We start from the raw sequence: 72,089 nt of genomic DNA on the forward strand, positions 1-72,089 counted from the left end.
ATGGATTTTGTTGTTGTTGTTGAAACCTGGTTTTTGCATTTGGGTGCACCATTTTATATTGCTTTAAAAACACGATTCAGATCTCTAGTGTTAATGACAGTGCATTATGGGCACTGCCATTAATCAAGGTTAGATAAGGTCTTCCTTTGAAGGAGTGTATATGTGCGGAGGGAGGAATGTTGGCAATAGCACCATGGCTTTCCAGACAGAAAGCAGCACATCCCAGAGAAAGGTCCAAAACAAGGGATTGCATAGGCCTGAACTGGATGGGGGAGCGAGGAAAAGTTTCAAGGCAGCTACATCCTAGAATCTCCCAGGTATATCTATTAGGTTAGAAGGTTCTAGTTTTAGTCTGGCAAGAATCTGTCTATTAGGTGTAAGCAAATAAAGAACAGAACTCGATTAGATCTCACCTTGTCCCCTATCTTTGAGCTTAGGCCTGACATGACTCTTGCCAAAGCTAGGGAGTCAGAAATGGCAATTATGTGACTGTGCCTAGGTAACAACTGGGACTGCCAAAACTGTCATCACAAGTTGGCATGGTCACGTGACATTGCACTTTATGACCGCATTGCTTAGCGATGGAGTCGCTGATCCCAATTACTATCAATAACTGAGAACTACCTATAATTCCATTCAGGTTTATGGGAAGTTAGCCCTGACTAACTTAAATCCTGCTAATAACAATGCTGATTCTCCAGTGTTTGGCAAACATGCTTGGATGAGGGACAAATTGCATAATAGAAATGCAATTTCAAGGATCAGGTAGGCAAAATGTAACACCATAAAACCGTTCATTAGTATCCACAAGAATATAAATGCACTGATGTCACACTCCTGCTCAGACAATTCTTTATGCCACTGCTTTAGCTTTAATTTACTCTAAGAACAGAACAAAAATACACTCCAACAAATAAAATAATTTAGTTAGAATTTTCACTCATGTTACGCGGGTTATAATTAAAGCAATGTCCATATGACAGTAAATTACATCTCACAACAAACAGTAAAATTAAAATCCTGTATGAATTAGTGCCTGGATGGCCTGTACCACTGTATCAGTAGGAACACATACAAATGCAGAGATTGCTTCTAATGATGAAACTAAGCTTTTGTTATTCTAAAATAGAATTTTATCATTTTAAGTTGTTAGTTTCACTTCCATTAAGATCCAAACGCAGAGTGTGGCTTATGATGAACTACTGCTGGTGACATGATACCACTCAGGCTGGCTTTCTGTTCGGTTCATGTTAAGCCTCCCTATGTTATCCTTGTACAAAAAGGAGGTGGCATTTCTACATTTATGACCTTTGGCAAATGAACAAAAAGCTTAGTCATCCAAGCCGTAGCCTCAATCTCAGATCCCAGAAGAACTTTCACAAGTGATCTCAAGAGTACCTTCAAGAGCAATTACAAGGGACGCATTCAATTGTGCAGTGAGATTTTCAAAGGATATATCTAAGAACACAGGGTGCTGAAAATGCTATTTTTAATGTTTTTTTAAAAAAAGAAATCCACAAATTCATAGGACCATATGTGCAGTACCAGGTATCCTATAGATAAACCGCAAGTGACTTTTCAGCACTTTTAGATTTGTTAGTATGCACTTTCTTTCTCAGCAAGAATGCCACTCTTTCTGTCTAAGCTGGTACACTACACCCTAGGCATTCATTATAAAATTCAAGTGAGGATGCAACTAGAAAGTGAGTTTTATATTAACATCTGGTACCTAATTTGCTCCATATGATAAACCATTTTAAACTCTTATACCCTTCCTGAAAGTAAAAAATCTATTTAAGCAAACATCTTTGGATGTGCGGGTCTATACTGTTCTTTTTGCAATCATTTTTCAGGAAAAGGAAATTTACTTCATGGGAAGTAAATATGAAAAAACATGTTCAAATATTTTGATCCAGAAAACACAACTCTTGGGCTTGGTTTGCCTTTGTTCATAGAGTCCAGTGACCCTCTTTGAAATGACTACTAAGGTCATACTTAGTTTTCTAAGCAGGACCAAGAACCATTACATCATTGATCGTGTATGATTACAACCTTTCAGATTAGAGGCATCCACTTCCAAAGGAAGGGAAAAGACAAAAACAAAAACAAAAACAACAACCTGGAGCCACCCAAATGTCTGCCAAATGTTATCTATGATAGATTTCCCATATGGATTTTGGGAGTCCACGGGAAAACAATTCATGTACAGTAATGCCATCATCATGCACATTTAATGTTCTCTGTGTCACTTGTGAAATTGCCCTGGATGTGTCTCTCCACTTGTTGATCCATCTGCTACTTGTCCATCAATAACTTAATAGTGCCAAGTACAGTTTCTATAAAGAGGATTAAATGGTTTCCCCAGCCTGAATAAATGATTATATCCTTCCTTTGTGTCTTCATACTGCACTTTTTTAAAAGGCCATCATTTTACATTTGCAAACACCAAGATCAAGGGACACTTTGAAGCTTCAGCACCAGAAGAACAACAAGAAAAGTTCAAAGTTTGGCTTCATTTGGAAGCACAAAGCAATATTAAGCAATGGTTATTCTCTTGGTTTAGGAAGTTGCCCAAGTCTTTTCTTCAAGAAGTCTCACTATGGTCTAATTAAAGTAATTGTTTGCACAGGAACAACAACACTTGCATTGTATGTGAAAAGAAACATGTCAGAAGTATATGCCCCCCACCCTCACCAATAGCAGGAGATTTCCACTCAAGAACTACCATTAATCTGAGATGCTTTTTTCCTTAATCAAGGGCTGGTATGTTCAAATGCACTGTCATTTAGAGGATAGCACTGCCTTCTTTGCAGCATATGAATTCCAGATCAGAATTATGAAAGAACACTCCTAGTCAAAGTACAATTATAATGCCAAAATGCTTAAAAGTAGAAAGTTTAAAAGATGGTTGTCTGTTAAACGTTTGCTGAGTCGTCCCAATTTTATCATTCACAGAAATCTGTCTTGCGCTGCTGCTGCTGCAGCTGCTTGCAGGAGAGTTCTTTTCTCTTGCTTCATAAATCCCTGGTATTGTACATGTTTACTCCTCTGACAGAAGAACAGCAGGCTCTGGCTGATTTTCCTGCAAGTTGAGCTTCCACAGGAAGCAGATAATTGGCCAATTTGCAAGGACAGAACAAATCAGCTGTGGAAGTTCTGTACAAGGGTCTGTTTCTGAGAGAGCCGGAGAAGCTCCTCTCGGATTGCTTTGATGAGGGAGGCAGACGAATGTCCTGTTTGGAGGTCCTCAGTGGAGCTGGTGTTGTAGCAAAGCCCTGGACCCTGCTGGTTGCTGGCTGGCAGATGAACAGGTGGAGCTGAAGGCTGTCGAGCCGAATTCCGTGGCATCTGGAATACCAGTGAGGAGCAATATTCGTGATGTCCAGGAGTATGTGTCTAGAGAAAGGCACAGAACATTATTCCAGGTTCAGCTTAAAGACTAAAAGGTATAGAAGGAGAAAAACAACAAAAAGATGCAGGGACAGAGAAAGCAGAAAGTCCCCCTTTGATTTGAAATACAAAACTGGAAGAGTGAACTGTTTTTAGAGGAATATTTGGTCTTGCTGGCCTCCATCTAGAATTCCTCAAATTTTAGAAGATGATTGCTAGAAGGATAGCTCTATTGCCACAAAAACAGTGTCATGTGGCATACATTTTTATGGGTTAGAATAAACTTCATGAAAAGAATAAAAGGTTACAGGTAATCCTCATTTAGTGATTGCCTCATTCAGTGACCATTTGCAGTTATGCCAGTGATGAAGTAGTAACTTTTTGACCAATCCTTGTATTTACGACCTATCAAGGTCTGTAAAGCAAAGGGAAACTGAAGTAAGATCATAAACACAATTATGATTTAATTTAATATCTACTTCAGCTTACCAACAGAGTTGCTGGTCCCAACTAAATGAAAACTACCTGTACTCTGAACTGACAGTTAGATACACTTATTTTACAAACATGTAAAGCTCAGCTGGAAATGTCACAGATTGTATTTTTTTTTTTAAAAAAAAAGAAAAGTCTAATTTTCTGATTTCATTGCTTTATGTTTTGTCCATTTATACTCATGTACGTGTATACCGTACTCATCAGCTTAAGAAAAGGATTCATGAATGTGCTGAAATGGATTTTAGGCTACAAAATCTTATGCCACAATAGCTTAAAGACTTTTAAGTGTCATAGTGCACAGTGCCTTCAAAGGTTAATAGCAGTGATGAAACAAGCACCGCTTACTTTTATTAGCTATCAAACACATATCTTGTATTCGTGCAGTTATGACTAAAAGAAAATCATCAAGATCAAATCCACACTAATTCAAACTAAAGATATTTTATAACCTTGTGGACTATAACAATTTGTTCAACCTGATGCCTTTTAGATGTGTTTGGCTTTAAGCCCCATAATCCTCAGCTCATGGAAGTTGATTTAATATATCAGGAGGACAATTGATTAAGAAGCCTCTTCTTCAGGCATATTACAGTTTTCAGAATCAGTATCAACAAAACAATGCTGCATGTGAAGTCTTTAGATCCATTAAAATGGTGAAACTTGAGCTGAATAAGTAAAGAGGAAGGAAGGAAGGAAGGAAGGAAGGAAGGAAGGAAGGAAGGAAGGAAGGAAGGGCTTGCAAAGCAACACTGAGGCCACAATATTAACAATGGCAATGGCATGCAGAAGAGACAGACTTGGCTAAGTGCTGTGGGAGAGGAAAACAAGCACCCAAGAATTTACTCCAGTGGGAATCTGCAGGTGAGAGGGAGGAATTCATTGCTATCTTTCAGAGCACTGTATCAAGGCTAGGCAGAAGCAGTGGCTGAAGCCAGGCAATTCTTGGTGCTTTAGTCATCTACTATATTGAAGGATAGAGCTACAGGGGCTGTGTTAATTTCCTAATTTGCTTGGCCTCCCTTAGGTGAAACTGGAGAATGAAACCCTTATCAACAATGCTGTAATAAAATTGAATAAACAGTTAGGTCAGCTTCTGTGCATAGAAAGGGGAAAATAAGTTTATCTTGTTCTTTGACTTAGGTTGCCAAGTATTTTGGCCCTGATTCAGATCTAGTAGTAGGGATAAAACTGAAAACATTACCTTACATTACTGAAATAAAGAAGCTGCTGAGATAACCACAGAAGAAAACATAACTTGCCAGGTTTAGAAAGGAAAGTAACAAGAGAAGGCCAAATGGATTTTACTGATTAATCCAAATATTCTGCACCAGCTAATTTCTTTCATTCTACACAAACTGACAGAAGACCTTGGACTCTGCTACTACGTTGTCAATGAACCAAGTTTTGGTCTGTCTACTACCTAAGATCTCTTATTTCCTCACTGTTTGTCAAGGCACATGCCTCACCAGCCTGGGCACCCTTATTTGCCCATTAATTTGGAAGATTTTTATTTTAAAGTTATTATGGCATAGTAGCCTAGAGCATGAATTAAGGTGATGGGTCCAGAAAATTCAGTCTTTATTGTAGTTAGTTTTCTGCCCACACAAACTATGTTAAACAAGGGTGTATATTTTTGTATATAGTAGGCCTTGCAAATCCCCTTCTTACCCCTTCTTTGCATGACAGTATCATACAAGGTCGCACTGGATCAGTTAAATTCATATTTCTTCAGTGGTATATAGTACAAAATTGGCTAGAAGCTTACTTCAAAGCAGCAAAACTGGGAGCAACTGATCTTCCTCAATTATATCTGATTGATTGTCAGCAATACTGAGAATTTAAACTCTTCTATTTTTATTTGAGTCTTGCTGTTTCTTATTTCTTTAGTAAATCAAAAGTAAATTTTGACTCAGAGACTGAACGGAAGGAACAAAAATACCACTATTGCTGACAATAACATATTTCTGAATTACCTTCCTTTAATCAGGGAAGAATAAATTATAATATGTATAAAATGACTAGCTTACTATGGCAAACTCTGAAAAGACTTTATGGGAGAGAGAATCAATAGTTCTGCCTTTTATAAAGGACGGTGGTGTGACCGAAATTTCACTGCTCACAGAGTGTTTAATCCTAATATTATCTCTGGATCAAGTAACTTTTGACAGTGCTTCAAAAATATACAAAACCTATTTGATCAGAGAAGACAACAGCTAAACAGAAAGGAGTACAAACACTACAGCAACCATGCCTCCATCGTAACCCCTGTAATGTGTTTGGAAACTATTGTCCTGGCTGGAGGTGAGGAACAGTCTTTGACGCAGGAGAGAGCAAGCATGTAAGGAACATGAATGAGAGATACCCCTACCATATAGGGAGGGATAAAGAAGAACTCATGATAATTCAAACATGCATGTCAATGAGAAAGCCATGCTCTAAAAACAGGATTTTGCACCAATGGAATTAGCTTGCAAAAATAAAACATCATAGAAGAACACAACCAGACATGGCTTTTATTTTCTAATACTAAAAACCTCTTCAATCTCATCTGAAGTCTTTCCAATGACAGCAATTCACTGTACTCTATCATACCAACCAGGTGATTTGGCCCTTTTTTCAGGTGAGTGGGAGGTCTGACAGAGCCAGTGGTTTCAGAAAGACAAGTTCAGAGAAGCCATCCTCACTGAGAGCATAAGGGGAAGTGGAGAGCCTCAGCTCCCCTAGAAGCTGCAGGGCTGGCTGGTGCCAATCAGAACAAATAACCTGGCATAAAGGATGAGAGCTAAGATGGAGTAAGAGAAGGACACAAAAAAAAAAGCAGAGATTTAAGGGCTGAAATATGAAAAAGACAAAAGCAGCAGCTAAAAAAAAAAAATTAGAGAAGCAACTAAAAAAATCGAATTAAGGAAACACAAGACTGCTTCAGAAACTATTCAAACATGAAGCACAGTACTCACTGCTTCTCTCCTAGCAAATTCATCCTCTCCACGGTATGGGGGCCACCCTTGTTCCCCTGGCTGGCCAAGCCCTGCTCTGCCTGAGGGGATCTCCATTGGTTGACCTCCGATCCTGCTAGCAATTCCCACCTGAGTGAGGTGCTGTATCTGAGAACCTTAAAAGCAAATATTGTTTTGTTTTCATCTTACCATGCCACATCAGAAGAGTGAGGGGCAAACAATCTGAGAAACAGGGATTGGGGAGATAAGACATAACCAAAGAAATGGGGCCCAGGGGAAAAAAAAAAGACTTTGTTCAATTAACTTTTTGGAAAGACTGACAAAATTAGGATAAATTAAAAAAAAAATCTGCTTGCATGCAAATTTTTCAGTGTGTTCTTTTCCAAGTGGAGGGTATTTTCTGTGTGTGTGGTTTTTTTTTTTTTAAAAAAAGGATCATGCTGAAGGCAAACGTGGTAGAGCAGAGAAGAGGGGAAGAGAAAGGGTCAGAAAGACAACACTTCTGACCTATCAAATATTTAGTCATCATTAATGTGCAGTTTAAGAGAACGTACTTCATGCTAGTAATTTGCCTTCAATACAAGAAAATATTTGCTTAGTTTAGGATACTCAGCTGCACAGTCAAAGCAGAATCCACCTTTTGGAGAATAGCTTTCATATCTGTGGTCCATATGTGAATGGAAGATGGGGCTGAGACTAAAGCAGCCTTTATCCTTTAAACCCCACACAAATGAGGAAATAATGCCACTTAATATTTTGAGCAGTGCTATTACAGCTTTAAATCTCTGCAAGGTCTCACTTTTTAAAAACCACCCCAAAAGCAACCAAAAAATCCCCCAAACTAAAATGTTTGGCTTTGCTTATTTGAAGGAGCTCTGAAGGATGAAAATGAGCTGTCTGTGCGTGGCCAACTCTGTTAGAAAAGATTATTGCAACTCCCTTCGGTGCTTTTAGCGACTCTCTCCTGGAATAAGGAATACTGACTTGAACGAGCCTGAAGTCCTGAGTTCCTTCTAGTGCTAATTTTATACAAACGATATCCAGTGATATTAGTTAGATAATGCACAGACATTTTGCTCTGTTTACTTTTGAAAACATACTCAGATCATAACCTGGAAAGTTTTTGTATGTTCTTTTGTATATTCTAAAGCAGTGTTTCTCAATCTTAGTAGCTTTAAGATGTATGGACTCAGATTCCAGGAATTCCCCAGCCCAACATGCTAGGATTGAGAAATGCTACAGGTAGTCCTCAACTTACGACCACAATTGAGTCCAAACTTTATGTTGCTAAGTTGTTAAGTGAGTTTTGCCCCATTTTACGACCTTTCTTGCCACAGTTGTTAAATGAATCATTGCAGTTGTTTAGTAACACGGTTATTAAATGAATCTGGATTCCCCATTGACTTTGCTTGTCAGAAAGTCGCAAAAGGTGATCACATGACCCCGGGACACTGAAACCGTCGTAAATATGAACCAGTTGCCGAGCATCTGAATTTTGATCACTTGACCATGGGGATGCTGCAATGGTCAAAAGTGTGAAAAACCATCATGAATCATTTTTTTCAGTGATGTTACTTTGAACAGTCACTAAATAAACGGTTGTAAGTCGAGGACTACCTGTTTTTTGAAAGGGAAAAAAAACCAAATGAACAAGGGCTTATAGCCATGCATGCTGCTTTTCATAGATATGATGCCATATCATCATTTTTATATGTATGTATAAAATATGCCCTCATCTGGAAAGCAAATCTAACATTTTTCACTTGGTCTGGTTTCTGATAGATAAGAGAGAAGTCACCACTCTTTATCTGTCAGAAATGGCAGTTGAAGTACTTAGTTGAAGTACTTAGTTCCTGAGGCAACCTTTTCATCTCCTCAGGTAATAAATCAAAACACACTCTGGAAGGGTGCACAAGCTAACTCTATCTCTAAGTGCATTATTGTCATATTTCCTGGTGTTTCTGAAAAAAGGAAATGTCACAATTCTTACCATGGAAGAGCGAAATTGTATCGTACCCTTGGCCCCCAGCTAATGGTTAAAGCCTTTTGTACCTTTTACAGTTGTCTTCATACTAAGAAGCCTCTTGGAGGAATATGGATGAAGCATAATCTCTAACATTTGGAATTATAAATGTTCTTGAATCTTTTATTGCTTTCTCTTCAACATCTTTATTATATGCAAACCGTAGATTTATGCATACAGTACATTGGAAATGCGCTATTGAGTTGGATTAAAAAAAAGTAGATCCATCCCCCAAATATGGGTGGTTTTCAAACAGAGGCTTAGTGGAGTTGTTTTGCTGGGTGTGCAACATTTGTGTATTTGACCATCCAGATCCTCCCCAGGTTCAAGCACACACAATTTACTGAGCTAAGGTGAGTGGGGGACAAATTGTGTCTCTTCTTGATATTCTACGTTTAGGGTCTTACTTAGCCATCAGAATTGTGGCTGATTTTGAGATCAGGCTCTTTTTAATGCTGATTTCTTAGCAATCATTACCTGCAGTGCTTCCAACTGGCCGTGGCCGTGCCACTGATGGCAATTCCTCTGGATAGATGCCTCGAGTGGAATATTGGACATCTGATGGCTGCGAGTCTGGATGCATTAATTCAACAGGTGGAAGAAACCCTGATCCAAGGTTTTGCCTGCTAGTAGAAAAACAATGAAACACATTCCTTCATCCATCCATCCATTCATAAATAAGACTTTTGTACTGCTTCAGTCTTACTGACTCTAAGTAGTTGCCTATCCATGCATTTACAAGACACATTTCTGTACATATGTCTCAGTTCACTGACTGTTATCATTGGAAAGATAAAAGAAATACATCAAAGCACATGCTAAGTAGACATTAGCAGAATGAGAAAGGACCATATTATGTCAGTGGAGGCCTCTGTTTTATATCATCTACCCAGCTTGCAATTTGGTTCAAAATAAGGAAGAGGTATTTACCGTTCTTAGAAAAAGAAATAATTCTTCTGCAAATACACAGATCAAATAACTAGCAAAATACCTCTGCAACAGGCCTGGAGCTGAGGGAGGAGTCATCCCAAAATCCATGTATCTCTGAAAAAAGACAATATGTCAGGAAAAAAAGAGCCATGACTATATCTTCTAAAATAATCAGGGCATAGTAAAATAGAACTCAAAAGGAAAAATTAAGAGAGTAAAATATTTCCATTGAATACTTTTAAGTTAAGAAAACTTTTACCAAATCAAAAAATTGGTCAGCATGTTGTAGGAGCAAATTAAAAGACCTATTACAGCAGAGATGGGGAACTATGCCCCCCTTTATAACTTGTGGACTTCAACTCCCAGAATTCCTGAGTGAGCATGGCTGGCTCAGGAACTCTGGGAGTTGAAGTCCACAAGTCATAAGAGGGCCATAGTTCCCCATCCTGTATTACAGAAAAGTTAGTCATATTCAGAAAATGGCAGTCTTAGCCAAAGAAAAGACAACAGTATTATATAAATAAAATACAAGAAAACAATAATGGGTTAAAAAAGAAAAGGTTTTTGATAAGTATATTTTCAAAAATTTAAATACTAACAATTAAAGCATGAATGCAGATGCCCTTGAATTCAATTTCTGATGTCCATGAGGACATCATTCAGTTTTCTCCTAATAGTAAATAAGTAATGTTGCTTTTTTTTAACTTACAGCCTGGCAATTTCCTGGATGTCTTCCATCCAGTTACTAATGAGACCCAACTTTATTTAACTTCCAAGCTCTGACACAATTGGACAGATGCTGAGAAGCAGAAAATGTAGGATACCTTTAAGAAGAAGAAGGAAAAAAAAATTCTTGAGGACAGAAGGAACTATTCTTTCTCACAAGGGAGCTCTTGAGATGAGCATCAATGAGACTACTAACTGTGTGAGCCTGGCTGTAGGGTGACCCCCATTGACTGCTGGGGGTATCTCTTGGAGCCCGAACAGGAGTGCTTGTTGACTGTCCTCCTGACCCTCCAGGATGGGTGATGGCAGCAGAACTGGATGCTTGAGTACTAGGAGCCACCAGGGCAAAGGCATCATCCAGCAGAGAATGCATTGTTTGCCGGGCCTCTTCAATAGATGGCTGAGGAGGGACATATTGGATAGCATGAGAAGGTAGGCCTGAATATTTTCCCAGTTCAGTTGAAGAAGGTGTCTGGGGATCTGCAGGAAGGTCAGGATCAGACTGAAAAAAAAGATGGGGGAATAAGAAAAAACACATTAAATATTATTTGGGTGCGAGAGTATTTGTCATAACTACATCTATGTGTCACATTGTGCAAACTTTATTGTGCGTATTCTGAGTATCATTAGCAGTATCTCCTTCTTCAGCGATGAGAGCTGATGACATGTCACATATTCTAAGAAACAGAATACCTAAGATATCAATGTAAGAGTGTATGTTAGCCATAACCTCTATCTCAACTACTCGGAAATAACATTTTTAGATTTTGCACATTACACAAAACATTATTAATAAGATCTGCAGATAACTGAAATGCATGAATACCACATAGTATGAAAATCAAAGTAAGAATACTTCTAGTACAAACAGGTTGAAGCTTTCTTCGCTGCGCAATGAGCCATCCATTTCTCCTAATCTTCCCATGCAGTTTATGGGGAAGTAATGGTGATATAGAAGTCCTGGGCTGAAAATATATATGGCCAGAACTGTTTTGGGATTGTGAACTATTTAAATAGGGGAGGAAGGTGAAGGAAGACTACAGCAAAGCATTTTAAAAAGTTCCCTGGGACATTCTGATTAGCAAGCTTGCTGCATATGGGCTGAATAACATGAGAAGAAGATAAATACAAGGTCTGAAAATTTTATTCGAAGAACACTCAGCTGTGGTTCTTTAACAAGCTGAAGGGAAGTACCCAATGAGGTGGTACAGTGGTACAGTCATTTTTAGTAATAGTTTGACTAAACAAGGAAGAAGGAATAGTTATTAAATTTGCAGATCATTCAAAAATACCCTAATACCCCAAAGTACCAAAATAAATTTCAAAGCAATCTTGATAAATTGGAGAAATTAGACGAATAATGGAACAAATACAAAGTTATATATTAAGGAATCAGAATAAAAAATAAATTCTGAGTGCATCTTATGTGTAAGTATATTTACTCATTTAGTATGGCTCTATTACTTTTATACTCCTCATCTGTTCCATTATCTTCTCTTATTGGTACCAATAATATGATTATTACTACTTTGATATTATGATTATTATTACTAGCTTATGTACCAGAGACAAATTCCTTTGTTTATCACACTAGACAATAAACTATTCTATTCTATTCTATTCTATTCTATTCTATTCTATTCTGTTCTATTCTATTCTATTCTTTCTTATTCTATTCACTATAGAATTTTAAAAAGTCAGTTGTAAACATAGTATATATCACAGAGTAGCAAATGACTTTTCCTTAGGCTGAATCAATCAAGGTAGAATTGTAAATTTTAAGCGATATATTTGTTCACTTCATTCTGCAATGATTACATCCCACTGTAGGAGGAGAGCCATAATGGTCAGTGGTAGCTAAAACTGGGAAGGATTCAGAAAAAATGGACTAGTTAAGAGACGGGCAATGAGTACGATTAGGGACTGGGAAGTTCTATTAAGAGAGATTAATGGCACTGGGAACTCTTAGCCTTGTGAAAAGATGAATGGGGAAGATATGATGGCACTCTTCAAATAGTTTGTCACCCAGAAAGCAGCCCAGACTTTATCACATGAGAAATGGGACAGGTCAGGAATAACTGATTTAAGCTACAGATTCCAAAACAAAGAATTGAAAGCGGTTACCCAGGACTTCCCCTTCACTGGAAATGGCAGCTAGGCAGATGTTGTAATTAGAATTCTTGCACTGATCAAAGGGTTGGACATTGTGACTTAGGCTTCCAAGTCTAAGATTCTAAGTAGCCCCCCCCCCAGTGCACGAAACTCCTTTTCTTGAGTCCCTAGTTATGCCTTCTCTTCTAAGACAGAAAATAGATTTGAGAAATATCTATAAATTGGGGGTCTTCAAATAACTGCGAAAAAACCTAGTTTACATTAACAATCTTCACCATACAGTCATGCAACATTTACATGCAAGTTGGCTATTACAATATATTATCATATATAGCCTTCTTAAAGATCTAAACGTACAATGTAAGCTGAGTTGTTGACACCCGGAGGCCTTTTATACGTCCCATCACTGTCCGTTGTGATCAGCCTGTCCTTGTCTGCATCCATTGGGCTTCCATTCATCTGATGTCTCCGACGCTGCTTCGGGGATCGTTTTGCCCGTGAACTAAAGAACAAATAGCTTCTTTAAATGCCTTAAGACTTGCTAGCATTGTCTAAATTGTGTTTTTAATACCCTAAAACATTACCTCAAAGAGTTTGTAGCATGTGAAACATCTTTCATCTAAGCCTCTTCCAATTTTAAGGCAATCTATCTAAAGATGGTTTGTGCTGGAATTTTCATTCCTACCACTGCTTCCTGTTTTATAGGCTATATTTTATTGCTTTTGTTTTTGCAACTGCAGCAAAAGCTTTGGCAGATGGGTGGACATGAATTATATAATAGAATAAACATAAAATAAATAGCTAGTTTAATTGTGAAATGCTCTCACTTATCCAAATTCTCAAGGGAATCATCATCATCATCTGAAATCTGAATAAATAAACCAGAACACTCATTTAGTTTTCCATTTGATGGGCCTAGTTTAGATATTATTGTAAAATGAACCAAGTTTCTAAATACAGGCAAGAATGCAAAACTGTTGGTGGTATCTTGGCAGGTGCTTACATTTTATTTACTTATTTTATATGGGCCGTTGATTTGAGAAAACATTAATGTATTATTCATTTTAATCAGTTTATCCTGCCTGCTCTCCAAAAGAGATCCCAAAGTAAGTATAGAATAAGAATAAACAAAGAGCAAGCGTATTTAAGATACGATGTATATTTTCAAAACTAACTTATTAAAATACACAGAAAACAAGGCCAGGGAAACAAATTACAATAGACCGCCCTATCAAACAGAATAGCATTGATCTGTTTCCAAAAAACAAGAAGGTTCAGTAATCAATGTTACACTTTTAAAAGGACCTTGTTGGCAGTAAATGCCAGCTTTTATTCACCAGAAAGAAAGGCACCTGAAACAGATCTCCCATTTGTACACCCCAGGGTACTATGGGAGAAGCCATGCTCAAGAAAACTGAAGACCCTGGTAGATCTGGGAGGCATATTTCAAGAAAAAGAACACACAGCTGCCCTTTATTGTCCAGTATATTCTACTGCCTTAATTTCTTTTCTCTTGTGCCTCCCCAAGTGAGAAATTTATAGATGAAACATGACCCAAAATGTTTTAACATTCTTAATATTTTCTTAATACTTTAGGAATCTGACATAACCTATTTTAACATATTTTCTTAATATTTTCAGGAATATAAACGTTTTCTATTTTCTAAATTAATGGGAACAAATTCCACTCTCTCCATCTTACCTCTTCCTGGGTTCTATGAAAACAGTTGGCATGTTGCCACTCGGGTCCAAGATTTTATCTATCTGCATCTGTGCCTTGCGGTACATCTGCTGCTGTTCTTTGGTATCGATGATAACCACGTCATCCACAATTGGGAATTCATAATGTCCTTTGCGCTTGGCACGTAGCCGGATCTTGTTACGGTGATGCTCAATCTCAGATTTATGCCTCAGAGCTGTCTGTATCTTTCAAGAAAATAAAATAGTGAGATGCATTAAACCTCTTTTGGAACATGATGCTTTTCCTCTGACATGATCAAAATGGATCAGACCGAAGAAGGAAAATATGAGAAGAAAATATTGAATGCTTGCCAGAATATAACTTCAGGTAGGGAAAAAAATCATGCCCTGTGTGATTCATATAGCAAGGACAATCAGAAGAAGAGAGAGCCTAGCATATTAATAAAAGAGCATGACAAACAGCATGCAAATTGCATCTCCTGAAACCTGTCATAAAGGCACAGCAACAAAGAAATCAGAGAGAATCTGGGCTATGGTAAAAGCTTAGGTAGCAAAGACTGTGCTTGTGTAAAGCTAAGAATTATCAGTCTGATAAGAATTGTGCTTGGGTTTATGTGGGAGAGTCTCTGTTTTGGACATCTCTGCTGATTACAGGTAATTCTCCTGCATTGCTGTCCGAGGAGTGACTACAGCAGAACCTCACTGGGAGAAGAGAAAAGCGAAGTAGTTAACTGTATAGAGAAACAACATTTATTTCTGTTGTTTCTTACTTTCATCTGCATTATTAAAATATTGATCTTGCTTCACAGAATCTGCTATTACAGGAATTGAAATCCACTTTCTCTCTCTCATTTAAGAATTTTTTAATGCATTTGAATTAGGGGGCCATTTGAGACATAATGGATATTGTCAAATATTTCAATATAATTATCTCACTCAGTGAGAGGATGAGTATGTGAATATGTATTTGTGGACTTGTAGATTTAACAGATAAGCGTGAGTATATGATTTTTTTCCCATACAGAACTTGTAAAAGATCCCCAGAGCACAATATCCTAGAAAAATGTAGGCAGTCTATATACAAGAAACTAAAGCAACAACCTTTCTGCACATGGGAAATCTAAAATGAATATATATGTATATATATTTCAGCTTCAGCCACAAGGCTAGGATTCATGCCTGGCTATTCTTTCAAAGAAGCTACTGATGCTGAAAACAGGAGATATGCGGTGCCCTGCATTGCCAAGTTATTTTTACATGTCTATGGAGATTCTCAGTCATCCAGGTTATGGTTGTCCCAAAGGTGCTTTTTCAAGAGGCAACTGGACTTTGTCTGTTTTTCTTTGAGGACATTTCACTTCTCATCCATGAAGCTTCTTCAATTCTGACTGAATGGTGGAGAATTGCAAGGAATATAAATCCTTCCGTTCTCTACCATTCAGTCAGAACTGAACAAGCTTCTTGGATGAGAAGCAAAACGTTTTCAAGAAAAATCAGAGGCAGTCTAGTTGTATCTTGAAAAAGCACCTTAGGGACAAGTTATTGTTACCTTTCCAGTTAACATTTTGGGCTCCTCCCCATTTCTTGAAGGAGCCACAATCATACATGACATAGTGCAGGGGTAGGCAACCTTGGCTCTTTTATGACTTGTGGACTTCAATACCCAGAATTCCTGAACCAGCCTTGCTGACTCAGGAATTCTGAGAGTTGAAGTCCACAAGTCATAAAAGAGCCAAGGTTGCCTACCCCTGACATAGTACATCAAATGAGGTTAATGAGGTTAACTTTACTTTATAGAGCAAAATTAAGAAAAGCCACAGGAGATACCTGAATAGCTAGGCTTGACACAGAGTTGCCTAGGAGCACAGTCCTAAATATATACCATGACCTTCCCACAAAGAATCCTGAGATTTATGGTTTGGTAAAAGTGGCAGAGGACTCACTGAAGGTCACTCTCCTCCTGTCGAGGGATGCAAGACAGAATAGATACAAGAAGGGAGCCCTCTCAGTTGGGGCCTCATTTATGAAATGTGTTCTCCAGAGAGCAGACCTGATGCCCACTTAATTTTTTTTTTTTTAGTTCTAAACAAAATATCTCCCTTCTTCCAGGTATTTCTATAATTTTAACTTTGCTTCATTTTAAACAGACTCTTGTGAGATGTTTGCTATGAAAGGGGAGGCTATGAAAGACGAGAGTACCTCCTTATTAATTTTGTTGGTTTCTGCAACTCGGTCAGAAAGTGGTTGGTTTTGTGCTGCAGGCACTGTGATAGGCTGCATAGCAATCAGTTGGATCTTGCTAGGGACTCTTCTACTGATTTCAGAGGATCGTGTCATTCGGTCTACATGCTCAAAGATAGAAGCTGAAGATTGCTGCTCTGTTCCATTAGTGATCTGTGGAGGGCCTGGGTTATAAATACAAATATAAAAAGGGAAAATATATTAGTTTAATAATCATAGTCAAATCCCAAGGCACGTGACATTTACAAAACACTCTGGGCCCAAAAACAAGTAATTATTTGAATAATGTAATACTAGACAAACCATGCCCTGTTAGGTCATTGTTTCATAGATATTTCCTTTCCTAAACAGAAAAACAGAATGATCACATTTGGCAAAAAAGCAGCAGGAGCAGTGACTTCTAATCTCCTGCCAGCTTTCCCATTGAGTTTTCTTGGTAGTGAGCATCAGAAATCTTCCTTCCTTCCTTCCTTCCTTCCTTCCTTCCTTCCTTCCTTCCTTCCTTCCTTCCTTCCTTCCTTCCTTCCTTCCTTCCTTCCTTCCTTCCTTCCTTCCTTCTGGCTTCCCCATTTACTTTGCTTGTGGGAAGTTTGCAGGAAGAAAGTCAATGGGCAAGCCAGCAGGAAGTTTTAAGTCTAAGACCAACAAGCAGGTAAGTGTCTGCCGCTGGGTAAGGGAGGGTGTCAGGGGCTATGTGAGGGCGTGGGTCATGAACAGTATGTGAGGGAACATGAGAGAGTGTTGGAGGCTGCACAAGTAGGCAGTGAGGATAGGAAGGGTTCCCAGAGATGCATGATAGACGCTGTGCCCACTAGGGTGCTGGACTTCAGAACTCTGAGGACTGGTTTAACCACTGCTTGTTAAGCACTGCTGTAACTTGAAATGGTCACTGACTGAATGGCTGTAAGTCAAGGACTATCCGTATATCCCAGCCTACATGTTAGGATAAAAGTGATGGGATTCGTAACCCATTGCAATGCAAACTGATACTGTGGGATGTTCTTTCAATAATCTCTTTGGCCGATTTGTCATTTTATGAACTGAGCTGAGCTGAGCTTAGCTGGAGACTTAGAAGGACCCCGATTCCTTTGGGGTAGAGGGGACTGAAAGGAAAGAGCCCATTATCTCTATTACCTACAACAAAAGAAACCATTCACAAATATATGTCAATTTGCTGAGATTAGTGGCAAATATAATTACTTCTACTCTAATAACCACGGTACTATTTATTTTTTTATCCATATCAGGGTAACAAGAATTAAAATTGTAGTCAAGCATATGGGGAATCTATAGGAACCATGGTAAAACTAGTGGTTTGAATTTTCATTTAAGGGCTGATGTCAGCCTTCAAAAACAGACCAGATTAGGAAATGAAAGCCATGTAAGTCAGTATCCCTTTCATTATAAAGATATAAGAACAGAATCTTGCAAGTCTGATTGCACCCCCTTCCCCCCATCTTCCTGAAAACTTGGGACAGTCTTGTCTGAGAAGTTTACTCAGGATACAGTTCTGCCCCTTTGATCTGACCATTGTACTGGTAACAGATCTTCCTACTGTCCCGCAAGAACATCCCCTTGGCCCCAAAATTAAAAAAATCCATTTTGTAGTTCATGTAAGCTTTTATCTAAAATATTCCTAATTTAGACAGTGAACTATAAGGCAGGGTTTGGGGACTTATACATGATCATAAAGCCCCCCCCCTCTCTCTCTCCCTCCCTCCCTCTCTCTCTCTCCAGTTTGATTAACTGTATTCAAAATGCCTCCCCAAGCCAAAATTAGTTTTTTTATTGCTTTCCTAGAATTATAAGATTTCCCTAGTAAAAGCCACATGATTTTTTTAGTAATACTTGGCAATGCTCAGAAGATGTCAAAAGAAGATTAAAAAAGTATGAGATAGCAAGCCGACTATCTCAGCAAAATACGAGACCATGGCTTTACTATGGAAAGGAACATTCTATACATAGCCTCTTAACTTTTACTTTTAGAAATGGTCACAAAGCCAGAAACTTAACTTTCGCTTTTAACAAACCACAGATGCATGATGTCTTATGTTACATTTGATTAAAACAAACCTACTTTTTATTACACTTTATGAAGCTGAATTATTTAAAAACAACAGAATTTAAACTAGTCAGAGTTTAGGGTTCAACTGAATATGGAACCAAATGTTTCCAATTTTCACTTTGCAGTTATATCAAGGAGGAGGAGAAAAAGGACCCTTTTAAGTTACGGTTTCACTTTATATCCGAAAGAAGGTTTTATGTACAACCCTTCAATGGCTGGCTGAAGGGAAGCAATAAAGATTATTGTCAAAAGATGAATACAATTTTAACAGTAATAAGAGCATCTGGTAATGTACAGAAACTCAGGATTAAGGTTTTGTCTTCCATGATAATGGAAAGCTAGATCCTGATAGAAACTTCTGTTTTACAAATAAAAGCTTCTATTCAGGCAACTATTATCCATAAATCTGTAGCCTCACAGAAGTCACCCGAAGCAATTCTAAGAATCTTTTTCAATCCACCGCACATAAAATGCAGAGGGAGAAAGCTTATGCACAGCCACCTGTTTGAGATCAAACCACATGTGTGCACAAATAAAACCACAGCAAATACTTTTCCTTAGGAATATACGTTGAAAATGTCCAGGACAAGGATGGGCATTTTTTTTAATTTTTGGAAGGAGTTTAAGCAAACAACGGATAGATCAAAGCCTAAAATGGATGGGGCCATCTGTTTCCTCTTTCTGACATTCCCCTTTTCTTCTTTCAGACATGATTTCTTGATAGTCTCCTCTTTTTCTCTCTTTCCCTCTTATTTATTTATTTATTTATTTATTGAATTTATATACCGCCCTATCTCTCTTACGGGACTCAGGGCGGTGAACAGGCGATAATAAAAACCACGATAAATATACACAAATTTTCTGTTCTAAAATCAAATTAAATAACAGGCCTGCTCTAAAAATACCCCATACAAAACCCCCACTAAAACATAATCAAACTACATAATCTTGGGCCTACAGATAGCTTAATCCTGCTAAATTGTGCAAGGGTGGCAATCTGGAAGGTGGAGAAGCAGCACACAGAAAAAGAATTTACAGAAATGACCTCTCTAACTACCTTGCATTTTTAAATTCCTCCATTAGCAAAGCATCATGCAATAATATGCTGATGAGCCAACAGACTTATTCATTCAGTGTAACGTTTTTTCATGTCAATATACACAGTAAAGACACCTAAATGAAATCTATTACATTTACTTCTATAAAGACCCTCTCATTCTATGTTTGAATTTGCTAGGTCCAGCTTCATATTCTTTTTGAAACTTACCCACTCTGTTTAGTCCTGATAGCATCCAGAGAAAATAAAACAAAGGGAATAATTATAATTCACCAAATCATGATAGGAAATTCATATCTTACTGAGAAGGTTTCTAAGTCAGCAGTTAATACAAGGAAATTATTTCTACAGTTTGACCAAGGACATACCATAACCATTCTGAGATAATTTGGATGTACAGGTAGTCTTCAACTTACAACCATAATTGGGATCAGAATTTCCACTATTAAGTAAGGCAGTTGTTAAGTGAGTTATGCCTGATTTTATGACCTTTTTGTTAATTGAATCACTGTAGTTGTTAGCTTAATCATGCAATCATCAAGCAAATTTGGTTTCCTGCATCACCTTGCTTGTTGAAAGCCAGCTGGGAAGGTTGCAAATGGTGATCACATGACCTCATGACACTGCAGTCATCGTAAGTACATACGGATTGTCAAGGGTTCAACTTTTGATCACGCAACCATAGGGATGCTGCGAATGTTGTAACTGCAAATACCAATTGTAAGTCATTTTTTCAGTGTTGTTGTAACTTTGAATGGTTGTTAAATGAATGGTTGTAACTTAATGACTACCTGAATGTCTTATGTTCTAAGGGCAAGTACCACATGTGGTCTTGAAGGTCTACTGTATAAAGTTTTGGACAGAAATTTATACGCTTGTATAATCACCATTATAATATTCCCATTTATTTGCATAAATAAATACAGGACTTCTTAATAGTCAACAAAATTAGCCAAGGAATAAAAAGGATTCAAATTTACCAGAAAACTAGTATCTTTGGTCTATTTGGTTCAGGTGGAACCATGGCTAAAATTAACTTGTATAGCATAGCCAGAACAGAAAAAAAATTGGACAAAGTCAAATACATAAGCATCTGTAGAACACTTTTGAGTGTTTACAATCAATGCAAAAACAACAAAAACAAAAACAGGTGCCTATCAATGTATTTTGCAAATGATGGTTAGGAGAAATATCAATCTGTTTTCAATATTTGTAGCACATTTTTATGATTTATGAATAGGTATTTATGTAAATTATTTCAATGTTACATAAAAGTATAACAACATGTAACTTACCAGATTTGCTAACTCTATGAGATTTTACGTCATTGGCAGCTGTTTGAGGTCTTGCAGTCTCATCTCCTGTTTCTCGGCCACTCGAGTGCTCACTCACTGTGGAATCAGCATCAGAAGGGGAAACTCTGTATATACCAAAACAATATTATCATTAAATGGTATTTTTCATGTTTATACTATATAATAAACAAAAAGAGTAGGTTATATAAGGTTGCTAAAGACTGTAGATTTTAATTAATGCTTCATTTCATCCACAGTAATGCATTATTATATGCTTTCAAATAAAGTCCAAGAAAGAGAAGGAGAGAGAGAGAGAGATTTGTGCCTTTGAATCACTCGTGTAGATTTTCTGGACAAGTCTCTGCAGTATTCTTGGAAGATTTTGGGAATGGTTTGCTACTGGCCCAAGGTTACCCTTTTGACATCATGCCTAAAACAGGGCTAGAATCCTAGGACTTCCAGTTTCTAGCTTGATGTCTTAACCACTACACCAAACTAGATCTCTCTGACTTAAGTAAAGAGACGTGTAAAACTAACACATTTCTTTCTCCTTTAAATAAATCTCTTTTCCTTTACCTTCCACTGCATCCATTAACATGCCTGATTCACTATATGGGTGGCAGTAGATTCCAGACAAACCAAATGCTGCACACATCATTGAAAGGGAGATTCTGCAGAGCACAATGGTATGAATGAAGCAATCCTCTTTAAAGTATTAAAGTACCTGTGTCCTTTAGAAGTCTTGACACAGCTGCTTTAGAAGCTTCCTTGGCCATGTGCACACATGCATGGACAATACTTTTCTGGGCCTCCCAAAGAACAAGGTTTAATGCTTTTTACAAAACCATTAAGGGCTTTCTCTGTGTCAATACACTTTCAAATGCCCCTTTCAAATGCTTTGAATGGCTTTGCAAAAAATACTGTTCCATGTAGGAGGATGAGATAGATTCATGGCATAAATAACTAATTGTCATTTTAATGTATGTTGTAGTTTAATATTACTTTCGCTGTTTGTATATTTTTGTTCTTACCCTTTTAAAATTGATGTAATATTTGTTCTACTCTTTGTTTTTTAATCCATACGAATAACTGCATTTGGGGGTAATGATTACTTTCAAGGTTCTTATTTTCATTTTTTAAGTTTCCATTTGGGGATATGTGCTAAAAAATAATTTACATAATAGAGCCTCCATTTTCAGTGAAGGTCAAACCCCAAATGCAGGGTAGTGTGCTTTCAAGCCCAAAAAACCACATGCTAAAAGGATCTCCATATACAATACAGAAAAGTCAGCAAGATTAGTCATTAAGCAGTGGAATGAAGAAGTGTGTACACTTCTCTTTAATTACATAAGAAGGTCTGTAGCAACCATGGCTATTTTGGATAATTATGGAATCGTTCTACACATTAGGAGGTAATCACATTGGAGAAGGCTGTTGAACCAGCTGGAAACTTCAGAAAGTTTAGGTACATGATGACATCAGATGAGAATCTAATGCCACAAAGCCATGTCCTCTGTGTAGCCTGAAAAAAATCCACAAAATTTGGAACCAGCAGGCGAGCCTAGGAAGCAAATCTTTGTGGGCTTATATATATAAAAAAAAGTTTCTGAGGAAAAACTATTCAAACTGAGAAAGAAACTTCAAAGAATAAAATAAATCCCCCACTTTAAAATGTGCTGAGCAATTTCTCATCCTCTGAACTGACCTCCCTCTATGCCGGACATTCTTGGAAGGCTTTGAAGATAACTTGGTCTTGGGGCTTGGCAGGCCGCCATTTTCAGAAGGTGTGGTATCTTTAATTGGTCCTGGCAGAGGAGTTGGTTCATGTATGATCAGGATGTCATCTTTGTTATGCTGGCCTAAATGCTGCTTTGCAAAATCAAAGCCTTTTACACTAGGAGCTTGTAGCTAAAGTGCAAAAAAAGGAAGAAAAAATGAATATTATTAAGACAAAAAAATTAGCACTCCCAAAGTTACACTGTAAGTATGCAAGCTAAAATTTGGTCAATGAATCGAAAGGTCTGCAGAGCAATAGAATAATAAGTAAAATGAACAGAAATGTGTGCATTCCTTGGAAAGTAAAATAATGATCCTGCTAAGGAGACTCTGAAGCAGCTCAATGATATGCTCAGTTTGAATTTAGGTCACAGAAAATTAAAAATTCATTATGACTGCTTCTCAACCAACAGCTTTTGGAGGATATTTAATTGTCTAGAAATATCCCTGGAAGCAAAGTCATAATAAAATGACATAAACTAGAGCTATGATCAAAGCTTTCCCAGCTTGATGCTTCCAGAGTTATGGTACTTTTCCTGGGAACTGTAGTCTAGAATTTCTGTAGAGCATCAATTTTAGGAAAGACATCTCATGGGGGGAAAAAGACTGAAATGGATGATCTTTAAAGGTCACATTGTAGTGAAAGATGAAGCAGATTCAGTTTCAGTGAAATTCCCGCTAAATGTGAATATTGTGTTCCTGAATGTAGTCCCTCTTGTAGGAAATGACAGGCTGAGCCCAAGGAAGGGGTCCAGCTCATCATCAGTCTTGAGTCCCTTTGCACCAAGAGATCTAAGTCCAGCCCTCCTTGAATTCCACTGATTCTCATCTACCGCCAATTTGCTTTGACTGTTAGTAGTTCAGATTCTTGTAGAGAACACTAGCATGCAATATACCTGCAATCATTTGAACCTCCTTGCTTCCTGATCTATTGTGCCTAACACTTCTTTTTTAGTTACCTCTTGCTTTTGTAGCCCTCCATTCACTCATATCATTTTTCCTATACTAACAAAATTCACTTTTGTTCTAAGAGGAGTTAAGGTTCCCAAAAACATAGCAATGTAAATAAACACCTAGAAGGCTCAGTTTAAAAGTTCTATTTGTTTTTTAAAAAACACACAATATTTGTTTCTCAGCTAAGCAAAACTATAATCGAATGGCTGTGTTATTGAGTAAATTATACTACCATCATCATGTTGTCACACAACTTCTCCCAACCTGACACTGGGACTGAAGTTTCCAGAATGGTTTTTGTGCATACAGAATAACAGAGTTGGAAGGGACCTTGGAGGTCTTGTAGTCCAGCCCCCTGCTCAGGCAGGAATCCCTATACCATTTCAGACCAATGGTTGTCCAATCTCTTCTTAAAAACTTCCAGTGTTGGAGCATTCACAACTTCTAGAGGCAAGTTGTTCTACTGATTAATTATTCTGTCAGGAAATTTCTCCTTAGTTCTAGGTTGCTTTTCTCCTGGATTAATTTCTATCCATTACTTCTTGTCCTGCCTTCCCATTCTCTGGAGAATAGCTTGACTCCCTCTTCTTTGTGGCAACCCCTGAAATATTGGAACACTGCTATCATGTCACCCTTAGTCCTTCTTTTCATTAAACTAGACATACACAATTCCAACAATCGTTCTTTATATGTTTTAGTCTTCAGTCCCCTAATAATCTTTGTTGTCCTTCTCTGCACTCTTTCTAGGGTCTCAACATATTTTTTACATCGTGGTAACAAAAACTGGATGCAGTATTCCAAATATGGTATTAACAAGGCATTATAAAGAGGTATTCACATTTCAGGTGATCTTGATTCTATCCCTCTGTTAATGCAGCCTAGAACTGTGTTGGCTTTTTTGGCAGCTGCAGCACAGATTTAAGTGATTGTCCACTATAACTCCAAGATGCCTCCCATCATTACTACTATTGAGCCAGGTACTATTGAGTCAGGTACCACCTATACTGTACCTGTGCATGTACTGTTTTCACCATTAAATTTCATTTTGTTAGATAGTGCCCAATGTTCAAGTCTGTCAAGATCCTTCTGTATCTTAAGCCTATCTTCTGGAGTGTTGGGTATTGCTGCCAACTTCATGTTGTCTGCAAATTTGATGAGTTCCCCATCTATCCCCTCATCCAAATCATTGATGAAGACGTTGAAGAGTATTGGGTCTAAAACAGAGCCTTGGGGTACCCCACTGCATACTTCCCTCCATGTAGATGCAGTTCCATTGAGGACTACATGTTGAGTGTGATTGGTCAGCCAGCTACAAATCCATCTGGTGGTGATGCTGTCTAACCCACATTTTTCTATCATCAAATAGTAGGTTGTGGTCTACTTTATCAAATGCCTTACTGAAATCTAAGTATACTAAGTCCAAGTAAATTATATCCACAGCATTTCTCTGGTTCACTTGTTTTGTCACTTTGTCAAAGAATGTAATAAGAGTTGTCTGGCATAATCTATTTTTGGCAAACCCAGGTTGGCTTTTGCTTATGACTTTATTTGCCTCTAGGTGTTCACTGATTCGTTGCTTGATTATCTTTTCCAGAATCTTCCCAAATATTGAGGTCAGGCTAATAGGTCTGTAGTTTCCTGGATCTATTTTTTATCTTTTTTTTTAAGGATAAACTGCATCAGCTCTTTTCCAGTCTTCTGGTAGTTCCCCAGTGCTCCAGGATCTTTGAAAGCTATGGTGCAATAGTTCTGAGATCACATCTGTCAATTCCTTCAGAAACTTGGAGTGTAATCCATCTGGTCCTGGTGATTTGAACTCTCTAGGGTGGACAGGTGCTCACTTACCATTTTCTTGCCTATCTTAACTTGAATTCCTAATCTGTTTTTTATGGTACTGTTTTTGATAGGTTGGAGTGTTTTGTCCTTTTGTATAAAGACGGATGCAAAAAAATGAGTTAAGCAGTTCTGCTTTCTCCCTGTTGCTTGTCACCTTCTTGCCACTTTCTCCCATTAATGGAGCAATCGTTTCCTTGACTTTTTCCTTGTTTTTTACATGTTGAAGGAAGCTTTTTTGTTATTTTTTACTTTTGTCACAAGCCTTAATTTATTTTGATGCAAAAAAATGAGTTAAGCAGTTCTGCTTTCTCCCTGTTGCTTGTCACCTTCTTGCCACTTTCTCCCATTAATGGAGCAATCGTTTCCTTGACTTTTTCCTTGTTTTTTACATGTTGAAGGAAGATTTTTTTGTTATTTTTTACTTTTGTCACAAGCCTTAATTTATTTTGAGCTTCACTTTCCTCATGTCATCTTTGCAGGCTCAGGCTACTTGCTGATATTCTGCCTTAGTTATGTGCCCCTCTTTCCACTTTTTATACTTGTCCTTTTTGTCTATCAATTTATCAGAGAGTTCTTTATGCAGCCATGCTGGTTTCTTTTGAGAACTGTTATTTTTCTTCTTCATTGGTATTGTTTTAGACTGGGCTTTTATAATCTCACTTTTCAAAGTTTCCCAAACTTCCTGGGTTGTTTTCCCCTTGAGGATTCTCATTCATGGAATCCTTCCCAAGGTCTCTCTAAGTTGATTGAAATTAGCTCTCTTAAAGTCCAAGACTCTAGTTTGGCTTTGTTCTATTGCTTGTGCTTGCATAATGTTGAATTCCAATATTGCATGATCATTACCCCCCCCCCCCCAAGATTCCTATAGGTTCAACACCGTCTATCATTTCATTTCTGTTAGTGAGAATTAAGTCCAGTATGACTGATCCCCTAGTTCCTTTCTCTACTTTTTGGGAGACAAAGTTGTCTGCTAGGTTTGTCAGGAACCTGTTTGATCTTGATGCAGAGTTTATCTCCCAGTTGATGTCAAGGTAATTAAAGTCCCCCATTACTATTGTGATGTGCTTCCTACATACCTTAGTTAACTGACTAGCAAAAAGTTCATCTATTTCCTCTGTTTGGTTGAGTGGCCTATAGTTTATACCTATGACAATGTCATTTCCCCCCCCTTTTATATTGACCCAAATGCATTCAAGACAGTTTTCATCATTTGCTGTGCTCTATTTTGGTAGAGATGTAGTTATTTCTTATATATAGTGCAGCTTCACCTCCTCTTTTATTTGGTCATACTAGTAGTTCCAACGTATCTGGAAGGTGCCACCTTGAAGAAGGTTATTAAAACTGGTCAAGTTTCAGAGAATTCTACTGACAAGTTTAAACCAGCAGATGGAGATAAAAAGCTTTGCAGGGAAGGTATTTTCTACTTGCTGGTATATTACAAAACATTATGATTTTAGGACAATAGCATAGACAATAATACAATCCTATGAAATATATATATATCTGTTGACAGTAGTGGTTTCTGGGTTTCCAGTTAGTCAGCCTACTATATTTGAAAATCTATAAAAATAGCCAGTGTGCTGTAGTTAAAACACTGAACTTGAACCAGGGAGTCCCAGTTAAGCAATCCCTTTACCACAAGGCAGAGAATTGACAGGATGTAAATGCAATACTAGATAATACATGCATGTACTATTATTACTATTAATAATAAACAATGAGAACACAATATGTTAAACTCTCCCACCAAAATGGACTTCAGAACCTGCCATGAGTGACCAAAATGTTTGAGACTGATGAGAGCTGTAGTCCAAAATATCTACAGGGCAGTAAGTCAGGGAAGGCCAGTAAAGCAAAACAATTCACTTATCTCCCTTGTTTCCATTTTGCCTTTTTGATTCATATTGAGCATGTTATTGGCTAGAATGAAGGGATATCTCCCCATGCTTATTTTTACTGGCTGCATTCAAAGGAAGATAGACAGTTGACTCCTCAAATTGTAACAAACTGTGGCCCTTCAAGCTTTGCCAAAATCAGTCATCTCAATCCATAAACACTTTGATCTTACTATGTATAATAAAGAATCCTTTTGCATACAGTCAATTGACTCCAGAGCAGCTGTTCATGGATATAGTTCTAAAGCAATAGGATATGATCCCCTAAACAGCATTACTAAAGTCTACAGGTAAACTTAGACATACGACAGATANAATATACTTTCAGGTATTCGTGATTTCACAATTTTTACTATATAATTTCTCTTTACGAGTGACCTTAAATGATTCTTTCTTAAATCTTTGCACAATCTTGCTCAGGCTGACAACCATAATTGAATCCGGAGCAACCAAAAAGGGCAGAGTCACAACCAAAATTGTATTGAAGCAACGTTTAATGAAATAGCAGTATTACGATTAAAGGTAAAGGTTTCCCCTGTCCAGTCGTGTCCGACTCTAAGGGGCAGTGCTCATCTCCATTTCTTAGCTGAGGGAGCCAGTGTTGTCCAAAGACACTTCTATGATCTCCCCTCCTTCCGCCGCGCCCTCAAGACATGGTTATTTCAGCTGGCAGGACTGGCCTAAGGGGTATTTTAAATTTGGTTTTTAAATAATTTTAAAAAAGAAAGGCCTATATTAATATTTTATTTTAACCACATTTTAAATTTGTATATTGTATTGTTATTCCGTTTTAAACTGGCTGTAAGCCGCCCTGAGTCCACTAGGAGAAGGGCAGGATATAAATGTGATTAATAAATAAATAATAAATAAATAAATGGTCATGTGGCCAGCATGGCTATAAACCAAAGGTGCACGGAATGCTGTTACCTTCCCACTGAAGTGATACCTATTTATGTACAATACTCGCCTTTGCATGCTTTCGAACTGCTAGATTTGCAGGAGCTGGGGCAAGTAATGGGAGCTCATATGTTGTGTGGCACTCAGGCCTCAAACCTGGGCTGTCAGCTTTCCAGCTGACAACTCAGCATCTTTAACTGCTGAGCCATCACACCCCTTCTACTATTATGATTATTTTCCACTTATTTACTAGTATTACTCTTCTCTCACATTAGGAAGTGTAATTCACAGGCAACATTTGGAAGGGGGTCTCAAGGTGGCGATGAGGATGCTTTTCTACTTTCCATTGACTAACCCGGCCTCCACTTAGTTTTCAGAAATTTGTTTATCCCCAAAGGAAATTAGAATAACAATTCAGATGGTTATCAAAAGCCTTCAAACCCATTTGACCGCCTCCATTTAAAATATAATACAGTAGCTGGTCTAGGATGCAATTTTGCTTTTAGATAATCCTTGCCACACATGATCACAGAACCCCCAGGGGAAAAGTAGCTTCATAATTTCTTGATAATGCATAGTAATTTGGAATGGATTATATATATATATAATTATTATATGGACAATAATAATATACCTACAAAGGTGTAACTTATTGTTTGTATATATATAAATGTGTATGTTTTATCTACACACTATATATACAGATCCACATAGAAAATGCCACTTTATTCTATTTTGATACATACACCGATAAGCACACCGCCAGAGCAGGTTGCTTAATGAGTGAGCCTTTGTACTTTGATCACAGGAACAGTAATATTTCAGCTCTGGCAGCTAATCTCTGAGCAGCTCTAGAGACCCAGTAAAATTGTCTTAGTGAATTATGATCTGGCAAAAATGCTAGTATATAGAGTTGGAGAAGACCGGTATGTATGTTGTGGGTGACAGAGAGATGTCAGACAGGAATATTAAAAAAAAGAGGGGGAGGGCTTTGAAGATGGAGGGGAGATGCTTTAACTCTTATGTCCTTTAATCACATCCCTAGAAAATTAAAGCTTCCAAAGCAAAGGACTGGTACTGAAATGATCAGCGGAGAGTCACTAGGTGATCCTATATCCTACTTTGATCCTTAAAATGTTATCTTTGATGCCTGTTGTTATTCTTCAAGGAAACAAATAAAGAATGAAAAAAACAAGATAATTACATGTATTCCTTAGTGACCTGAAAGGGTATCTTTGCTAGGAAATGCAATGAGAATCTTTGAGCCACATTCAGACATTATATTTGCAGTGCAATCCTATATACGTTTAGTCAGAGGAAAACACCAGGATTCCCCTCCCTCCTTTTGTTCTAGAAAAAAAATGAAACTTTGGTTATTTGTGATGTGTATACAACTTAAAGCCTGAGATCGTACTCACAAATCAATGATTATTTTATATAAAAGCAACAGATACTAGTTCCAGGATTTCTCTAGATATGTGCTTATTTTCATTTTGTTAATATTGTTAACAGTTAAACAAGTAGTTGACTTTGTTACTATTAAATGACAATTTAAAAGTCTTTTTCATATTACTTAATTTATTGCCCCAATTATGAGACTAATCTATTAATAAAATAAAATAAAAAATTGTTAGAGGAAGAAGGTCACAGTTCTGACCATCAGTTAGAAGGTTAGGTTAGCCTTGGTATGTCTGACAACTAATTTCCAATGAAAGTTCATGAATTAAAAAAGAACCTTTGAAGTTAGGATTTTACGTAAGCATGGATGTGTACACGCACAACCAGACTCTAACAGTCATTTATATTGACCTCTTAATTTAATAAATTCAATTTACAAGCTAAACATGGAGAAAATAAAAGTGTGGTTAATTGAACTGAATTGTTCTCATTTTTCAAGTAAACAAAATTCTTATTCAGTATGACGATGGAGATCACATCCAGTCAAAGCTCAGTGGGGGAAAAACAAGATGACTCACAGCAGAGTGGATTATTAACATTTTATATGCCTTTTATGCAACTCTTCAACTAAAAAAGCTCAGAGAGATTAGTCTGTGATGAAATCACTGAAGCCATAAGAACCATTACATTACATTACATTACTTTCATCTCACTCCCATATTTTATGTTGCTGCCTTTCCTCCCTCCAAATCAGGGGTATTGAACTGCCGGCCCACGGGTCAGATGCATCATAGTGAAACTGCGCCCACTTCATTGCCGGCAATGGCAAAAAAGTTACGATACTTCACGACACGTCATGTGACGTTGCAAGTTTGATACCCCTGCTCCAAATGGATTCCAAATAATTCTGATACATTTTCCGCACCTTAAACCCTATTTTTAACTTATTCCTTCCGACTGTGTCCTGAAAGCAACTCAAGGCTATTTCTACTTCTTTTTACAAAGCAGAGTTTAGCAACACTTAGGCACAAAGTATGTAACACACCTGTTGCTTTAAAAATAACAAAATCTTGTAAGATCTTTTGGAGGAGAATATTCTTCAACCCAGAAGACTGTGCCCACTGCCAAATCCTGCAGTGATGCCCTTTTCATTTCCACATCTCTTGAGCTAAATCTAGAATATATTCCAGACTAGGTGTTGATGTCACATCTGAGATTTTCAAATTTATCCAAAAACTGAAAAGGATAAAGCACTGGAGAGAGCTGATTCTGGCTAACTACTAAAGGCACATTCAGACTGGTTTATACCAGTATTTATACACATAGATCGGGGTGTCAAACTCGCTGTGTCATATGACATGTTGCGACATATCACGACTTTTTTCCCCTTGCTGAAGCCAGGGTGGATGCGGCTTCTGCATGACGCATCCAGCCCACAGGCCGGCAGTTTGATACCCTGACATAGATTATTCTCTTCAGCTTTGCAAGGATTGAATTCTATCAATCACTGTGCCTATTTAGATATATAAAAAAGTAAGATGTATCTGGCCAATTATCAGTCAAATAGATAATTTCAAGAATAATTTAAAAATTGCATGCCAGGCATCTTTTTTTAGAAATTAGTAAAGGACAATGGCCTGCCCAAAAAGCAGTTCAATTTTGGGAAGCCTCTAAAAGGTATAAATAACCAAAACATCATGTATAAAGTTCTTTATAATTCCACTTCTTCCTCTAATAGGAATCACTTTATCTGAGAGTCTTACTTCAGAGGTTTTAATTTCCAACCCCCACAAGATTCAGTTTAAAGTCCCTACATCAATTTTGTCATGCTTCGGCTAAATACATTTTTCCAATCCTTGAGAGGATCGAAATCCTCATGCCATTGATTTATGCTACACTGATGGGTACCATAATTGGGATAACTTTTTATAAGCTTATGAAATGCAATTAAATGCATAATGCATTCAAAGTACTCGTGTTTTCAAAGAACTTAATGTATTCTACCGATGGCTTATGAGCACTTCTCGAAGCAAAGTTTGGATAGTATTTAGTTTTAATAAACATAAAATAGCTACTTACCCGTGTTTCCCTGAAAATAAAACCCGTTCTTATATTTTGTTTCTCTCCAAAAGAGGCACTAGGTCTTATTTTCGGGGGATGTCTTACATGCTTACCATAGGACTGCCGCAGCTAAGTCTCCCATGCCCCAATACCTGTTGCGCCATCGCCCAACTTCTTCTGCAGCTATTCATGGCAGCTCACGGCAGGAAGCCATGTGGAGTTTGCACCAGTGTCTCCACTCGCGGCAGGAGACATGATGCATTGTGTCATGGCACACGCGAGCAGTGGCACTGGTGCAATGCATCATGTGGCATCCTGTCATGACCGGCAGCACCAGTGCGCTACACCACATTGTCTCCTGCCACGAGCAGCAGCACAGGGCGCCACACCACATGGCCTCCTGCCATGAGCGGTGGCACTGGCATGATGGGTCATGTGGCATTCTGCCATGAGCAGCTGCCAGCAACTAGAAGAATTGGGCAGGTGGCCACACAGGATTCTGCTGGACGGGGCTGCTGTTGCTGGTGCCACCGCCAGAAGGCAAGGCAGGTGTCGGGACGTGGGAGGCCTGGCTGCAGGGGCCCTGAGGTAAGCGGGTGTGGGGTGCAGCTCCAGCCACCCACCCCTGCCCTAGCTTGATTTTTATGCATGCGCCTCACCCCATCTCGTACAACCAGACTGTAGGACAGAGTGGGCTGAGTCTCAATTAGGGCTTATTTTTAGGGTAGGGCTTATAGTAGGCTCACATGTAAAAATCAAGCTAGGGCTTATTTTCAGGATAGGTCTTATTTTGGGGAAAAGATGGTATAAGTAAAGTAAAGGTAGTATTTAAGCCTTATTCCTAGACTGATTTCTATTTTTAGTAAAGCAGAGACAACTCAAGTCAATAGTGTAGAAGTCATCAAAGGTGAAAGCTATTGTTGATTTTCTTTCTTCTCTTGTTACAATAATGAAAAGTAAAGCTACCCAGTTATTTTAACAACTTTCCATCAAAATCACAATCACTGTCAACCTCGCTCATTTTTCTCATGATTAATGAAACAGAGTGAAAATATGCAATATGAAATGGAGAAAAAAAAACACTTGTACAACCAACCAATTCCTGTAAACAGGAGGACAGTAATATTCCCAGACCTATCAAATTGTCCAAAATGGAACAGTTCTCAGATTTAGCTTTCTCACTATATGTTATAATCTGTATAAAAAGAAGGCAACTCTGAAAGGCTGCAGAGTCCACATTACTAGAGATAATAATAATGCTCTTATGATGAAGGTTGAAGGTGAAGATTGGTCTGAAAATATGAACTAGATCAGCACCAAGCAATCTTTGCATCTATATTTAACCTTTGGGGGAAGATGGAGGAAAATAGAGGGCAACGCCTTACACAATGTGGGTGAGGCCATGTCACTTATGAATGAGACCAAGATCATCCATGTTTTGGAGAAAAATATTGGCTTTGCTTTACCTCAGTGTTTCTCAACCTTGACAATTTTAAGGCATGTGGACTTCAACTCCCAGAATTCTACAGCCAGCAACGCTGGCTGTGGAATTCTGGGAGTTGAAGTCCACATGCCTTAAAATTGTCAAGGTTGAGAAACACTGCTTTACCTGAATTGTACCTATTTTAGGATTTACAATATTGTTTTGCTTACTTATGTATTTATAGAATTTATATGATTGCCCATCTCAATTTTGTGACTCTAGGTAGTTCACAATACAAAACAGAAAAAGAAGAAATAAAATATTACATAAAAAATGGGGATATTATGAGGACAATTTCCATCTCAAAATAGACTCAATCAATAAAAAGGCAGGACATGGTTCTATCATTTTTCAGCAATTGCCAAAATTTTGTAATATAGTTAGGTGTTCTCTCTCTTTTTAATTTGTTACAAATATTAATATTAGATTTCTACTGTAAATTTATACTATTAGATAATACACAGACCATTCAAAGTGTATGAATGGTCTCTCTCTATATATATTAAATGTTAATTAAGGACAAATATTTTTTAAGATGCAAAAATTCATAAAGAACTTTCTTGATACCATATCCTGAGATAATTTTTAGAAGATATTGTTTATTACATCACAGCCTTGCAAACTCTAGATCTGGGATCACAAATGCTTAGCTTCACTAGCTTGCATTCTGCAAAATAAGCATTACCTTCCATTTATGAACAGATAATGGCAGCCATATTATAAGAGTACTCTTAATAGTTGTTAGCATGCCACAAAACATCTAGACATTCTAGAATACTTCCACTTCTCCAATTCTTACCTTCTGACGCTGCTGTATGTTGCTCATAGTATCTGGTTGAAACTCAAGTTTGTCCGTGCGACAAAGCTTCCAGTATAAAATTATGATTATCAATAGCACCACAGCTACAGGGACTGCAACGCCAACAATAATCCATAGATTATTCTGTGATTCTGGAGGAGATTCTTTGACTTGATCTACAGCTATCAAAGAAATTAGGGAAAAGTTAGAATTTATGTACCAAATTCTAGCAGTGTTTAATCATAGTGTTAAAGCATTAACTTCTAAAATATATTTTTTGGACATGAACATTTAGTACTTTAGTCTCATGTAATCACTCTACCTACCTTTTCCAACTGATGTTCTCCTGATGTATGAGAGAACTGCCAGTGAGCTAAATATCCTGAGGCCAAAAGCAAGGTCAGAAGCTATCCAGAGTTTATGGCTATTCACTGCAATGTCACTTCATCTATTCTCACATTCAGTAAATTGGTAACAATTATATAAGAAGATGGAAGCACATATGGATATCTACAGTATGATAGTCAAATTGGGGCAAAACAACTAGGCTTGTCTCTTTAATATCTGAACATCTGTTATAATATAATATTTGTTATTGTGGGAGTGATATCCCACCCACTGCTGGGATGGAATAGTGGAAGACAGCATCTTTCAATTCATGCTTATGAACTTCCCATTGCAACTGGAAAGACTACTGTGGACCATAGAATATAGAACTAGATAGGTTCTTGGTCAGATCCAACAAAGCTTTTCTTATATTTGTGGCTTCTTACAATGTTATGTCTCTTCAAAGTTGGCTTTCCTGCAGATGTCCAGACTTCAATCTTACAGTTCTTAGCAAGGTCAGTTTGGAGAAGCTTGCCATAACAATACAAGAAAATGCCTGGCACTCAGCATTTTGTACTATGGTTTTGGCAGTATGCCATATATATATAGGTGAGCAGTTTTCTGAAACACATCCTGTCCAAATGAATTGGGGTTATAACTCCCAGAATTCCTAGCCCTCAGCTGGTTGAAACGTATTGGGACTTAAGGTTCACAGACATCTGGAGGATTGTACAAAAATGTATAATAAAATAAGATATATTTAATTGGATAAAAAGGATTGGAGGAAAGGATTTCTATCTGAAATTTTTATAACTATTGGCAGCCTCTACAGTAGGATTTAAATTTGACTGTAAGTTGCAAACTGTACCTCAGAATACCATCTCAGTGGTTTAAACTCTCCTCTTATTAAAGTATTTGTTCAAAATGAAATTCATAAATATCAAATGATCAAATTACATAAATGTGGTTAATGTGGTTGTTATATAAATATTAATGTGTTGTAAAACTGACAGCAACCTGTAGAATTCAGAGTAAGATAAATATTTCAATATCTTAATTATAAAAATTGCAAATATTTGCTATTTTTCTTAACTGCTCATACAAATAGAGGATTTATAAAAGCTACATACCATACCGACTTCAATAGTTTATATAAGAACATATGCTGATAAATTGTAATCTTGCAGAAAATCTATTATTGTCCCTAAAGAAAAAATAAGCTAGCTATAAATACTTCATATCCATATAGTATGTGCTGATACAATATGTGCTGGCATTCAGTGCTAAAAACATAACACTCCTTCTTCCCTTCCATATCTGGAAAAGTTGAAGTGCTAGTGCTTTCGTAAATATCTACATATAAGCCACAGAACAGAATTATGGGGAAACGAGTCCCATCATGCTAATAACGGAAATATTCTGTGTCTGGGAAACAGTAAAAGTAACTGCAATGGCTGCAGGCCAAAAAGTCTTGAGATCCTTGTAAAGTCTAAGTTATCTGAAATGGGTTTCCCCATTTTTTCAGCCATTAAGGAAAATTATATCCCAAAAGGGCATATATTAGGAAAAGTACTTGCTCAGCATGTATATATCGTGACAACATATGTACAAACATTTTTATGAGTTTTCATGCAGACTTATTGGGAAAGATGGAATAAATCTATGCATTAAAAAATGTGATGTGCACCACCGAGTGAGCTGTATTTATTGGAATCCCAATGTAAACAATGCTCATTGGCCAAACTAGAGAAGTTGCTAAAGGACCTACAGTCAGATTTCCCTTACATGCTGTTCTTGTTGTGTGGCATGGTGCTTATAGTTTCTGAAGGGCAACATTTAGGGAAAGCTGGTTTAGAGTTTTAAGATTAATTTCTACTGGGAAGCTAGTTATGACTCTGGAGGATCAATCTAACAATCATTACAGAGTTACTGTAATGATCAAATTACAGGGAAGGAGAAATCATATCTCCACCTACAATAATCAAAGAAAAGTAGGCATGGGAGCCTAGATTCAGTTCAGGGGCAAATCAAGCCAACTCACCCAGCTGGAGGAATGATGTTAGGAAATGCTGCTTAATGAAGTAACAGCCTCATTAATGTTCTTTCTTAACTCCCACCCCTGATGTTATTAGTTTTTCCTTGCTGGGACAGTAGCAGACACAGAGAACAGCTTGTTTGGCACATGCCTTTCTTCCCGTGAGGAAAATCCTTGCTGGAGAAGCCAGCAGAAGCAACCCCATACCTTCCTAGCTCAGAGAGATTGCAGGGGACCTTCTTAAAATCCTATTGGTTTTGTCCATGTCTTCCCTTTCTCCCCCAAGCCTGCAGGAAATATGCGCTTATTTTCTTTGATTAAAAGAAAACAGGTCCTGAACAAATAAATAAGGAGTGTTTTCCTTTAAGGAGTTATCTAACCAAACACTGCAACTCAGTGTTTCTCAGCCAGCATGCTGGCTGGGGAATCCTGGGAATTGATGTCCACATATTTTAAAATTGTCAAGGTTGAGAAACACTGATTTCAAAGTTTGGAAATCTGGTTCAGTCTATGCATCCATAATATTTAAAGTCATTTTTAATTTGAACATAGCTTAGATTCACTGTATTGCCTCTGGCTCCTCTCTTATTTGTACTATTGTAGTCACAACTTTAGAATGAAATAACATCAGATAATAATTTAATACAGAGAACAAAAGCATCATAAAGCCTTAAAAACCAGCCAATTTATTATGGCAAGATACAGTTTGTGATAACATAATACTTAATGTTGATGATATAATTTTCAACATGCTATAAAAGTTGAAGATATGCGTGTGTGTGTGTGTACGTGTTGCTGCAAGAAATTTAGGTTGCTCTGTCTCCAGAAAGCATTAATTAAACAGTTACCATAGTGAGCAATTAACCACGTAGGGAGCTGTTATGTAACACCTCTTTGCGCTGTGAGGGGAATATTACACTTCTACCGAGTCCAGGGAAACAGAGGTATTAAAATTCTTCATATCATAGAAGTTGAAACACAGGCACATACACAAGCATTTCCCCACAAAACTGTATTCATAGACTGTTTTCTTGAACATGCTGCAAAGATGACTTATTATTCTATTTGTTTGGAAACTCACGCTGAGCCACTGGACCCTGAATGCGATAACCCAGGATGATGGCAGCCTTCTGGATATCCACCCTATTAATCAAATCTGATGCCTTCACAGCACTGAGCCTTTCCCCATCTCGATCTTCCACAAAATAGACCAGCATAATTGGACTGTCGGCTTCCTCTATGCGTGAAAAATTCACCATCTGAAAAAGCATAAGAATTTCAATTTAAAATTATGCTTAAAATGTGAGGATTCCATTTTCATTATTTTTTGCCATCTCATACTTTGGGGTGACTTGGGTCATGGACTTCAATCATTGACACCCCATTTTTGTGTGGTGAGATAGGCTATTGTCTATTTGAATGACAGCCACATTTGAATGATAGGCACATACTTTAGCAAAAAGGTCCACACAAAAAAAAAACTTTTTGGAGTGGTAGGGTTTTGGAATTTTGGAATATATTATGAATGCTGTTTAAAAAAAAAAAGAATTCCAAGGAGGGTTTTATCCATTTATAAAATCACATAGAACACAGGTTGTCCTTGACTTACGACAGTTTGTTTAGTGACTGTTTGAAGTTACAACAGCACTGAAAAAAGTGACTTATGATTGTTTTTCCACCCTTATGATGGTTGCAATATCCCCATGGTCACATGATTAAAATTCATTAATATTTATAATGGTGTCCTGGGGCTATGTGATCACTTTTGTGACCGTCTGACAAACAAAATCAATGGGGATGCCAGGTTCACTTAACAACCGTGTTACTAACTTAACAATCGCACTAAAATGAGGTAAAACTCACTTAACAAACGTCAACAGAAATTTTGCTTTCGATTATGGTCATAAGTTGAGGACTGCCTGTATTTTACTAGATGCATGGACACCACCCCTAGCAAACGCTCCCAACCAAATTTGCCTAAGATGCTCAGGGCAAATTACTAACAAATAATGTAAAATCCATAGTCAACAGAACATAAAATCTAACATCACAAGTCAGAAATGGAAATTTAAACCATGAAGAAGAAATAAATTGAGAAGGACTTAAAAAAAAACACCAACCCGCAGAAATATTTGCCACGTTTCATCAATGTGGAAATATTTGCAAATTAGTTATAAATATTTAATAACAAGTCTGAATACCCACATTAAAGTTAAATATGAAAGATGGCTTGTGGTCCAAGACTGAAATCTTAAAACCATCTGCTCACAATTTTGCATACATCAAGAAACCCAGGGGAAAAACTGGAAACACTCCCATTCTCCAAACCTTTTGTTTCCCTCCCCTCTCTTTTTTTCATTCTCCCTCTTCCATGGCTAAGGGGGGAAATAAGAAAACCTACATTTTTCTAAAGTATCTTGCAAACTGTTATAGTTTTTCTGATTATCGACTTCCTGTTCATGGAAACATTCACATTATTCTATTTTCTAATGTAACTGTAGGTGACACTGTGCTAAGAAGAAAAATAATCCTGACATCATCTTACTATCTTTGGAGAATGAGAGGAGTTGAGAATAACAGCAGAGAAAGCCAAAGAATAACAAGCAAAAAATTTCATTTACTGAACACTAACAAAAGAACAACATGAAACAAACCTGTACTCAGCCTAATTAATTCAAATTCAAAATCTGCTTACGCATGTCACAGTTAATACTGTTTAAACCCCAGCAAACAATAAAGCAGCACCAATAAAATGAAATTCAAAGCATTCGGGGCATGAGAAAGATAAAAAAAAAAGATGATGGTGATGATAATGATTTACCATTATTGATGTCTTTCCCAACTTAAGCTTCACTCCCATTTTCTTTGAAATACCTGCACAATGTTCTTCCCAGCAAAAGTTGCTCTTCTCCATCTCCGCCCTCGGCCAACAGCCTCATTCAACAATTGGGCTAGCTTTCGCTCCATCTCAGCCTGAAAAACTTCCTCTTCAACTTTCTGGTTGATAACTCCCAGAACAACTAAGTTGAAATAAACATTCAGATAGAAAAAATATGTATGCTTTTAAAAGATGCTTGAAATGTTCACCTTGACATCATAGGTAAACTAAACATTTGTCATTAGAATAATATTCAAAATGGTAAAGAGAAGATTTATTTGGGAAATGGCAATTATATCTTTGCTAAATGTTACACCAGGAAGTATTTGATGAAGTAATCACTAGATCAGTGGTGGCGAACCTATGGCACGGGTGCCAGAGGCGGCACTCAGAGCCCTCTCTGGGGGCACATGTGACGTTGCCCCAGCCTTGTCTCCCCCATGATCTCCTCCTCTCCAGCAGCCCCCCTGAAGGAGAGTTGCCCCCGAGCGTGGCCCACACTGAGCAGTGCAGCCAAGGACATGGCAGCCAGGCAGTGTAGACAAGACTCTGCCCTCACATACCATCATGCAGGGTGTGGGCAGAGGGTGTGGCCGCCATAGCGCTGCTGGGCTGCCTGGGCAATCTGCGGCAGGCCCTGGAGGCAGTGAGTGGTCCTGTGGGCAGGCGGAGCGGGGGATGGGGGGCAGAGCAGGGGTGGGGCAGGGGGGTGGAGCGGGGCTGGGGCCAGTTTTTGGGCACTCGGTCTCTAAAAGGTTTGCCATCACTGCACTAGATGATGGTTAGTACGTGAAAGTTTTACCAACTCCCATTACTGTATAGAACTTTGACCTGAATAAGGACATAAAAATTAGGAAAAAGAGCTAGCCAAATCATTTTTGCATATGTGCATGCCTTTAAGTCAGTCTTCATTCCTAGCAACTTTGGACTAATCCTTCCAGTTTTCTTGGCAGGAATTCTTTAAGTGGTTGGCCATTGCTTACTTCATGGGGCTGAGGCTGACTGGCTCAACATGAGCCAGCTGGCTTAGTTCTCAAGGCGGGACTGCAACTCACCCAGATTGTAGTCTAGTAACTTAACCACTGCACCAAACTGGCTCTCATACAAACCCCAAGGATAATAAATTGTACTTTTACTTCTCACATCTTTTTTTCCAAAAATTCAATGTCCATACCTACTAGGTATTTTCTGTATTGATCCTTACTAATCCTTAACTTTGGATCTAAGAATTATATCATGGAATTAACCTCTGTTTAAATTTACAGTATCTGCCTCTCCATTTTTGTGATAGTGCATTTTTCTCTGTTTCTCTTTATGCAAACTAGTAGGGACATTTGCAGTGTCTGCCTTCCAAGTTGTTGTTTTAAACCACAAACTGTTAAAAATCATTAAACTGTTTAGTGCAAAACTAAACCATTAAAGAGTGAACACAAATACTACTGCCAAATATAGTTCAACCCTACTAATGCTTCCTTGCATATTTGTTCATATCAGGAACTCTTCCAGTAAATGAACGATTCATTATTCAGAACATAGGTATTTACTGCTAAAACTCTCATTGTGTTTATCTCTTTGTCAGTTTGTACACTCAGGTTAGCCCAAACAATGTGTTATACCACAACAGTTTTTAAATCAAGGTACCTAAAATCCGCTAACTTAAAAAATGTATAAAAAAATCTTAGAGCTATTGCTCCTGTGGAATTGAAATTTTCACAATGTTCAGACCAGTTTTATTTGCAAAGTTGTGACAACTGCAGTATCCCGAAGGTCATGCGATTGTGATTTCACTATTATTATTATTATTATTATTATTATTATTATTATTATTATTATTATTATTATTATTATTATTATTATTATTATTATTATTATTATTATTATTATTATTATTATTATTATTATGTAAAAAAATCCATTTCTGTATTGAACAGTGTGTTGTCTAGGTATACAAGTATTAGAATAATCATCACATTCATAATAATCTTATCAAAATACAATCATATACTAGGAAGTAACAATCATATTATTAAAAATAGTATTTCTCACATTAACAATCAAAGTATTTACTAATCCATTATAAATCTTTCTCACATAATACACATTTTCTCATATTTCCAACTTTCTAACCTCTGTTTGTATCAGCTAACCATTGGTAAAATAAGTTTCATGTCATACAGAATTCAGTTTCTTCTTTTTCTTTAATTTTTAACGTTAACCTATCCATTTCTGAGCATTCCAGTATTTTTTAAATTATATTCTCTGTAGGGTTTTTTTCATTTTTCCAAAATTGTGCATATCCTATCCTATCTGCTGTAAGTTTATGTAAAACTAAGTAAATATTACCTTTATTATAGTTTCCTGGTAACATGCCCAATAAAAATATCTCTGGTTTTAAATCTATATGTTGTTTTATCATTGCTTCCAACCATAAGTGTATTTTATTCCAATATTTTTTTGCTTTGGGACATGTCCACCACATGTGATAATACGAGACTGGTATTTGATTACATTTCCAGCATTTAACAGATTTATCTTTGTACATATTCGCTAGGCTTGCAGGTGAAAGATTGTGATTTCTGATAAACAAAGTTAATAGTTAAGCCAGCAGGAAGCCAGAAGTCACTCCTGCTGCTTTTTTGAATGGCCATGGCCATTCTATTTATCTGCTTAGGTAAACAAATATTGACTTATTATTGAAGTTCATTTACCATTACCAATATTTTTTAAAAAATTATGATATATACTCTTCTTAAATGATCACAGGACTGTCCAGGATTTGGGTAAAAATACATCGTCAGCCTAAAATTTAATGTTCATTCTTATCATATCACATTGCACTGCCTTTCTGTTAAAGCATATCACAGGATTATCTAGTACATAATTCAAACTTACACAAATATAGGTCGACTGAAAAATAATATTTGTGCTGAAAAATAATATTTTTATACCCACATATTTCACTAGACATTTTTTTTACATGTGAAGGGACGTTCTTAACCAAAAAAGGAAGCAAAATTATTCATGTTATTTTGAGTATGGAGTTATGCATTTCAAAGAATAAGGAAAAGCTTGCTCTATTCAATTTCTCCCTCTGTAATGATGTGGCAGTACTCATCCTGTATCTTGACATGATGATGATCAATTTCATCAACCCCTCTCAGTGGCAGACTGTCAAAGCTTCATTCACATTCAGAAAGAAATGTCTGTTCTAGAAAATTTATCTTCTGAAAATTCAGGAGTTTGGAGTGGAACAGTGAAGAACAAACATCAGAAAAAATAAGCTGCTTTTATAACAGATACCAAAGAAGCTCTGGTAACGAAGATCACCACCTGCAGAATCTGGAATCAAGTCATATTTATATCTGACCCAGAGTTTAAATGTTATGTCTCTTCCTCCCACTCCTAGGTTATCATGGATTTCTTCCATTCACTTTTTGACCTAGCATGTGGAAGGCAACTGCACAATATTTTGATTATAGGCCTATTGATCAAAATTTTCTTGCTTCCAGCATTGGCATCCTCTGCTCTCTTGGAGTAAAGTGCAGACAGGTATACTGTATACACTGTGACTTCACATAATTATACATTATAGAGACAATGGAGCATCTGTAACTAAACTGAAATATCTTGCAGTGGTCCTATATATCATGCCTCACAGACGATTATATCTTCCATTTCTAGATGTTTAATCATTATCAGGATTGAAAAAAGTAGAAATTATAATAATCTGTACTGAGAAATAATTCATTTGAGAAGGTTCAGGAAAAATGTTCTGTTCCAGGGAATTAAAGCACATTTCTTGTGCCATAAATTTTAAGCATTTCACTTTGCTCTATGAAAGGGGTTTCATAATTAGACAAATCATTGGACTGACTCAAAAAGGCTAAAAGGCTTTCAAAGGCCATTTGCTATTCCTCCAACTGGCTAACTTTATTCCCTTGACCAATGGTCAGTAAAAGAGGAAGAATTAGTGAGGGGAAAGGTGGATAATGGAGACCATTATTGAAATCTTAGCTGATCACCTTTGCATCAACTTCAAGGAAAGCAAAGGAGACTTTGGCCATTTCTATTCATATCTGCATTTGAAAAATATAAGGAAATATTAATTATATATTCTCTATTACTCTGATAATATCATGTGGAGAGATTATTTAGTTTTATGATACATACCTGTTCTTACCCAGGAAGATTTCATCAAGTGTGATGTATTCAATTGGGGGTAATAAACAGCTGGGAAATAAAAAAAATGAAAGAAGGGGTAAAGAAATACATATAAAAGGAAGACCCAGAGAGACAACAAACCAGAATCAAGAGACCATTTTAGAATTCATAGTAAAACAGTGAAATAACTTGGCCACCGTCCTAGGGAAAAATCAATTGACCAAAATAATAATTACCACCAGTTTTATGTTCTGACCATTAAACTAAATTAATTAAAATCCCACAGAGCTATTAGTATATGCTTTCATATTAGGAAAATACCGGAGAGGGGAAGAAATTGTATAAAATTAACAAGCTGCATATAATGGCTAAGCTTCCTGTCTAGACAAATACAGTGGCTGCCTAAACATTATTTTCCAGAATCTGGTACATGGATATATAAAGTGGCATTAAACAATAATGGCATCTGATTCAATGTGTAAAATTCTATGATGAAATAATGTATTCTTTATTCCATGTTTTGGCCTAAAATTAATCTTACTATTTCCCCCCCCCCCCAAAATGTAATCAAAAATTGGCAATGTGATTTAATGGTAAAGGTGCTGTTGGGATTGATGATGCCCATCTTCAAGTCCCCTCTTCCAATCTTCTTGAAATTATTTTTGAAGGTTAAAATGAAAGATTAATGCTATGTACTTCACATTTCCTAAGCAAAGCTGTCCATCCAGCTGTCCATCCTTATTAGGATGAAGACTGCACTTAGGTTTAGAATGCATGCTGGGAGTTGGGGCCAAGAATTAGACAGGGCCAAGACATAAACTAAATTTAATTTAATTTAATTTATATGCAATTAAAAGTAATTAAATACAATTTGGTGATTTTTTTTTCATGGCTAACGAACAGTTTACAACTAAAATAATGCAGAAGACCAAGATAATAAACTCTAGACAGATAAACCCACAGGCATATTATACATAAAGAGGTACAAAATATAGCACTCTAAAGGTGATATCAAGATGGTAGATTAGCTAATAGATAATGTGGTAAGGCTTCCAGCTTGGAATTCTTTGAAGAACAGGATCAATCAGCTATGCTCCCTCAAGCCTTATAAAATGACTCAAAGTGTCCTTACTTAGCATTCTTACTAAAAGGCAAGGACTTGCAAACTAGGCCTGTTGTGGACTCTTCCAAATAGAACTGCGGAGGGAAAAACACTGACTTTTGCCAAAGGCAAATGTGGCAATTTTAAAATTATGACATTAGCAAGATAGCGGGCTTGTAGAAATTTTAGAACTTCACAATTTAAAATGCCAGGACTAAAAAGTGTTCAACATAGCAAACAATATCCCAGATATTTTTATTTAGTCAATTTATTTCATTTAGGCAATATCCTCGGTGCCAGACTGAGTCACACTTGTCAATGCACAATCTGGATGTCCTATTAGATTCATGAATCTTGGTTGTGGATCAGGAAGCAGTTGTGGCTAGGAGGGCCTTTGCACAGCTTTGGGATATGCCCCAGTTGTGTCTGTCCAATCTACAGATTGAACCATTGTAATGCATTCTACGTGAGCTATCTTTGAAGAGCCAGTTGGGTCTGTAATTAAGGCTCCAGATTAGAAATCGGGAGATTGTGAGTTCTAGTTCCATCTTAGCCATGAAAACCTTAGGATGACCTTGGGCCAGTTACTCTCTCTCAACCCAACGTACTTCACAAGATTGTTGTTGTGGGGAAAACAGAAGGAAGAAGGAGTGTAAGACATATTTGCCACCTTGAGTTGTTTATATATATATATATAAATAAGGCAGGATATTAAATAAAATAAATAACTCAGAAGCCTCAGCTGATGCATTATTCAGCAGTAGGGGTGGTTATATGTACTCCTAGAACAACACATAAATGTAGTCCTTGAGGTATAACAAGTCATTTAATGACCAGTTACAACCCCCCCAAAGTTACATACATACCCATTTCCAAGAAATGCCTGCAGTGCCTCATGGTTATTCTTCCTTATGACTGACTACAGAGATGCTGCAGCATGACCGCCCACCCACCTATTTCCCCCTCACCCTGCCCTGCTGGGTCCCCATAGACATTGGGCCTGCTTTGCCCCCTACTGGATTTCACACCCTCCTCCCCATCCCCTGGTCACCATTTTTTCACTTACCTTTGGAAGATATCCAGAGCTCAGGAAGCTGGAGCTCTTGATACCTTTGAAAGCTAAGTATGCGATTGTGATGGAGCGGAGTAGGGAGAAGGCCTATACGGCTTGGGGAATCCAAGGGGCAGGAAGCAGAGCATGGGATATCTCAGAGGGTGGGGGAGGCCTTGGGAGGCCCAATGTAGATGGGCTTCTGCCTGCACTAGGCCTCCCATGGTCTCCCCTATACCCGAGTAACCCCATGGGGGTTAATGAATGCATTGGAAAGCAGAGGGATGGGGAGGTCATTAATGACACCGTTCATTTAACATAGCTCTGATCTTCCAACAATAATGGGCAGGCTCCATTAGTGTGGTAAGTCTAGGACTATCTCTTTGTACCTCTAATGCTACATGAGCAGGACTGGTTGCCAGTTTGCTTCTGGGTCCAATTCAAGCTGCTGGTTTTAACTGTTAAAGCACTTTATGGCATGGGACTGGACTCTCTGAGGGACCACCTCTTCCAATTATATCAGCCTGGCCCATTAGATCTGGCAGAGAGCATGCTATGGATACCATCTGCCAGTGAACTATATTTGGTGGGTTCCAGGTGGTGGGCATTCTCTGCCATGGTGCCAGCCTTATGGAACATCCCTCCCCTCCCCCAATTAGGTCAGCTCCATCCCTTTTGATATTCTGGAATCTTCTCAAGATCTGGTTACTGAGGTGGATATACTCACCCTCTCTATGCTTAAGGTTATTAACATAGTTTAGTTTTAATTATCTCCAGGGCTTTTTTTCTCATAGAACGCCCAGAACAGAGTTCCGGCACCTTTTTTGGATGGAACCTTGTAGGGTAGGCAAAGCAAGTTGTATGACATGTATGAGTTCCGGCACCTTTTTTTTTTTTTTTTTAGAAAAAAAGCAGATTATCTCCATTTTAATGCTGATTTTTATAATTTTTAAATGACTGTTTTGATTAGTTTTTATTGATTATTGTATGCTGCCCAAAGCACCTCTTATGAGATGACATAAGTTTGGTTAATAGATAAAATAAATAAATAAAAATAATTTCAAGTATGCTCACGTTCTGCAATGTGCTGCACTGGAAAGCCCAGGTAAAAACTGAACTCCACCACAGATAGGTTTCTTAGCAGTTCACTAACTTCAGACCCATTCAGGAATCCACGCTTCTCTCGAATGGCAAACATAACTTGCACGGGGCCTTGCCGAAGCACTGCTTTAGGCTGACCCAGAGTTATATTTAGTATCTGAAAAGACCATGTTAGAAAGAACATTTGAAAACATTTCAACATGTAGTTAGCATACAATCATCAACATCTTTATGCTTAGTATCACTGTAAAATTCAGCATTGGGGAAAGCAGAGGAGAGAGAAGATACAGTTTCCATTTCAGGAGATGCTTGTCTCACCTGCACAGTGAAGTTGGAAATATCCTGATGGTGCTTTCTCACCTCCTCAAAGGCAAATCTCAGTCCTTTTTCTATGCGCTGGCTGAAGTTACAGAACCCAATGTCAATACTTCGAGGTACAAATTGAAGGACTAGAAGTAGAAAATTAAATGTTTGTGTTACTAGATTTAAGTTTAGTCATTCTGGCTGGAGATGGGAAATCTATTCTAAGGCTGGAAAGTAGGAACGGTCTTTAGCCCCAAAGACCTGTTTCATACGTCATGGTTACAAATAGTTGGATCTGCATAACATTCTAAAAAATGAACCATGATTTATAATCTGCAATGGCTGAGTTCATATAACATGCTAGCCAAAGTCACACATACCATATTCTGGTTTAGTATGTTATGGAAATCCAAGCAATATCAATACTTTGATATTCCAGTTCTATAATTGACCCCTCAAGTAAAATCTAGCAACACAGTTTTTATTTATCTAATTTATGTTACCTAGTCATGTACATAAGATAATAAATACTAATAAACCAATCTAATGCAAGTTATTGTACACTCATCCTCATATCTCTCTAGCATCTTGCTATATTTACACTAACTTCATGCATGAATGCTTATTCCTTCATTCATGCCGTAAGATTATCTGGGACACTACACATCCTCTTCATGACCTGTTTTCCTTGTTACCTTCTGGGAGGAGGCTTCGTGGTATCCGAAGCAGAACATCCAGATTCAGCCAGAGTTTCATTCCATACAGCATTAACCTTGTGAACTCTCAAGCTTCCTCCTTCCGTTATATATTCAAGATGGACAATATTTAATATTTATTTGCTACGTATATGTAGAGATGTGGGTCTATAGTATATAGTTGTTCATAGTATGTTTAGGTGTGTGTCATGTATGTGTTTTACTTTGAGAGCGGGCAACTAAATTTCATTTTTGATGTGTGCCATTGTGCCCACAGTATAAAAATGACAATAAAGGTTATCTTATCTTATCTTATTATCCATTAGGGACAATAGAAAGAATGTCCTGGGCTAATGAAGATTTTGGGACCTCCCAATGTTCTTTGTTAAAAAGTTCCTCACCAGGTGAATGAAAATTACAGGAACTGAAAAAATATATAAGACATCACCTTGGAGAAAATAACTTCTATTCTCCATTTTTCATTTATATAATGATTTTTCTACCAATAGCAGATCTAAATAATATTATTTTTGAACATATGCACATATCTTAGGTTCAAAGTGTATTAATCCTAAATTCAAGTGTCTTCCCTTTAACAAATCTGGGATCATCAAAAGTCCACAATTCTTTCTTAGCACAGAAACAGCACAAAGGTGATGGGGCTTACCAGTTTGCACTTGGAATTGGAGAGCAGGAGCAGGAAGAGATGGTTGCAGGGATGAAATGAGAGGTGTTTCACCATAAAGAAGGCTGCTGTTCACCAAGACATTGATGACAGCAATTGCCGTGTAAACAAAAGGCCCCGAGGTCACCAGAAAAGAGAATTTGGGAGAAAGCGTATACACCTATATTAAAAATAAGAGAGTTTTAAATCCCTAAAAGTAGCACTATTTTCTGCACTGCATAATCTTTTTATAGAAAGATTGTGGTAATGAATTTCTTCAGCCACCATTAGCCTATGATGAGAAATTGACAGAAGAGAAGTAAACACACAATCCACATAATTTTATACAAAACTTCTACAGGGTGTGGCAGTGGCCTCACAACTGGATGTCCAGTTCAGCTATCCAGGCAATCGCCTCTGGCATTGCTTTGTGCAGATCTTCTAGGGAATCAGAGAATGTATGTTATGGGCAATCCTGCACAGTATGTTTAATAGTTTGCATATCAGCACTACAATCACAAGAAGGGGAATTCTTCCATCTCCACTGATACAGAGCAGAGAGGCACTTCTTCCAGTATCACACCTAATTTTGTTCAATTTCAACCAGACACAGAGAGACAGGTTAAAGCCAGATGGTTTGGTAGAGGGATCATTAATGGTCAAGCCACAAGAACCACTTAGACCATACCTATCTCCAGTCATTTACCCAGGATTAAACTGGGTAAATGTTAAGTGAATAGCTGTTTTCCATGCTGGCCTATGGGATTTCAATCTTGTGATGGGCTGTGCTTTCTCCTGGTGAATAGGGAGGGCCTTGTTGTTCAGCATCTTTAACCCTATCAGGATGAGAGCTTGATATCTTCTAATGTGGGGCAGTATGATATTGCTAAGTACTGTAACCAGAGCACAGGAGTGGGATGCAGTGTGCCAGAGTTGATGTGCATTGTCTAGCAGAGTTGGACATCGAACATTTGGGTGTGGGCTCTGTTAAGCCACATGCTGGCACAATACTCAGCTGTGGAATAAACCAAAGTCAAGGCTGTTGTTTGTAGAATGTTAGCATCAGCATCCCAGGATGTTCCAGCCAGTCTGTTCAGTAAATTATTGCGGGCTTTTCAATTTTGCATTTTTTCCAGGTGTTGTCAGAAGGTTAGTGATCTGTCTATAAAGATCTGTCTATACAGACAGGCACTTCATGAGCTGGAGGACTGTCTCCGACATTTAAACATAAAGGGATGGATCAAGCTACATTAATTACCCTTGGTTCTTAAGTCACAGTTAACAGGGCTATGCAGCAATTTAGGTTCAAAGGGGAAAAGATAATTTTAGAATGCAGGGGAGTGCTCATGTCAAAGGTGGATAGTAACTTCTTAATGAAGTATGATTTTTTTTTCTGGGCTCATATGGCTCCAGGAAATAATATTTAATTTAAAGTTGCTACTCAAATAACATGCATTCTCATGCATACTTCATACATGTTTTAAGGAATGCCTAAATGCAGCTTTTGCATAGTAGACTTTTGTGTTTTGACACTGTGGCACACTTTTCTCATAATCATGACTTCCCATTAAGCCAGGTGATTGAATACTGGTAACAGCTACAAAAAATGTTTTAAAAGAAGGATCATGCCTTAATAATTTAATATGTAATTTACCAAGCTTTTTGTTGCACCATTTCTTTCTTTGAAATTAAATCTAGAATGTTCAATCTGTTCTAAACTTACATAAATAAGTCCAGTATCTGTGAATTAATTATCTCACAACAGAACCATAGATTTATGTAACCATTATGATTCCATAATTTTCCATTTCTTTTGTCTGCCAGGCACTGTTCTAATAAAAGTTTACAATTTTGCATATTTTGTGCTTCTTATGTTAAGGCTGAATCGTTAATGTTAAATTGCAGCCACATGTGTTTGTGTCTTCTAAAGCATACATTGTCATGGTGTTGCATTAAAAAGTAAGATTCTCTTGCACAACCCCAAATAAAAGAAAACATCTTGTAAGCCATAACACAAAATGTAAAGGACCATGGAAAAACAAAACCATGGAATCCACACAAATATTTACCATTGAATTGTACTTTACATAAACCAATTTTATAGCAAGCCAAGTTTGTTTGCAAGAGTTTCACACTAGGGAATGCATTTCCAAGCCATCTGACAACAAGTCATTAGTGGAGGTTATTAAGCTGCACAGAAGTTAATTTCAAAACATAGCTATCTTGGCAAAATTCCATTGCAAGACATAAATCTCTTTCTTGAGGGAGGTAAGTGCAGTCAAGATTTACCTTGCTGTAATTAGGAATGGAAACTATTCTCTGCCCAAGAGAGAAAGCAGGCAAACATACCATTCAATCATAATGCAAACATGAGTTAAGTGCACAGAAATATGACTTCTTGCTTTAAGATAAATGATTTCTAGAGGACAAACCAAGCATGGAAGGTTATGTGCATTATTGGTTTAAAAAAATGCAGCAGACCTATAAATTGATTGGAGCTCAAATTTTATTCATCAGAGGCTTGCAGTGTAAATCAAGGGGAAACTGGGTATACAGGTAGGCAGAAGGAGTAATAAAACAAGGATTTTAAAAATATTTGTTTAATTCTGTTTACAAATTTGAGTGATGGAGTTTGCTCAAGGGGAGATAATCTTATAGGATTGGCAGGACATACGCCGATTGTTTTCAGAAAATAAATGCTATGGAAGACTTACTTTGGTGCCTATGGCCCCCACACTACCTATTATTGCTGCAGCTTACATTCATTTATGTATCTTTTTTATACCATACATAAATATTAGATACATGTCTACTTATAATTGTATGCATGATTCCTGAATTTGATTTGATTCCTGAAAAAAAGGATAGGGTTGCTTTAAAGAGTTGGAATTCCAGCAATATCATCAACAATAATGGGCATCCATAAAGGCAGATACGTAGGAACACAAATGACCCTCAACCAAACTATAATACCAATTTCTACCTTTCAATAAACTAAAAAGGCAAATTTTTACTCTCCCTTGGAGACAGTGACTTGCAGACAAGCTTATATAATGAAACATAAATTTTGAAATACCTTATAACTAGAAGGTTGAATTTTGCTTAGAAACAGAGTGATGTAAATTAAAGTGTTGGGGACATTTTTTTTCCCTATAACTAATCCCAGTTTAACATTTGGACCATAGACGATTCCAAGAAACTTTTTCAAAGAAAAGAGAGTGTTTGTTACACTAGAACTTGTAATGTTGACACCAAGGCCAGATCACATTATTTCAGAAATGTGTGCATCTAATGAACTAACCTTAGTTGTGCAAACATACTTCTGAACATTTCTGAAATCTGAAACTCCACTCAAGGTTAAGTCCAGGAGTTTAAGAAATTCCACCCAACATAATTTGAATTTCTATTCTCTAGTCTGCTACTTGGGTGATCAGAAGCATCTAAATTAAGCTTCATTTGCTTTGTTCTGATCCTAGCCATTACAGATGTCAGCAACCTGCTTAAAACAGGATTTTAGATTTCAATGTTCAGCTGAGGTTTGAATCACAAATGAAAAGATGTTGTGTGGAATCCAGACTTATCCATTATGATACAAAAAAGAGAAAAGATATCCATATTCAACACCTCTACTGAGAATAGTATTTATACAGATGTATTTTTAATCTGTTAGGAATAAGATTATTAATACAGCTAAGAACTGGTGATCAGATTTCAATATATGTATCTTTTAATTGCCAGATATCTCAGAATTCTTTGTTGTTTTCAGTCAGAGCATTTTTTCATACTTTCAAATGCCTCTCATCTACTTTATTTTATAAGATAAAGTTGTCATTCTTATGAAGAAAGCACTGATGCAACAAAGAGTGCATTCTTAAGATTGTTCTCTGTTTTCCTGCTTTTTACTTTTTAATATCAGATGGCAAATGGCCTTTATGAAGCATCTTTTGTTGCTCCTATAAAAATAACTTCCTGCATCTGTGCTCTCTAATCACTGTGGTTTTCTACTAGTCTGCAGAACTAAGCAACTCTAAGCAACAAAACACACCCACAGTGAATGTGCTACATCAGAAATCAACTTTTTAATATTTTTTTCAGCTACCAATGTGTGTTTGTGTGTGTGTGTATGACTTTGAGTCAGTGTGATCCCCTGGCAACTGCCTAGACAGGTCCCTGCAGTTTTCTTGGCAAGATTTCAGAAGTGGTTTGCCATTGCCTCCTTCCTAGGATTGAAAGAAATTGAATGGCCCAAGGTCACTCAACTGGCTTTGTGCCTAAAGAAGGGCCGGAACTCACAGACTCCCAGTTTGTAGCCTGGTATCTTAACCTCTTCACAAAACTGGATCAACCATCAGACACCAAGATTTGCAGGAGGTATAACAGTTGACACAATGATGTAATCAAAGCAGGCAACGCCAAAGTATTTCAGTTCATTAGAGAAAGGGGAACTTTGGAAGGCAGCTAATCAATTATTTTAGGGGGGAAGATAGGAAAAGCACACCACTGAAAATGGGTGTTTTTGCCCCTGAATTTCATCTGAGGGTATTATGATAGCTGGAAATGTCTGCAGTCTTAGGGGTTGCAACTAAATATTTCTGCAAATTATAATCACATCCCACTTTTGATTGCTATACTGGGAAAAAAATATAGCAATTGTTTGTTTTGTAAAGTAGAACTGAACTAATTTTTATCTATTGTTTTAATAATATTCACAGAAGCAGATTCAAGAGCTTGCTCTGAGACTTCCTGGATCAGTAAAGAATAGGCCACACCCACCGTACTACATGGCACCATGCAAAGATGCACACACTTAGGATTCAGTTGTCGGTTATCAGTTAATATCCAAGCTACTCCCACCTTCATCAGTTATTTCTATGAAAATGTCTTTAACTCATATAATGATCTTCACAGAGCAAACTGTCTATCACTTACCTCTAGTTCTACCATTCTCCTAAATTCATTTTTCAGGATTTCTTTGATGGATTCACTGACATTTTGTACTACAGATTTCCGTGCTAGCACTGAAAATATGAATCAATAAATAGTATTAGAAGTATTAGATGCTATTTGAAATATATATAGATTTAGATGCAACAGTCAAATAGTGGGATGACTAGAGAACTGCGAGGAATTAATTTTTTCTATGAAAATAATAATAGCATTACTATTAAGAAATGTAAGCCGTACAGTAGAGATAGTTCACATTTTAGAATCTGTAACCAAGCAGAGATATATAATCACAAAGTGCCAGTACTAACAATCCAGAAAAACTCACATCGGAGACAGGACAAAGACCAACTTCTTAAGTTCTACTGCTGACTATATCATTCACTTCTACTATACATTCTCTCCTATTGATTGCTTCGTCTCTGATCGGAATGGGACAACTCGTCCTGGCCAACTTGCTGTGGGACAACTCACCAGGGAACAATTCAATGCAGGATAACTCAAGAGAGGAACAGGTGAATTGCATCAGGCCTTGTCTTGCTTAGGCTTGAACCTTGAACCTAAAGCAAGACAAGGCCCACTGCAATTCACTTGCCCCCTCTCGAATTATCCCGCATTGAATTGTCCTGTGTGGTGAGCCAGGCAGGGTGAATCAGTCAGGCCTACTTGTCCTAGACCCTCCCTAACGGCAGTCCTATAGATGTATTCTAAGGACCATCTCAAAGCACTACCTACAAAAAGTTTGTTCAGACAGCCACATAACTTAGTATAAAAAAGGGAAGTGAAAAATTGGGAAAGCAATAACCTGCAGAACAATGATTTCCCTGTTTCTGATACATACTGAACTTAGAATTGGTTTCCCCCACCCAGCACTGGATTTCTAACTTATATTTAAACATGCAAACTTCAGCTGAGTCCTCAACACTCATACAAACAAACAGGGCTAGAGAATATTACTGTAGCACCCAGTTAAACAAGACTGCAAATTTTGGATTAACAATTACCTTACTTCTATGAAGCATTTTATAACGTATCGTGATAGCTAAGCCTATCCCTTTTTTGACTGAATTCTATATACTTTCAACACTTTTAAATGAGACAAAGGATAATAATATACTTTACAGCAACCTTATTAATTTAGAACCATCCCCTTATACTGGAACTGCAGTGTCTAAAAGATTAGCATGGAGTTCTGGAAATTGCAGTTCCTACATGCCAGAGGATGACAGCTTAGGAAAGGTTGACTTTTTGAAAATTGAACGGAAGGAAGTTTAGCATTTGGAAGTGAATTAAAATGGAATTGAGTCATCTAAACTGGAACTGGTTTGAAATGGGTAGAAGGTTACACAACCTCAGAACAAGCTTGTTTCATCCAGAATTCCAAATCTGGGACAACTCAATTCACTTCCAATGTACTCCTGTTGAAGCACTTTAAGAATGGGCTGGTCCAAAAGAGGTCTAGCATAGTCTCAAAGAATATTTTAAGAGTTCTCCAGAATGTTCTATTCCCCAATCAACCTCTATTAGGTGCAGCATTTTAAGTAATAGAAATACTAGATTATATGAAAAAATAATAAATTATTACAGCAGCAAAGTTAATGCATTGTTCAAGAGGTTTGCAGTCCATCATATTAGTTCATTTTCCTCTACTCTAATACCATAAAATTGTGGTATAAATATATATTTAATAAGAAATATAAATAAGAAAATATCTTACCAGTAGTTACCAGATATTTATCGGGGACTGTAATGTCACAAACATAAGGCTGTTTAGTGGTAGTTGGACTGGTTGCCACTGTAACCTGTGTAGGGGTCCAGATAGAGGTTGAAGAGGATGTAGATGAACTTGATGTACTGCTGGTAACTGAAGAAAGTCCTATTTTGCTACTAGAAGTGGTGGCAGTAAAGGCTGTCATACTAATATGCTCAGTCATGCTTGTTTTTGTTAGAACATCAGATTCAACTGCAGTATTCACAGATGAAGGTGTCTCTACAACCATTGGTCCAGTAGGTGAAATTACATTGCTATTCATATTTGTGGACAACGATGTATAAGGAGTTGTTTTAAAAAAATCTGAAGGTACCTCAGTGAAGGAAGAAAATGGACTGAAATTAGCAGTAGCACCACTATCTTCAACGGTAGCTGTAGTTAAAAAAAAAGGTGAAAATGTTAAGACAGGGGTTGACTGCAATGATGTGAACCACAAGCTCACATGTGTATCATCCCCATAGATGTTGCTGGTGAAAACAGGCTGTGAAGTTGACACAGGTAGCTGCTGTGTTAACATGGTATCAATAGTGAAATAAGACTCAAAGTGAGAGGTAGCTTCTGTGAAAGCTGAGGTAAAATAAAATTCAGATTCTACCATCAAGATTGATGTTGGTTCTAGTAAGACTGAGGAGTTCACATAGAAATGTGATGATGGCATAACTGCAGAACTATGCATAACTGGAAAAAAAGATGAGCTTGAATTAAAAAATGAACTTTGCCATGAAGAGACTTGAGAAGCCTCCATACTTGTGATGTCAACAGCTGGTTGCTCAACTGAACTCCAACCAGCTGAATTGTCAAAAAGCACAGATGATGGAAGGAGTGTGGGCAAAATATGAGGTAAAAGTGTTGATAAATCACTTGGCATTGCTAGAAAAGATGTGTCTGCAGCAGATGAAAAATGAGACAGGTCAGTTGACTCAGAGGAAAAGGGTCTGAATGAAAGGCTGGATACAATGTCTGATCTACTGACAGCTGAGTCTTCTATGGCAAAGTACTCTAGTGCTGTGCTAAATAGATGTGTGGTTTCTGATGGCATAAATTCAGATGTTTCTAGCAGAATTGAATTTCTTATTGTCATGGATGGTACAGTCTCCATGAAGACAGATTCTGGAGAAATTGTAGCCACTTTAGAAAACACATTTTCCAAAATACCTGTACTAGATTCTACTATAACTAACTCAGACACAGAATAGGAGAAATTAACCAGACTGCTTTCCAATGATGTAATTTCAGAAGACTGGCTATAGAAATGGGAAGGGGAAATGGATGTAAATATACTTTTAAGGCTAATTTCCACAGAATGTGACTCAGAGAGTTCAGTAAATCTTGAAGAAAATGAAACAACAGGTCTTGATGGAAAACTAGTATCAAAGATTTCAGGAGATTCAGGCACGTCATAGAAATCACTAATTTCTGATGTAAGAGATACAACACTCTTTACATCAGAGACCACGAATGAGAGTGTCTCACCATACTCGCCTGAACCCACCTCATTTTCTGTTGGTCGCATTGAAAAAAATGACTCTGGAGAAGCTGAGATGAAGTCACAGTACAAACAGGATGTGTGTGGTTCAGTGAAAGGCACTGGACTTTTGGAATCACTGAGTTTGTTTTCTGAGTGGCTAGGAAAATTTGATGCTGCATTTCTGGAGGATTTCTGGGAAAGCTCATGTGTAAAAAACATCTCATTAAAAGGAGTATTGAAAGCAGTTGCCTCTGTGTAGGGAATGGTATGAGGAAAAATAAAAGGAAAGTGAGTTGAAAACATAGTTGCCCCTGTTAATGAAACAGGAATTTCTTTAAAAATGCTTAGGACAGATGAATATTTTGGACCCAGTGTCCCAGTTAAACTGCTGTTAATACTATAGTGAGCTTCAGGATATCTGTAAGTGCTTTGTGTATTGTCAAATGTAGATGATTGTTCTACAACAGTATCAAAAAGTAAAGAACTTGAAGAGAAAAGATAAGATGGCAAACTCTCCCCTTCTTTTCCAGGACTTGCATCTGCCATTTCTAATGCAACAGAATGTAAGTCAGTCTGAGGCATCAACAAGTCTCTGTATGGAGTTAGAGTAATACTCGTCTCATCAAAAGACTTCAAGTGTGGAAGAGAAATATGGGGGACAGAGGCAGCCCTTTGCAAAGTTGTCTGCAATGTTCCCACATAATCAAGTGGCAAAGAGGAGACAGCTAGTGAAGGTGCTAACAATAAAGTCTGTAGTGTTTCTTTAGTTGGCTTTACTGGATAGGAACCCAAATGATCGTCTTCTACAAAAGACTTCAGTGAAGGAGTCTGTTGTGCATTTGAAATTAAACTAATAAATCTATCGTCACTTAAGATGGCTTCATTGCTTGTTACTGAAAAATCCAGTGCTGGTCCATTTTGTTGAACTGAGGCTCTGCTCCCTGCCTCTTGGTCCAATGAGGTCATTTCAAAAGGAGTGGTTACTGGTGATGATAATTCAGGAAACACTGTATTTGCCCTGGAATCTCTTGTGCTTTCAGTTAAGGCTGTGTGTGTCTTGTTACCCACAGTGCTTTGACTCAGCAAAAGAGAAGAAATGTTCTGCTCCAAATAGATGTCATCTAAAAAGAAAAAAAAGAAAAGTGTTAATAATTAGGTTAAATAAAGTTGATATCATCACTCTAAGGTGTCAAAATGCTACAGTGATTCACTAACCCAAGGCTATCATTTTCATGAAATCTTTTTGCCAAAGATAAAGGGAGCTCTTGAGTCTTCGGAGTACATTGAAAAGCCCACAGTCAGTTGACAATTAGCATTGATCGGGTCTTCTTATCAGCATTGTTCTCCCACATGAGCTGAAGATATAATTATAAAATATGAGCTTTACTACTTCAGAAACTATGCTTATACTCCATTCCACACATTTCTCCACTCAGGTTCTGCTCCCCCCCATTATTCTTTCTCCCACTATTTACACTGACAGTGGAGGATAACAAGTCAATAATACCTCCGTGAAAAGCAGTTCTACTAGTATTGATTTTTGTCCTGGGGGAAAAATGCTAGGTGGAAGAGTTGGATTTGTTCAAAGGCAACATTTCATTTGGAGTGAAGAAGAAGCCTGGCAAACCAGAAATGCATTGGATTCTTCAGCAAATAAATCTATATGGAAAAGTTTATCTAGGAATAGCCATTTGTTACTTAAAGACAAAATCAGAATGGGAAAACTATAACATACATGCCAACATACAGTGAACCTCTCTTCAGTTCAGACCTCTGCTGGGAATGGAAAGAACATATTGTCGTGTCCATGAGAAGAGTTAAATATTAGGTCCGTTATTAATAAAATCTATAGATGTTTTATCTAATTTTTTAAAGTCCAACTGCAATTGGTTCAGTTACTAAAAATTCAGAAATTGTTCATTTTATAATTAAAATATTTAGGATGGAAAAACAGTATTCATTTCCTAAAGCAAATTATTGGTTAAAATTATATTCTACGTTTCATACAGGAGTTCAAGGTGGCATACATTGCATTGCCTCTGCCTATTTTCCCCCCGTAACAAACCTGTGAAGTAGGTTGAACTGAGAGAGTGTCACTAATACAAAGTCACCTACAGAACTTCTGTGGCTGAAGGTAGATAGGATCTGGGTCTCTCGGGTGCCAGTCCAACAACTTAGCCACTTTTGATGTAGGAATGACCTTGGGAGACAGGAGGGAGACCCACAGTTTTACAGTAAAAATAGTGCTGATATTTCAAGCAGTGCTTCTTGTCTGGACTACCTCAAAGAGCTAACAACACTATAACACACTAGCTCTTTATGATAGGTTTTCACCCCTTTGCCTAAAATCCCACAATGCACATCAAGCAATTTGGATTTTCAGTAAATTTAGACTATATCTAAGGTCTGGAATAGCAAAACACAAAAGAGAACTATGAGTTATGGGAACAGAATATTACAGGCTAATAAATAAAAGAGAATGTCTCCTACAAATTCAATTTAGTTTCCGGTGATTGCATGGGACACTTCCATGTTCTTGTCTGGAAAATAACATAGAATTGGATTGCTGTTGCCTTCTTCTCAACTTTGCAAACTACCTATAGTTTGAAATTACAGAACAGTTAAGGAAAGTAGTGGAATGGTGTAACCTAGCTGGAAATATGGTATAACCTGGACTTGGAAATATGGTCTTATTTTATCCTAATATTCTTCTCTGCAGGTGTTCCTGGCTCAACACAGAGATTTTTGTTGGAATATTGCTACCCTCTACACCGCCACATTCATGAGTTTCAGCAGAGCCTATTTTCAAAATTAATAGCCATAAAACTAGGAAATCTGAATAGACATAAAGCTAGATATACAATGTAACATAGACTCTTGAGGAGGAATATTAGATACATTTCAGAAAAGTGCATATGCACTTTACCTTCTGTTTTCCCCTATTTTTAGCACTTTCTTGTAGCAAATTATCCCCAAACATTTTAATGCACACTAATTATGTCTAGTGCATGTATCTTTTTTTTTCTTTGCCATCTTTACCAATTTTTGTGCCAAATTACTCATTAAACCAGGAAACTGGAATCTGTGATTTCTAAAAATCAATAATTGGTACACAGAGGCCAATAGAATCTGGATCATGAATGAAGTAATTATTTATTAAACAAAATTATATGTGGACACCCAACTCAAGCACAGGTGACTTTAGGCAACTTACAACATTAAAATCCACAACATTAAAAAAAACATCAACCATAAAATCCCTACCCCACCCCATGACAGCATAAGTGATTTAACTTCCATGATGGACCCAACATAAACTGGATCTTCTTGTCTTCTCTTATTATTAGTCACCCCTTCAGCTTCTTTCATTCTTGTTTAATAATATGCTCAAAAGTATAAAGGGAAACACAATGTTATTTTTCATATTATTTCATAGCAAAGAAAATTGCCAGAGAACAGCACAAGCTTCTAAACCAGCCTGAACCTGCCACAATACATTAAAGCAAGCTTGATTACAGCTGTCAGCATTTTCCACTTGAAACAAGATAACCTACGATTCTTCATCTCATGTTTCCATACTTTGGACCAGTTGCATTCTTTGAATAAATAGCTTAAACTTCTAGTTCATGATAAGAGCTTATTATGTGCACATTTTAAGAATGAACTAGATTTCAAAATCAAGTAGTTCTCTTTGTTTTATAGAATAATCGGCCCAAAGGTAATAGGATTTGTATTTATTTTAATGTGACAAATGAGAAAAAACCTGGGTGTATATTTGCTTGCCGTGTTCAACAATAATTCATTCTTTTTCCCACGAATATGTGAAATATTTGTGTTTACAACAGTAAAGACTGTAAAATGGCTGTTTGCCAATCATAGATTAAAGTTTGAGGAAAATAGAGACCCTTGCCCTAATTGAATGTGCATTTGTGGGGAAAAAGAAACAATAGAGAAAACGGTCAGGAATAGATTAGCGCACCTCAATTTTGTGCAAAGAATGTTACCTGGACCTTGGATAAGAGATGCCTTTAAAACACTGCTCTCTGTTCAATACAGTTTTGTTATGACAGATGGCTAATAGGCATGTGAAATATAATAGGCTCTTATTTCACACAGTGATGAGAACGGGAACAGCCAAGGTATCATGTGAATGTTTCTGACTATGTCTACTGTTTGATGCTTTCACAGCCGGTCCCTTTTACTGGTTACAGCCTATCCTTTATCCTGCATTGCTTGTATCGTCTCCAATATGACCTTGGGTTTAGGATTTCCAGCAGCACCACTTCAATTATTTACCTGATATGTAATAGATCTTTGTTATATTGGAAAAGCATTCTTCATCAATAAATACAAAGACAAGCCTTTCTACACTTTGAAGGAACTGTGTTTATTCATGTCTTGTTCCTATCAAAAGCTAACCTAATTCATATAGCTGAATCACAGAACGTGTAGCATTCTTGGACGAAAAGGTTCAATTCCAAAAGGACAGCAGTTCTCTCAACATTTCAGACTATAATTGATTACTCTGAATTTTTTATTTTGACAAGCAGCAGCTTGCTAGGCTACCAAGCAAGTTATTTCCCTCACTTGCTGCCTGATCTTTTTAATACAAAGATTTACCATTTGTCTCCAAAATCACACATGAGACCTTGAGAATGATCCATAGAGTTTCCTCTGAAGGTATTCACCTAATTATAATCTTTAATGAAATAGAAATTAATTATTAAATACACAAGGAATGACCATGTTAACTAGAATTAACTTAGAACTGAACTAGTGAATTCTAGAATTAACTAGAATTAAATAAATTACTAGTGTTTAATGTAAATAAAGTAGTACATATGGTCCATTTCTTTATCGAATGACAGCTATCTTTTGGAGACTGATTCCTAGTACAGTAGGTGCCCTCAGCCCAGAAAAACCGGAGATGCCAAAGACTGAAGTTGGAAATTTTTCCATATAAATGTGAGCAGTACCATTGAACATGTGAATTTCACCACCAAATCCTCTTATTTCGACAAATGTATTAGAATATATGTATTCTAATAAAAATTGTCCAACATTTCCTCTTATATTAATATCAACATAAAGGAAACTACTTTGTAAAATAAATGGCTAACTCTGTCTTGGACCAAACCTATTTCAGACAAATTATCTCGAAATTGGTGGATACCTTACTGGCATATTTCGAAAGATGGATACTTCTGACTCCCACCTGTCTTCTCAGATTTAAAAGAGTACATGGGAGGCTGTGGTTAATTCTGCATTTCAATCACAGACTATCCTCAGAAGATCAATGTAGCAAACCACATTCTCCCTTTGATTCTGAAATTGTTATATTTTTAAGCTCACTGCTGTCATAAAATTGCTAGATAGAAAACCATATCTTTTTAGACTTGATATTCCCTTACATTACAGACAGAAAATAATCATGAATATACAATCTCTGTAAATAAAAGCAGAAAACAAAAACAAGACAAACTGCAAACACAATGTCTAGTCTAATGAAGAGAAAGACAAGGGGTGACATGATAGCAATGTTCCAATATCTCAGGAGCTGTCACAAAGAAGAGGGAGTCAAGCTATTCTCCAAAGCACCTGAAGACAGGACAAGCAATGGATGGAAACTAACCAAAGAGAGAAGCAACCTAGAACTAAGGAGAAATTTTCTGATAGTTAGAACAATTAATCAGTGGAACACCTGCCTCCAGAAGCTGTGAATGCTTCAACACTGGAAATTTTTAAGAAGAGATTGGACAGCTATTTGTCTAAAATGGTATAGAGTTTCCTGCATGAGCAGGGAGTTAGACTAGATGACCTCCAACTTTGTTGTTGTTGTTGTTACTATTATTATTATTATTGATCATCGCACAGTCAGCCAGATATTCAGACTGGATTTGGCATTTTTGTCTACCTATCGAGTCCTCTTACTACTACTACTACTACTACTACTACTACTACTACTACTATTATTATTATTATTTCAGAAATTCTTCATTGTGCCATATGAATGGACACACACATATGTGTATGTGTGTGTATGCATACACATTTCAACACTGGAAGCTAATTTGCATCTTCACTTCTGGAGGTCTTCTAGTCCAGCCCCCTGCTCAAGCAGGAGAACCTATACCATCTCAGACAAGTGACTGTCTAGTCTCTTCTTAAAAATCTCCAGTGATGGAGTGTCCACGATTTATGGAGGCAAGCTGTTCCACTGGTTAATTGTCCTCACTGTCAGGAAGTTTCTCCTTAATTCCAGGTTGCTTCTCTCTTTGATCAGTTTCTAACCATTGTTTCTTGTCCTTTCCTCTGATATTTTGGTGAATAATGTGACCCCCTCTTCTTTGTGGCAGCCCCTCAAATACTGGAATACTGTTATCATGTCTCCCGTATTTCTTCTTTTCTTTAGACTAGCCAAACCCAAGTCTTGCAGCCGTTCTTCATATGTTTTAGTCTCCAGGCCTTTGATCATCTTAGTGGCTCTTCTCTGAATTTTTTCCAAACTCTCAACATCTTTTTTGTGATATGGTGACTAAAATTGGCTGCAGTATTCCAGGTGTGGTCTTACTAGGGTTTTATAATGCGGTACTAATACTTCACGTGACCTTGATTCTATGCCTGTTTATACAACTCAGGATTATATTAGCTTTTTTGGTTGCTGCTGCACATAGTCAAGTGATCATCCACTAGGACTCCAAAGTCCCTCTCATAGTTACTGTTTTTGAGCCAGGTCTCGCGCAATCTGTACTTGTACCTTTGGTTTTTCCTGCCTAAATGTAAAACTGCTTTTCTCCACATTGAAATTCATTTTGTTGGATAGGGCCCATTGTTCAAGTTTGTCAAGATCTTTTTGGATCCTGAGTTTGTCTTCTGGGGTGTTGGCTACTCCTGTCAGTTTGGTGTCATCTGCAAATTTGATGAGTTCTCCTTCAATTCCCTCATCTAAGTCATTTATGAAGATATTAAAGAGTACTGGGCCTAAGACGGAACCTTGTGGTTCCCACTGCTTACTTCTCTCCATGTGAATGTAGTGCCATTGAGGACTACTCGTTGAGTTCGGTTTGCCAGCCAACTACAGATCCATCTGGTGGTGATGTTGTCTATTCCACCTTTTTTTAGCTTACCAAGGAGTAGGCTGTGGTCTACTTTATCAAATGCCTTAAAAATGAAATGAAACTGGTAATGACTGACATTTTCTTCATGGCTGTGTTCTGAACTTTGGATCCCACAGAGAGATTCTCCTAGAGCCAATTCTACTGACCTTTCCATAGCTAATGAAACTCTTTTTAATCCCCCTGATTTGTTCTTGTCTGGTCTTGTTGCTGCTGAGTTCTTTAGGAATATGAGTTACTGGTTTTATATTTTTATTTTATTTATAAAAGTAAAGGCTTCCCCTGTCCAGTCATGTCCGACTTTAAGGGTGATGCTCATTCCCATTTCCTAACCAAGGGAGCCAAGCATTGGTCAAAGATACTTCTGTGGTCATTTGGCCAGCATGTCTATATGCCGAGGTGCACAGTATGCTGTTACCTTCCTATCAAAGTGGTACCTATTTATCTACTTGCATTTACATGCTTTTGAACTGCTAGGCAAGCAGGAGCTGGGGCAAGTAACAGGAGCTCACTCCGTCGCATGGCGCTCAGGTCTTGAACCTAGACTGTCAGCTGATAAGTCTTTAACTGCTCAGCCATCGCGCCCCCATTTTATTTACCCTGCCTTTATTATGTTGATGAGTAACTCAAAGGGGTGAACATACCTTCTTCTGTTTTTCCTGCGACAATAGCCCTGTGAGGTGAGTTGGGCTGAGAAACAGTGACTGACCCAAGGTCACCCAGCCAGCTTTAATGCCTAAGGCGGGACTAGAGTTCATCGTCTCCCACTGTCCAGCCAGTAGACCAAGCTGATTTTCTGCAAGGTTTTTCAGAAGCGGTTTGCCATTGCCTCCTGTTACTATCACCTTGACATTTTCACTGCAAACCACATGAACCCTATAAGACAGAGCACTATCAGGGCACTTTGGTGCAGACGTTTGTACCATTTCATTTCTGAAATTCCATTCCCACCCCATCCCCTGTGTTCAGCAGCTAAGCTAGCTGACATATGACTCAGCTGTGGTCTAGCTGAAAATGCTGAAAAAAATGTTATTTCCCTATTTATAACAATAAGACTTTGCATGTTTGCCTGTTTTCATGTTTGCCTGTTTTCCCATTTGGCAAGAATGGGAAGCTCTTGACCTTTGACTGATGTAACAAAAGGGGAAAAGGGAATGAAGACTTGACCGCTTCATAACACTCCCATTGCAGCAATCATTCATATATTTTTTTTCTTTCAAATAGCCACAAGAAATGTCCATTGTACTTCTGATTCCACTTTAAATGCAGCTGAGATTGTTNGAAGTTTCTCCTTAGTTCTAGGTTGCTTCTCTCCTTGATTAGTTTCCATCCGTTGCTTCTAGTCCTGCCTTCAGGTGCTTTGGAGAATAGCTTGACTCCCTCTTCTTTGTGGCAGCCCCTGAGATATTGGAACACTGCTATCATGTCCCCCCTCGTCCTTCTCTTCGTTAAACTAGACATGTTGGGTTACTACTGGATTTCTTATTTATTTTGCTTTTTTCAAATTATTGCCTTAGGGACGGGATGAATACTAGCAATTTTTCTTTTTCCTCTTTTGTGTGGGGTGTTGCTTTAGAAATGTCTCCCTCTCTTCTCCTGCTCAAAAGGCAACCTTTAATGGTTTATTTATGGTGCCTATTGTGTAGGCATTGCTTAGAATATATATCTCTTCTTTCATTCAAATTACCACAGAGGAATATGCAACAATATCACAACTACTGGGAAAACCACTCACTGCAAAATTACAAGCATGTACTCTTTTCATCATCACAGTTGGCAACAGGCTTTGAAATGTAACCCTCTATAGAAACTGCTTACATTTAGGTGTTTTTTTTTCTAACAGAAAAATGCATAGCATATATTTTGGAAATACAGTAGGTAGCGATGATGGTTTTATGGGGAGGGGGTATATGTGGGGGTAGAGCTGATATGACTCTTCTTGCTTCCTGACTTTCATATTGTAGGAGACCTACTAAATAACCAAGTGGCCAACTGGAGAAAGAGCAGTTGATAATCCCCCCCCTTTTTTTTCTGCATTCTAAGGCCTTCAATGGTAAATATGATCACATGGTCAGTTCTGAAACAGTTTGGAGTGACTGGAGAATAGAAATTTACATGAAAGCTAGGACATGACCACTGAAGTAAAGACAAGGATAGAGAACAGCATTCTTCAAAATGAAAAAGGTCTTTTCTGCAGTCATGACAATAGCCTAAGACTGAAAATCAGGCTTGTAGATGTTATATTTTTTCTATCCTGCTCTATGGAGTAGAGAGTTGGTCTCTGACAGAAGGCCACATGAAGAGACTAGAAGCATTTGAAATGTGGATTTACAGATGACTGTTACGTATAAGCTGGGTTGACAAGATCAGAAATGAGGAGGTGATAAGCCGCCTGGGAAAGCCAAGGGGAATCATCAAAACAATTAAAAAACGAAAATTAGAATATTTCAGACATGTGATGCGACACCCAGAAAAATACGGCATACTCCATTTAATCCTCCAGGGAAGGATTGAAGGCAAATGAGGTCCAGGTAGAAGAAGAAGATCATGGCTTCAAAATCTAAGGGACTGGTTTGGACAAAACTCAGCAGCACTTTTTCGTGCGGCTGCTGATAAAAACAGGATCAGCAACATCCGATAACGGATATGGCACAAGAAGAAGAAGAAGGAGAATAGAAACCCAGCCACCTGGAATCATTATAGCCCATTCCCTCCATATTACAGAAGTGGCAATCTTAACTTCTGATCTTAACAGCAAGAAGAGTGCCTAGCAAAATCCTCACTGATGTACAATATTAAAAAAGGAGCTTTGGGGGCTCAGCTCTTTTTTAAACACTGTAGTAGATAGTTCAGCCATGCTTCAAAGGAAAACACTCCAGTGCGCTGGCTCACTAAAATAATCTGCTTTTAAGACATTAAAAGTTTGGAAATATTCTGTATGATATAATCTTTAATAAAATTATTACAAAAACGTTTGGAAATACTTATCTATAATATTAATGCTTCACTAATGTGCTATCTGATTCTCCCATGGTGGTCTCATAAACACCTCTAGCTAAAAAAAAAAAGATGATTAATGGTAGAACCAGTGTTTTTTTTGTAAAAAAAAAAAAAGGTGCTGGAACTCACACACATCATACAACCCGCCTTGCCTACCCTACAAGGTTCCATCCAAAAAAGGTGCCGGAACTCCTTTCTGGGCATTCTATGACAAAAAAAATCCCTGGGTAGAACGGTGGGTAACTTGGCAATCCTACTACAATATATTACAGTATATTAATTTTTGAGTTTATACACTTTCAAGTCAAATGGCTACAGCTAATGAATGTTTTACAATGTTTTCATCCACATGCAAAAAGCATCTTAGAAACAGTGTCCATCCATTAATTGACAAAATAAGATTGGGTGTTGGTACAGAAAGAAGGTCTGGTAGAATTACTTAAGGTTTCTGATCAGGTTATACAGTCTATTTTTATTGCAAGTCTCTGCTGGTACTATAAAGCAAAGCAAAATTCAGTAAGAGGATAAAGAAGGAAAGAATGCAAATCATTCTGCTCTTTATACATTAGAGAAAATACTATGCAATAAACTACATATATATAGGAGTATCCCTCTACCACTCCATTGTCAGCCCTGGCAAATGTAGGCATGCCTTGTGGATCGGATTGGAAAGAAATCCACCCAAATATGAAAAATCACTAGATTGATCTGTCAGGAGTGAACCATAAGGCAAGTCACATAGCAAGATCAGCAGGAAGGAGGAAGCCAAAGTTCAAAACCAACATGCAATCAGAAGTTCTACAGAAGATCACAAAAGCCTTTTTTTTAAGAAGAGAAAAGCACCTTTCCATCTGTCCTAAGAGATTCAACAGAGAACTAGGGATGATGAATGAGGTCAATAGTAGCCTTTGGAGCAGTGTTTCTCAACCTTGACAATTTTAAGGCATGTGGACTTCAACTCCCAGAATTCCACAGCCAGCATTGCTGGCTGTGGAATTCTGGGAGTTGAAGTCCACATGCCTTAAAATTGTCAAGGTTGAGAAACACTGCTTTGGAGGGTGGGTGAGTCATATTATATAAAATCACAGTCTCTCAGTTTAATTCCTAATAGAGCTGACCCAATTTAAGATCCTTCAGGTGAACCACAGCCACAGATTACTCAGCTAACATTCCTGGATAAGTTAAGGCACCTCTGGGGATGGAGACTTGTGAGCCTTTGCAGTTATTTCAAACGGTAGTCACTTCCATTTTAACTATGGGAACAGTAAGTAAAAGAAAAATCACATGTTAAGATGGGTGGCTAAAGAAATGAAATAAATATATATATATGGTTGCCAAACATGACTACATTCACATGAACTACACTGGTCTCAAGAAAGCTCTTGAAATCCTGGTCTCCACTCTTACAAAAGGTCCAATAGCAAACACCAAAGAGGGCTCTATTTAGTGATAGGAACAATCACAGAATTTATTCCTGACCTTCCTTTCTAGTCACACTGTAAAGAACGTTTGATGTCGTAAATGTCATAAATTACAGGTAGTCCTCGACTTACAACAGTTTGCTTAGTGACTGTTTAAAGTTACAACGGCACTGAACAAAGGACTTATGACCATTTTTCACACTTATGACCGTTGCAGCATCCGCATAATCAAGTGGTCAAAATTCAGACCCTTGGCATCCGGTTCATTTTTATCATGGTTGCCGTGTCCCAGAGTCACACAATCCCCTTTTGCGACCTTCTGTCGAGCGAAGTCAAGGGGGAAGCCAGATTCACTAAACAACCATGTTACTAAATAATAATAATAATAATGATGATGATGATGATGATGATGATGATGATGATGATGATGATGATGATGATGATGATGATGATGATGTTGGAAGGGACCTTGGAGGTCTTCTAGTCTAACCCCCTGCTCAGGCAGGAAACCCTATACCATTTCAGACAAATGGCTGTCCAGTCTCTTCTTAAAAACTTCCAGTGTTGGCGCATTCACCGCTTCTGGAGGCAGGTTGTTCCACTGGTTAATTGTTCTAACTGTCTAACTTAACAACTGCAGGGATTCACTTGACAACTGTGGCAAGGAAGGTCATAAAATGAGGCCAAATTCACTTAACAAGTGTCTCACCTACCAACAGAAATGTTGGCCTCAATTGTGGTTGTAAGTCAAGGACTACCTGTACTCCTTTGTTTTTCTGGATTTAAATAGCTATTTTCTTTATATTGTTTGCTTAGATTTTATTACGAAAGTGTATTTTAAATTAGCTCTATGCGGAAAATAAATGGACACAGAAAAAAATATACATTTTTCTATAAGTTCTCAACCAGCATGATGAATTTGCTTTAAAAATTATTTCAAAGGAGAAGAGAATTTCTGAGAATTTCTCATTTTTTTCAATATGGTGACAAAGGAACATCCTAATGTTCTTCCAGAATGTTAACTTTTGCTATAGGACAGACATTTTGCTTTTTAAAAAAGATATAGAAACTGAAAACTGAACCATCTGATGTGCTGGCATAAACGTAATTTTTGCATATATTCTACTAATCTGAAATGTTTCCTCTTCCAGTTCTTTGCATCTTAATTTTATTATAGGCTATGTCCTAAGTTTGTGATGAGAACTTCCTTTATCTGACTAATGAAATGATAGGCAAATTTCCCTCCCAACTTTAGCTATTTCTTAGCAACATTATTTTAAAATGCCACGGGAAAAACCAATCCATTTTTTTAAACTCAATAACGCTGTCTGTTATAATTTGCACCAATACATAAACATGTCTTATAAAGCAGTGGGGCAAAACATTATAAATGAAATGTAAACTTTACTGCTACAAGAAAATTTGACTTCATTTATCAACTTTAAACAAATGTTCAAGGCAATTACAAAAAATGTATATCACAGTCTGAAAATGTACTTCAAATTCATAAGGCTTTAAAGGATTTAGTTTAGGAACAAATCATTTGTCTCCCTTCAAGTCAACAAATAATTTGCAAGCAATTCTCACTTGAGCCTGAAAAGTTATTGTAAATCATAAAAAGATTCCTAAAATAAAGAATAAATCAAAGGAGTCAAGATACAGTGAGGTGAATTGTAGTTGAGAAACCCTTAAGGCAAAATAATCCTATTAAAACATCAAAGGTGTCACAAAGACAAGTTCACTTAAAAGTAAAAATACTGAGCTGAGCTTAACTCCTGTTATTTTGGAAGCATTATGGAAGTTCTTTGTCTTCTTCCAGGATATATTTTTTTTACATTTCCCAATAAGCCAGCAGCCCTAAAATAAATTCCAAAATTGACACAAATATAAAATGAAGGGTAAGTGTATTCTTTTTTTTCTTTTCTACTTTTTATAACATCTAAGCACATGTGGAACTATTACAGATTTTTTTTTAACTTGTGAAACGTTTCCTTTAGCAAATCAGATTCCCATCTGCTGTTTAATATATTAATATCCCCATTCCTTGTGCGATATCTTAAAATGCAAGATAGTTCAGCTATCTACCACGACTATCTCCTGCTTTATGGATGTGATTATATGCAAAGTTTGGGAAATATGGTAGAATTTTATGTGTAGAATCTTCAGCATATGTGGTATTTTAAAAAAACTTGTTTTTAAATGATCAAGTTTAATAAGAGCTGGGCAATCTGGTAAAGAGAAGATAAAGGGAGATGTTGATTGGCTGCCAAGCAAATATTTTATTGCTCCAGAAGACAGAAATGAAACTGGTGGGGAAAAAATTTCAAGGAAACAGATTTTGGCTAAATGTCATGAGATATATCAACAATAAATACTTTTGGCAAATTGGAAGATGCTGGACTTTTTTAAAAAAGCAGATGGAATCAGCAATGCTTGAATCATATTTCCCAATTTCAGATTAAGCAGGAATTGATCTACATGACGTCAATATATCCTTCCAATACTTTTTTTTGCCATATTGATAGCAAAATACATTAGCTACATAAGGTATTTATGTTTCTATTTTGTGTGAACCCAAGTCACACAAATGTTCGGTTCATAGCTGTGGTAAATAGAGAACTACCTGTACTTAAAGCCCCCCCTCAGTCACATGACTGCATTTTGACCATTTGGCAACTACTTCGCTTTTACAACTAATAAACCTGACTGCAGTTTGTGATTTTTTGGGTGGTTTCCAGTCATTGCAGTCACAAATCAAAGTACGATGTGACCAGATTTGATTTTATAACCATATATTTATAACAGTTTGTTTAGTGATCATTTGAAAGTACAAAGACACTGAAAAAAGGGACTTATGACCATTTTTCATACTTACAACTCTTGTACCATCCCCATAGTCACGTGATCAAAATTTGGGCACTTGGCAACTGGCATGAATTCACGTGATCCCCTTTTGCAACTTCTGATAAGCAAAGTCAATGGGGTAACCCAATTCACTTAACAACTGTGGCTAGAAAAGTTGTAAAATGGGGCAAAATTCACTTAACAAATGTCTCGCTCAGCAACAAAAATTTTGGGCTCAATTGTGGTTGTCAATTGAGGATTACGTGTAGATTTTTGACGTCCACTGTAACTTTGAATAGTTATTAAGCAATAGGTTGTAAGTTGAGGACTACATGTAAACTTAATGTTCACTTTGGCATTTACAAACATCAAATACTTGACTTGTCTAAACTCTCCTGGCTATCATATATTTTTACTGCCGTTAAATTATTTATTTATTTATTTTTAAAAATCACTTCTTTACAGAGGCAACCAGATACTGTTTGCACAGATATCAGAACTTTTGCAAATATACCAATCTTCTTTATGCAAAATATGTAACAATATTGACCCAATGACCCAATGAAAAACCACATTCTTCCATTTTGCCCAACCCCCCCCCCCCTGAAAACGTATGGATCAGAATATTTTTAGGTGCTGGTTATCTGAAATAAAGTTAAATAACCACTTTCAAAACAAGTAGCGGGGCAATTTACCCCTGCTTTGAAGGAAAACACAGCTTCTTCCTTGTATGTAAAAAGTGAATGAAGAAGAGAAATAAAGAAACAAAACATTTCCATCCTAATTGGAACATTTGAAAACAGAGGGCTCAATATTGTTGTTGTTACTTTAATCTCCTTATAAATAAATCTTACTAATCAGAACTCTTGGGAATTATCTACTTGCTCTTAGGGATTACCTACTTCTAATTGAAGCTGCTATTAAAGGCCTAACATACCTATTCGGTTCACTAATATCTTTCCAAGTTATTCATAATTCACTAAAGATTCAAATGACATAACAATGAATGGTCATTAAAATTTAGCTGCACTGTCATATAAACTTTTTATAATTTGGACAGTATTGCCATTTAATCAGATCTGCAAGTAGACTTGATGAGGAATAGAATTACAGTATAA

The 72,089-nt window shown here is 37.3% G+C and overlaps 1 protein-coding gene across 1 annotated transcript; it reads right to left on the reverse strand.

The window, feature by feature from the left end:
- Positions 1 to 3,106: 3,106 nt before the first annotated feature.
- KIAA1549 (KIAA1549 ortholog) lies at positions 3,107 to 57,712 on the reverse strand (the record flags this gene model as incomplete). Its single annotated transcript, XM_029284919.1, has 20 exons — positions 3,107 to 3,396; positions 6,843 to 6,997; positions 9,343 to 9,488; positions 9,857 to 9,909; positions 10,718 to 11,023; positions 12,991 to 13,135; positions 14,336 to 14,559; positions 16,534 to 16,739; positions 19,908 to 19,922; positions 20,993 to 21,117; positions 22,698 to 22,900; positions 34,092 to 34,273; positions 37,535 to 37,712; positions 39,328 to 39,473; positions 43,502 to 43,561; positions 46,720 to 46,903; positions 47,065 to 47,195; positions 48,412 to 48,589; positions 53,338 to 53,426; positions 55,070 to 57,712. Coding segments are annotated over 20 exons (5,624 nt in total), but the record flags the coding sequence as incomplete, so codon positions are not given.
- Positions 57,713 to 72,089: the final 14,377 nt, after the last annotated feature.

Source organism: Protobothrops mucrosquamatus, unplaced genomic scaffold (genome assembly GCF_001527695.2).
Source record: "Protobothrops mucrosquamatus isolate PMUCROS unplaced genomic scaffold, P.Mucros_1.0 scaffold1120, whole genome shotgun sequence".
NCBI lineage: Eukaryota > Metazoa > Chordata > Lepidosauria > Squamata > Viperidae > Protobothrops > Protobothrops mucrosquamatus.